The 72,089-nt window shown below is 39.4% G+C and overlaps 7 protein-coding genes and 1 long non-coding RNA gene across 8 annotated transcripts; 6 read left to right on the plus strand and 2 right to left on the minus strand.

Annotated features, from left to right (window-relative positions):
• Positions 1-8,561: 8,561 nt before the first annotated feature.
• LOC113106528 (histone H2B) lies at positions 8,562-9,265 on the minus strand. Its single transcript, XM_026268553.1, has one exon. It carries the CDS (start codon positions 9,201-9,203, stop codon positions 8,829-8,831), a length of 375 nt encoding a protein of 124 aa, XP_026124338.1. The 5' UTR covers positions 9,204-9,265; the 3' UTR covers positions 8,562-8,828.
• Positions 9,266-10,061: 796 nt separating this feature from the next.
• On the minus strand, positions 10,062-10,443 carry LOC113106531 (histone H4). The gene has a single exon (XM_026268556.1). The coding sequence runs from the start codon at positions 10,418-10,420 to the stop codon at positions 10,109-10,111; it is 312 nt and encodes a 103-aa protein (XP_026124341.1). The 5' UTR covers positions 10,421-10,443; the 3' UTR covers positions 10,062-10,108.
• Positions 10,444-14,130: 3,687 nt separating this feature from the next.
• LOC113106525 (histone H1-like) lies at positions 14,131-14,968 on the plus strand. Its single transcript, XM_026268550.1, has one exon. The coding sequence runs from the start codon at positions 14,280-14,282 to the stop codon at positions 14,898-14,900; it is 621 nt and encodes a 206-aa protein (XP_026124335.1). The 5' UTR covers positions 14,131-14,279; the 3' UTR covers positions 14,901-14,968.
• A 1,817-nt stretch (positions 14,969-16,785) lies between these two features.
• Positions 16,786-17,950, plus strand: LOC113106527 (histone H2A-like). Its single transcript, XM_026268552.1, has one exon. The coding sequence runs from the start codon at positions 16,833-16,835 to the stop codon at positions 17,217-17,219; it is 387 nt and encodes a 128-aa protein (XP_026124337.1). The 5' UTR covers positions 16,786-16,832; the 3' UTR covers positions 17,220-17,950.
• A 79-nt stretch (positions 17,951-18,029) lies between these two features.
• LOC113106526 (histone H3-like) lies at positions 18,030-18,529 on the plus strand. Its single transcript, XM_026268551.1, has one exon. It carries the CDS (start codon positions 18,076-18,078, stop codon positions 18,484-18,486), a length of 411 nt encoding a protein of 136 aa, XP_026124336.1. The 5' UTR covers positions 18,030-18,075; the 3' UTR covers positions 18,487-18,529.
• A 642-nt stretch (positions 18,530-19,171) lies between these two features.
• On the plus strand, positions 19,172-19,584 carry LOC113106532 (histone H4). Its single transcript, XM_026268558.1, has one exon. The coding sequence runs from the start codon at positions 19,206-19,208 to the stop codon at positions 19,515-19,517; it is 312 nt and encodes a 103-aa protein (XP_026124343.1). The 5' UTR covers positions 19,172-19,205; the 3' UTR covers positions 19,518-19,584.
• A 761-nt stretch (positions 19,585-20,345) lies between these two features.
• Positions 20,346-20,808, plus strand: LOC113106530 (histone H2B). The gene has a single exon (XM_026268555.1). The coding sequence runs from the start codon at positions 20,387-20,389 to the stop codon at positions 20,759-20,761; it is 375 nt and encodes a 124-aa protein (XP_026124340.1). The 5' UTR covers positions 20,346-20,386; the 3' UTR covers positions 20,762-20,808.
• A 7,480-nt stretch (positions 20,809-28,288) lies between these two features.
• LOC113106533 (uncharacterized) lies at positions 28,289-33,676 on the plus strand. Its single transcript, XR_003292501.1, has 3 exons — positions 28,289-28,367; positions 33,339-33,446; positions 33,543-33,676. It is a non-coding gene; the product is annotated as an uncharacterized LOC113106533 (long non-coding RNA).
• The last annotated feature ends 38,413 nt before the right edge of the window (positions 33,677-72,089 follow it).

Genomic DNA, 72,089 nt, shown 5'->3' on the forward strand with positions numbered 1-72,089 from the left:
GCTTACACTAAAATGTACTCAGCAAAGGACCTGATAAAATGATAATGCAGCACAAATACAAAAAGAACACTTATTTACAGAACAGTGCCCCTGCTAATAACTGGTTTGTAAGATGTTACAGTAACACAAATAAATATTTCTAAATCAGTGAGGTGGTCTAATGTTTGATTTTTCTCTGTTTAATCAAATCAGACCAGCAGACATGCCCCGTGTTAGGACTGCCAGTGGCAGCAGGAAGAATAGCTTTCCTCAAGCAGTGCTAGCAGCAGACTTTAAGACTTTAAGACTTTCAGCTCTCTTAATGTCGTAATGAATGTTCAAACCAAACACATGTAGATTGTATTATTTTTTTATTGTAGTGTGAATACAATCTTAAAACATCTGGGGGGTTGGAACAACCAAAAAAAAAAAAAAATACAAAATCTTTCTCTTTTTTTTCTTTTTTTTTACTATGGGGACCTGGTTTTCTCTTTCTTATGGGGCGGTCACACTGCACTTTTCTCTCCATTGACTTCCATTCATACGCATGCGAATGTGTCAGACCGGAAACGCAAGCTCATGCGAAAAATTTTGCATTTCGCTGCGTTCCAAAGTTCAAGTTTGGTGAACTCTGACCTGCGAATTCGCATCACGTGAAGATGTGGGACCAGTAGAAGATCGATACGTCACTGTGTGACCTCTCTGTACAGAAATTCAAAAATGAAGGAAGCGCTATATAACTTTAGCTGTAGCGCAGCGTCCTATTTTATATAATACGTATTTAAAAGATTATAAAAAATAAAATAAAGTATCTGCATGGTTTGTAGTGTCAACCGGAACAGATGATATATTTGAATGTGGATGTTTTATAATTTTTATTGCTTGGGGTGTATATATTTATATAGAGAGAGATACAGAGAGTACAATATAATAAGACGCTTTCGATGCCGTCGCAAAAGACACAGTACAAGCACATATTAATCCATGTTTTGATAATTGAGGAAAGACCGTTTTATTGCTCCCGCCCATATTCGCAGCGGTGTCCGAAATAATTTTGCACGTTTAAAGTCTAGTGTGACCGCGCCTTTAACCAACTTGTGCAGCTCTGTGAGTGCATCTAAAATGCCTTTTGGGATGAGAACCTGGTTAGAGGCAGTACTAAAAAGAACAGCCTCCTGAAAACACACAAATTCAAGGTAATCCAGGTCAAGGGGTTGCTGACAGACAATATGCTGGAGCCGTGTGTGGATTCTCTCTAACATTGTTTGTGCAAGCAGTTCCTAGAGAGAGGGGAAAAGAGGAAAAATGTATGAGGTCAAAAATACTGGTTTAACTGAACATGACCAGTAAAATGACCAAAAACTACACTTTGGTTCATTCTTAATATCTTCATGACCATTAAATTAAAATTAAATGTATGCATTTAGCAGACGCTTTTATCCAAAGCGACTTGCAGTGCAATCAGGCTATCAATTATTACATATCATTAGTGATAGAGACCTCAAATAATGACACATGATTATGATTACGAAAATGTAATGATTGATATCATACGGATGCAGAAAATGAGTTTATAATACCCTCAGTACCAGGGGTTTAGCTATTTACCCAAATCTAGGGCCTTGTAGAATCTCAATAGACATGCAGTACAAACTTTGGTTCAGTTATACTAAGAACATGTTTGTCTTCCATCCTGCAAAATGTGGTGAGGCTATGAATAACACTTTAAGATATTAATGCCCAAACATGCTTCTCTGATAGTGTTTTTGATGCTATAAAAATGACAATCTCAAGGACTGACAAGAAATATGAATATTTTTACAGGCCTTGGTTTTGGGACCCAAATATAATATATAAGAACTCTTCATCTGAGATGTTGCTGCAACCACTTTCCTGGATTCTGACTGATTTGACATGGAATAAAGCCTCTATATTCTATTAGACACTAGCAGGAGAAGACCAGGGTTGATTTGGAGGTCTAAACACACCCTTGCCATGAAAAACAGACCGTTTATATTGACGCGGAACGGACTATTTTCTTTAGCGGAAGCAATACAATCGATTTTAAAATCAATACATTTTGTCAAATTATTTATTTATTTTGTAGGTAGCAATGTAATAAGTGGGATCGTGTATAGCGAGGCGGTTGTTATAGCGAATAACAACCCCTTCAGGCTGATTTTTCACCAGCAATGACTGGAAACTCACCTGCTGGCCGCTCATCGTGTTCAAAACGTCCCTGACGCTAGCGTTTCTTGTTCTCTCCTGTTTCCATGTCGGTGGCGGCGCCAAGCAAGTCGCTTATAGCGCCACCTGCTGTTGTGGAATTACATGACAGTTTACTAGCGTGTGTGGATCTGAAGGCATTTGCGTGTGGATCAGCAAGGCGAAAACTTTGTGCCAAAAGTCACGTGACAGTTTTTCGTACTTGTAAAATTTCGTTTTGTACTTGAAGGATTTTGTTTTGTACTTGAAGGATTTTTGTTTTGTACTTGAAGGATTTTGTTTTGTATTTGAAAGATTTTGTTTTGTACTTGAAAGATTTTAGTTTGTACTTGGAGGATATACGAAGACATACGTTTCTTTGTATATGTAAAACGTACTGTATTTGTTTGATAGCTACGTTTTTTATTTGCAGAACAAAATGCATTAGTTTGTGAGTGATGTTTTGTATTTGCAAACCACACTGAGTTTGTTTGTGAATCGTTGGGCGTGAGTAAAACACATTTTGTGTGTGTGTGTGAGGTTTTGGCATGAATCTCACTCCATACTGCTACCACCGATCTGGACGAACTCACAGAGACTGTAACATCCTATATTAGTTTCTGTGAGGATATATGCATTCCTACCAGGACTTATTTAATATTCAACAATGATAAGCCATGGTTTACAGTAAAACTCAGACATCTTCGTCAGGCCAAAGAGGATGCCTATAGAAATGGGGACAGGGTCTTGTACAATCAGGCCAGGAACACACTGAACAAAGAGATCAGAGCGGCTAAAAAGACCTACGCTAAAAAGTTGGAAGACCAGTTTACTTCCAACGACTCAACTTCAGTGTGGAGAGGTATAAGAGCCATCACGAACTACAAGACACCATCCCCTTGCACTGAAGCTAATCAACGACTTGCTAACGACCTGAATGAGTTTTATTGCAGATTTGAAACCCCCATCACCCATTCTGACCATCTCCCTACACATCCATCAACACCTCCTGCAATCCCACTCTCCACACCTCCTGCTCTTCAAATCTGTGAAGATGATGTGCGCCAGGTCTTCAGGAAGAACAAAAGAAGAAAAGCACCAGGCCCAGATGTCGTTACACCAGCCTGTCAGAAAACCTGTGCTGACCAGCTGGCCCCCATCTTTTCACAGATCTTCAACAGATCCCTGGAGTTGTGTGAAGTGCCTTCCTGCTTCAAACGCTCCACCATCATCCCCATCCCAAAGAAACCCAAGATAGCAGAACTTAACGACTACAGACCTGTGGCTCTAACATCTGTCGTCATGAAGTCGTTTGAAAAACTGGTTCTGGGTTATCTGAAGGACATCACTGGACCCTTACTGGACCCCCTCCAGTTTGCTTACCGAGCAAACAGGTCCGTGGATGATGCAATCAACATGGGATTGCACTTCATCCTGCAACATCTGGACAAAACAGGGACTTATGTGAGGATCCTATTTGTGGACTTTAGTTTGGCTTTCAACACCATCATCCCAACAGCCCTTCAGACCAAACTGACCCAGCTCTCTGTTCCTAGCTCTATCTGTCAGTGGATCACCAGCTTTCTGACAGATAGGCAACAGTTAGTGAGACTGGGGAAATTCACATCAAACAGCTGCTCCACCAACACTGGTGTCCCCCAGGGCTGCGTTCTCTCCCCTCTGCTCTTCTCCCTGTACACCAAAGACTGCACCTCTAAAGACCCCTTTGTCAAGCTCCTAAAGTTTGCAGACGACACTACAGTCATCGGCCTCATCCAGGACGGTGATGAGTCTGCTTACAGACAAGAGGTTGAGCAGCTGGCTGTCTGGTGCAGTCTTAACAACCTGGAGCTGAACACGCTCAAAACAGTGGAGATGATCGTGGACTTTAGGAGAAACCCCCCTGCACTCCCCCCACTCACCATCATGAACAGCACTGTGACTGCAGTGGAGTCATTCAGGTTCCTGGGAACCACCATCTCTCAGGACCTGAAGTGGGACAATCACATTGAATCCATTAAAAAGGCCCAGCAAAGGTTGTATTTCCTTCGCCAGCTGAGGAAGTTTAACCTGCCACAGGAGCTGCTGAAACAGTTCTACTCGGCCGTCATTGAGTCTGTCCTCTGTACTTCAATAACTGTCTGGTTTGGTTCAGCAACAAAATCAGACATCAGAAGACTACAGAGAACTGTTCGGACAGCTGAAAGGATTACTGGTGCTCCCCTGCCCACCCTTCAAGAACTGTAGACATCCAGAGTGAGGAAAAGGGCTCAGAAAATCACTCTGGATCCCTCACGTCCAAGTCACCCCATCTTTGAACTTTTGCCATCTGGCCGGCGCCTCAGAGCCGCAAACACCAGAACAGCAAGGCACAAGAACAGTTTCTTCCCCCAGGCAATCTACCTCATGAACAGTTAAATGTTCCCTACTTATGCTTATAAACGTGCAATATCCTTATATTTATTTGTTAACCCTCCATCCTAGAACATTCCTGCATCTCACTCAATCCTATTCCATTATCATTTAGAGCACAATTGTTTATACACTTATTTATTTGTCAAATTGTAAATCTCTCTTTGTTTTTTTTTTGTTTTTGTTTTTTTCTGTGTGTTGTTGTCTCTGTGTACTGGAAGCTTATGTCACTAAAACAAATTCCTTGTATGCGTAAGCATACTTGGCAATAAAGCTCTTTCTGATTCTGATTTCTGATTCTGAATCAGAAGAGCCGACTCGCATCGAGTGAGAGCCAGCTGCCAGGTTTTTTTTTTTCCTTTGGCTGCTTACCTCAAGGCAGAACTTTGTTTTTATTGGTCAGCAATCGCATCGCGGCCAATCAGATGCGAGTTTATGGGATCATAACATTATGTAAAAACAGAGAGGGGGATGAAGCGGCACTCCACTAGTGATGGGAAGTTCGGATCATTTTACCGACTCAGACTTTTGAGTCTGTTCAGCAAAATGAACGAATCTTTTTTCGAGTCATTCATTCATTTTGTTCATTTTAGCAAAATGTAATACAAATTATGTTACTTCCCCAACACATCTAGTACTTAAGCAAACGTTGATCACACTACATATAATACAAAACTAAAAGGTTATGAGATACAGAAAAAAATAATAATTCTTTACCTGGGTCTTCAGTCTGTGATTAGCTCATCTCACCTCTTATTTGACAAGAAGTCTTCGGGTTTAATTCATTCCTTAACCACGTGACAGACCTATACGCGAAACCAACGCGGTCTTGAGCCATTAAGAGAATTGATTAGTTCATCTCACGAGTCTTTCGGGTCGAGTTTGACTCGTTCCTTAATCACGTGACAGACCCATGCGCTATTTCTGACATTTCTGTCACTGTGTTTTTGTTACTGTTTGTTGAGGATCTGTGGTTTGTTATTATTTTATAAATAAATAAAACCCTGTCATAAATAAAATATTGATTAATTTGTCTTTTTGACTGTCTATTGGTAAATAAACACTAGGCTATATAATAATATAATAATCAAAGCTTACAATAAAAAGTATTTATAGACTAGTTTGTTCATTTTTACTCCAGTTTTGAGTTTGCTGGTATAATAATTGCTTTTCCTAGGCAGACTTGACATATTGTTGTAATATATGTATAAGAAGATTTCTCAAAAAAGGACATAATGTCATACATTAAAAGCAAATAATATTTTGAATTTGAATTATTAATGTCAGTTTAAAACATTAAGGTTATGATAACTTCAGCTTTAACAGTTTTAACCCAGCTTCAGATCCTGGTGCGACTGCCAGTGCAGGGGCCATGTTTTGGGAAGACTTTGACGAGAGGGTAGCAAGTTTGAGCCTTCTGCTGCCTCTTCAGACCTCAGATGCTATGATGGAGATGCGGGCCAACCTTGCAGAGCCACTCTTACCCCGCACATCAGACCCTCTGGCCTGGTGGAGGAGATGTTCACCAGTATACACAAGCCTTTCTGAAGTCACAAAGACAAGACTTTGCATTGTGGCCACATCCGTGCCATCTGAAATAATTATTTCTAAAACTGGGCTGATTATCTCAGATAGAAGAACTCACAGACTCAGCCCATCCAAGGTCAGGGAGCTTGTTTTTTTTTTTAATGCAAACATGCCTTAAAGCAAGTCCTAAAAATATAGCCACAGTGTGTTATTTAATTTAAAGCTTATTTATAAAAAGACTAGCTTGTTGTGCAATATTTTTGTGAATTTAAAGGTAATTTTTATTATTATTTAAATTTATTTTGGAATAGTTGTCCTCTTTGTAACAAAGCTTGTCTGGTGCTAAATTAAACAATAAACAACAATTGAAAAGTATGTACACAGTGTTTTTTTAATGTTTATAAAGTGTCATATGTTACAAAAGTATGGTTTACACAGACAATCTGATTTAATAACTACACAATTAAACAAAAACAAACAGACAGAAAAAAAGATCAACATTTTAAGCATAACCAACTCTTTATTTCCACATTCAGTGTTATGGAAAAGTACCATCATGACAGAAATTAAAAGCAACAATTTGAAACCAGAAATGCATCACGTTACTGTAAGAGTAAATAATACTAATAATAAATAAGTACCACACACCCATTTTGTAAGGAAAGTTGTAAATGAACTAATTACTCTAGCCAATGTTGTCACATCACGGGACAAAAGAACGAACAATCCGAAGAACTGAAAGATCAATCAATTCTCTTTCCGGCTCAGAGTGCATTGGGTTTAGCGCATGGGGCTGTCACGTGATTAAAGGCCATGTTGCAGGTTAACCACCACTTTCGATTAATGGGTACATAAATCACTCAAGATATGCATATCATTTTTGAAATGGTCTTGAAAACCTATTTTTTAAGTTTTTGGTAGTAACGTTTTTTACGCAACTCGGTGATGACGTAACGTTGGGGAGAAGTCAAGGAAAGGTAGCCTCAGTCTAGTATGATGCAGCTATCATTTAGCATCGCAGCAATGAGCACTGGAGCTAGTCTACGAGCAGCAGTGCACTTTGACACTTTTTTGTGTTCTTTATATCTAGTGGCAGTGATCATGACGTTAGTTCAGATAAGTACCGGTAACCGGTAACCTTTGTCATAGTGTCAGTACCGGTAACCTTTGTCATCTAGAAATAGAAGGCATCATGCTTGCTATATGGACTTTTCTAAGCGTTTATCTCTTTCTCCGGTGAAAATGTTGTTGCAAACGTGCGTGTCGCGGTGTTTGACAGGAGCTAGAGTTGTGACGTTCGCGAACGAACCGATTCTTTTGAACGGCTCATAAACATGAACGATGGGAGCCGAGTCGCGACTGGAGAGGAGCCGTTCTTTCTATCGTTCTTTTTTCCTATGCGTGTTCATACAAAATAGCTCCTCCAGGAGACAGAACAGTTATAGGGGGAGGGGCGCACCCAGCGCAGGCCAACCCTTTATAGCGTGATGATATTAGTTATTAGTTGTGCATGCATTTACATTGCATTTTGTGTTCATTTAAAACTTATTTTAAAATCATTAAAAATGTTCTTTTGTGATACTGTACTTGTATAGAAATGTTTCACTAAAAGCTGTTTTCCACAGACATTCATTGCAGCCCACTTTGTTATTGTTCATTGACTTGAAGGGGCTGATGTCCTATTTGCAAAGTTTACAGTAGTAATAGTATGTAGTATGTAGACATTTCCATTTTATTTATTCTAATTTTATCTACTTTTAAAAAAAAAAAGTTTTCTATCAAAATGTTCTTGTGTGATAACAATGTTCTTGTGTGGAAGTGTTTGTAGTAAAAGCTGTTTTGCACAGAAATTCATTGCAGCCGGCTTTGTTTTTTATGTTTATTTGTGAGTAGGTATTGTATGAATAACATAAGTCAACGTAGTTTTACACACACACACACACACACACACACTTTGTACTAAAGGTAAATCAAAATAATGATGTCACTGTCTAAGCAGAGGGATTTGTGCAACCCTATGGAATATAGTCCACACATGAGAAATGAGGTAACAATCAAGATTTCAGAATAATTCAAACTCGGATATTGGTGTGTGATATCTGAGCTTTAATTATTTGACTACAAATCTCACCTCATAATACCTCCCAGTGATTATTTCCAGGATAAACTGAGATGCCCCCAAGCTGGCTTCTTAAAACTGACTAAATATTTAAAAAGAGCCAAAAGAGCCATTCTTTTGAACGGCTCTTTGAAAGGAACGGATCGCGAAGATCCGGATCCCCTCAAAGAGCCATAAATCCCATCACTAACAGGAGCTTGGGTGGGTGCAGTCCCATGGAAACAATTATAAGGATAGTCATAAAAACGCTGCACATGAAAGGGGTTTCAACACACAAACCATTCATTTTTGCAAAATTATGGTAAAACAAAGGTTTACGAAAAAAAAAAAAAAAATCCTAAATTAAAAGCCATTCAGGAGTCGATAGAGCTGGCTCTTCTTTGGGAGCGGAGCAGATAGTGACTTCCCATCACTATCTGCCATAGCGAAAGTGGAGGTTTCTGTAGAATGATTACAAAAGTAACAGACGGTTTAGGTCATCTTCACTTCATCTATGACTGGAAGATAAAAGTAAAATAGCTCTTCGAGTGAGTGGATGGGTGGCTCTTAAAAGAGCCTTTGGGGTGTGTCTCGGGGTCGGACTGCTCTACTTGGAGCTGGTGTACTTGGTGACGGCCTTGGTGCCCTCGGACACGGCGTGTTTGGCCAGCTCCCCGGGCAGCAGCAGACGCACGGCGGTCTGGATCTCTCGGGAAGTGATGGTGGAGCGCTTGTTGTAGTGAGCGAGACGAGACGACTCACCGGCGATGCGCTCGAAGATGTCGTTGACGAAAGAGTTCATGATGCCCATCGCCTTCGAAGAGATCCCGGTGTCAGGATGAACCTGCTTCAGCACTTTGTACACGTAGATGGCGTAGCTCTCCTTCCTGGACTTTCTGCGCTTCTTTCCTCCTTTCGCAGCGGTCTTAGTGACGGCCTTCTTGGAGCCTTTCTTCGGCGCGGACTTTGCTGGTTCAGGCATGATGTTGTTTCCGATTCAATCTCTCAGAAATCAGTAGCGGACTGAATTCATACAGGGCTAGTTATTCACTAGTCTATGTTAATTTTGTGGGACCTTGTGGTTCCGTGTTTTTATTGGTCAGACCCATAAACTTGCATTTAATTGGACCATTCAAGTCGTTACTTAACTGGAAATAGAGCCAATCACAGGCGCTTAAATTATAGCCCCACCCACCACACCACACCACGTTTGAACGACACCTACCCGACTGGGTTGTTTGTTTCATTTCTCGCTATTTTTTTTTTTTTTTTTATGTATATATTTTGAGAAAATAAGTAGTTTTAGATAAATATCATGCACAAATTGTTTAACTATTATAAATCCATTAAGGAAATTACAAAGGAAAAATAGCCAAAAAGTATCGATTGTTTAACATTGAGTGCTTACTATTGTTCTTTTGCATTATTAACACAATTTTCATATGTAATACTGCAAAGCTGCTTTGACACAATCTTTATCGTTAAAAGCGCTATATAATCAAATATATCTTGACCTGGAGCTCGGTTGTTATAGTTTAAAGAAATTTAAAATAAAAAGCCCTTTGATTAAAATAGATTCGCCTTTATTTGCCGAAATAATTCTACGTATGTAACCTTAAACTTTAAGCCTTAAATCAGATATTCTTTCTCTTAAACGGAATAAAGAAAAGTTAATAAAACTTTTTATTTTAACGTAAACGTCTAAAATGCACTGATGCTTAAAGCATCTTTAAAAACAACAACGACCTATCAGATCCATAACACTAAACTATTTGTAACGGCTGTATAAACACTTTTCGTATAATATGCAGCACCATGAGCTCTTTAAGTGAGAGTGTGGGTGGCTCTTAAAAGAGCCGTTGGGTTTGTTCTCTGATCCGAAGCGGTTTATCCTCCGAAGCCGTACAAGGTGCGTCCCTGTCGTTTGAGCGCGTACACAACGTCCATGGCGGTGACGGTCTTTCTCTTGGCGTGCTCGGTGTAGGTGACGGCGTCGCGGATCACGTTCTCCAGGAACACCTTCAGCACACCGCGGGTCTCCTCGTAGATCAGACCGGAGATGCGCTTGACTCCGCCGCGGCGAGCTAGACGACGAATGGCGGGTTTGGTGATTCCCTGGATGTTATCGCGCAGCACCTTACGATGACGCTTAGCGCCTCCTTTCCCGAGACCTTTACCGCCTTTGCCTCTTCCAGACATGATGAGATGATCTCTATTGTACTCATACAACGGAAAGTATTACAACACAAATGCTTAAGGGAGACGTTTTACAGTTGCCTACAGGACCTAACTGAAACCAGCTGCGCGTCACATGACACCCCCCCCCCTAGATCGAGCAAGAAACAATCGATAGTTGTCCTTTGTTTCTTTTTTTCATAAAAAAAAATTGACAGATATGATTTATTAGAGCAAATTAAATTAATATTTACATATGTGCGCATTTGACGTATGTATTATGTTGTTTCCTGTGTGTGTGTGTGTGTGTGCCAAAAACCCCGAATCATTTTTTTATAAACAACTTCAACTTTGTTTCATTTTCTCTCAGTCTGTCAGACTGGAGCGGTACAAAAAAAACAAAAAGCTCTATTACTGTGCGTGGTGGCGGATGGTAATGCATCGCGCATCACTCAACTTGTTTGCCAACTGCCAATAAAAACTAACGAAGAAGAATATAAATCTTCTGGGGGTGTCCCCACCAAAGCTGAGTCCAAACCTACGCCAATGGGCTAATGGGTTGGAGTTTAAAAGTGTTATTAATGAGATGGAAGTTAAACCGGATCTCATATACAAGAGTCATGGCTTAAACCTAGATTTGATTTTGTTATTAAACGATATGTGAGTGAGAGAAGAGATCGAGAGGAGGGTAATGGTGTAGGGTGTATTTACTCTGATTAAGGAAGGCATGCATTATAGATCATTAGGCAAAGGTGTAGCACAAGAGTATGTTGTAGTGGAGGTATTAGTGAATGGGGAAAAGTATGTTATAATAAACTTTTATAGTCCTTGTAAGAAATTAGTGTTGCGTGAATTAGAACAAATAGAGGGTCTTAATGAAGATAGGGTGATTTGGGGAGGTTTAGAGACAGATTCTAATGGAATGGTGATGGAAGATTTGATAGATCGGAGGAGTTTGGTATGTCTGAATAATGGGGGTAGTACAAGAATAGATGTGGCTACAGGTAAAGAGTCTGTGCTGGATCTAACAATGGTGTCTGATTCAATTGCATGGAGTGCTGAGTGGGAAATATTGCGACAAGATACTATTGGGAGTGATCACTATCCAATAATGATATATGTTAATGTAAATGTGAGAGGAAGTAAGGGGAATCAAGGAAATATTGGTAGATGGGGGTTTGATAAAGCGAATTGGGAAGAATTCATGAGTCTGAGTGAAGATGGATTGAAGAATATTATAGATAGATCTGTAGAAATGATAAGTGATGATATTGTTTATGCCATTAGAGCAGCAGCAAATAAATGTACCGAAGAGGAAAGGAGGTAGGAAGAATAAGATTGTGCAAGTGCAGTAAGAAGGAAAAGGAAAGCATTTAGCATAGTTAAGAAAACACATAATTTCCAAGATTTAATAGAGTATAAAAAAGCACAAGCTGAGGTAAGGAAGATTGTAAGGAAAGCTAAGAACGAGTATTGGATGGCTTATTGTGATGAAATAGGGAAGAATACACCAGTAGAGGAGGTATGGGGCATGATTAAGAAAATGAAAGGGATTCAAAAGAGTAATGGATATCCAGTTTTAAGTATGGAGGGAGAAATAGCTGTGGAGGATGGAGATAAAGTGGAAATGTTTTTAAAGGCATTTATTAATGTAAATAGCTCAGAAAATTTGACTGAACAGAAAATGAGAGAGGTTGTGATGAAGGAATATCCTGAAATAAAGAAGAAAAAAGAGGCTGAGGATAATTTGTTAGATCTATTATTTTCTATGAGTGAGTTAAAGAATGCAGTAAGAAGAATAAAACAATCTACTACAGGAATGGATGGAATTAAGTTTTTGTATGATGAAGCATTTTAGTGAAATTTCTATGGAAGTGATTTTAACATTTTATAATAGAATATGGATGGAAGGTATAATTAAGTTGGAAGGAAGCACTAATTATACCTATTAAAAAGCCTAGGAAAGATCCAAGTAATCCTATAAATTATCTTCCAATAGCTTTAACTTCTCATTTATGTAAGGTAATAGAGAGAATGTTAACTGACAGATTGACTCATCATCTGAAAAAAAAAAAATGAACTGGTTTTCTTCTTATCAAAGTGGGTTCAGGTGTGGTAGAGGGACTATGGGTCCAATAGTATTATTAGAAGATTAAATAAGAAAGGCATTTATAAATAAGGAAAGTGTCATTGCTGTTTTATTTGATATAGAAAAGGCCTATGATATGTTGTGGAAAGAGGGGTTACTAATAAAGTTGCAGAAGATGAGTATAAAAGGAAGATTGTATAATTGGATTAAAGAGTTTTAATTGGAAGAAGTATTAGAGTAAAGATGGGTGGAGCTACAGTATATCTTCAAGTGGAATAACTGATAATGGTACACCTCAGGGCAGTGTAATTAGTCCACTTTTATTTATTATCATGATTAATGATGTTTTCTTTTTTTTTCAAGGATTGATAGAAGTCTGGGGAAATCATTGTTTGCTGATGATGGGGCTATCTGGTTTAGAGGAAAGAATATAGAGTATAACCTAAAGAAAATTCAACATGCGCTAAATGAAGTAGAAAAGTGGTCAGGGAAAAATGGTTTTAAGTTTTCAGTGGAAAAGACAAAAGTAATAGTTTTTACTAAAATGAGGAGGAATATGGATGTTAAGTTAAAATTATATACAAAAAATAATTAGAGCGTGTAAGTACAGTAAGATTTCTAGGAGTTTGGTTTGATAATAGAATAAATTGGAGAGAGCATATTGAATAAATGGTGGGAAGATGTAAGCGAGTTGTGAATTTAATGTATTTCAGGTCAGGAATGGGGAGCAGATAGATTGGCTTTGAAAACTGTATATATAGTTTATAGTTTTTATAACTATATATATATATATATATATATATATATATATATATATATATATATATATTAGTAAACCCGGATAAGTTTAATTTACTTAAAAAACTTCCTGGTAACTGAGTTGTGTATTTGTGGTGCACGGTACGACGGCCAATCAACATCGATTTACATTGCAAAATTAACACATCATTCAACGTTAATCCAAGGTCTCCATGACGGCCATAATTCACCCGTTGATGAAGGTAAAACGGTGAAACAACGTCACAATATCACCGTTGATCCAATTTGCTAAATCGAAAGGTAATTCTACGTTGATTCAACCCTGGTATCTGACGTTGTTTCAAGGTTGAAACGCCGACCGGGATCTAGCTCACTTTGTACATCAGCCACTGAAGATGTTTTTACCGAAATAATACTGAAGTGATCAGATATACATTACTATAACTATTGTTGGTGTTAATTCAATTAAAACATCGGTCATATTAGCATTTCATGTAGTCTATCGGCTGAATAAAGGATGAGGAGCCCCGGACCTGTTTGTGCTTCAAGCTGCCCAAAACTACAGCTGTATCAAACACTGCACAAGACACTCACTGATGCTCATGCAACTAAACCACTCTCAAACTGTTTCTGAAACACACAGAGGACTATTTCGGTGTTTCTTCAACCTTTAACACTTAAATATAGCATTAGATTTACACTCGGCTCTGTTCCGTGGCTGATGCTCGCCTCGAGTTTGATCTGACCGGGGAGAAACAAACATTTCCTCGCCGCGGGTTTTAGTCTCCACAGAAAGCCAAGAACCTCTGCTTGGTGTTGACTTTGTTTCTACTGCGCTTAACTATGTTAACACTCGAGTTTTGCCCCTAAATGTAGGAGAAGAAAACACAAGCGCGAGCGGCTCTCGGAGGCGCGCAGACAGCGAGCGGGCGGGTTGAGTCTATAAGGTTCTCATGTGTTGTTTAAGAGCGCAGCGCTGCTCGAGCGACACTCATTGAACTCAGTGTTTGAAAGACTGTGATTCCGCTCCGAGAAATGGCAGAAACCGCTCCAGCAGCCGCCGCTCCGCCGGCCAAAGCGCCCAAGAAGAAGTCCGCCGCCAAAGCCAAGAAAGCAGGTCCCGGCGTCAGTGAGCTGATCCTCAAAGCCGTGTCCGCGTCCAAGGAGAGGAGCGGAGTGTCCCTCGCCGCCCTGAAGAAAGCTCTCGCCGCCGGCGGCTACGACGTGGAGAAGAACAACTCCCGCGTCAAGCTCGCCCTCAAGAGCCTGGTGACTAAAGGCGCCCTGCTGCAGGTCAAAGGGACCGGCGCCTCCGGCTCCTTCAAGATCAGCAAGAAGCAGACCGAGACCAAGAAGAAAGCGGCTCCTAAAGCCAAGAAGCCCGCGGCCAAGAAACCCGCTGCTGCCAAGAAGCCCAAGAGCGCAGCTGCAAAGAAGCCCGCCGCTAAGAAATCCCCCAAGAAAGCCAAGAAACCCGCCGCCGCTAAGAAGGCCACAAAGAGCCCCAAGAAGGCGACGAAGAGCCCCAAGAAAGCGAAGAAGCCCGCGGCGCCCAAGAAAGCAGCCAAGAGCCCCAAAAAGGCGAAGACCGCCAAACCCAAGACGGCAAAGCCTAAAGCTGCCAAGCCTAAAAAGGCAGCTCCCAAGAAGAAATAAAACTCTTCTGTTTTCTTCCCCAACGGCTCTTTTCAGAGCCACCCACAAACTCTGAAGAAAGAGCAAAAGAAAGTCACGCATTTATAATAATACCATCTTCATTTAAATTGACTCATGTTTTACACGTTAAAAGCATAACAAAAGAAGTATTAATGTGAACAGCTGTAATGGATCAGCAATATATATTTAATCAGGTTAAAAACAATGTTTAGTGTGTGTGTGTATATGAAAGTTAAACTGACGTGACTTTCAGCCAAGTATGGTGACCCATACTCCTAATTTGTGCTCTGCATTTAACCCATCCGAAGTGCACACACACACACACACTGTGAACACACACCCGGAGCAGTGGGCAGCCATTTATGCTGCGGCGCCCGGGGAGCAGTTGGGGGTTCGATGTCTTGCTCAAGGACACCTAAGTCGTGGTATTGAAGGTGGAGAGAGAACTGTACATGCACTCCCCCCACCCACAATTCCTGCCGGCCCGAGACTAGAACCCACAACCCTTCGATTTGGAGTCCAACCCTCTAACCATCTCTAACCACACACACACACACACACACACTACTACTACTAAACATTGATTTTAACCTGATTAAATATAGATTATCAATATCAATATTATATAAATATTATAGATATCAAACATTAACTGATGCTCCAGAAGGAAACAAGATGCATTAAGAGCTGGGGGGTGAAAACTTTTGGAATTTGAAGATCAATGTAAATTGTACTTAATTTGTGTACCGGGAAACATACAAGTATCTTCTGTTGCTTACGAAGGGCAGAACTAAATGGAAAAAAATTATATTTCAACAAAATAAGAAAAATTTGGCCATCTTCATCGTGTTCAAAAGTTTTCACCCCCCAGCTCTTAATGCATCTTGTTTCCTTCTGGAGCATCAGTGAATGTTTGAATCTTTTTTAATAGTTGTGTTTGAGTCCCTCAAATGTCCTCAGTGTGATAAGATGTATCTCAAAATCATACAGTCACTGCTGGAAAGGGTTCAAATATGTAAAGATGCTGGAAAATTGAAGAATCTGCAGGAGCTTAAAGATTTTTTCTGAAGAACGCTGCTCAGTTTAACTGTTCAGAACAAACAAGGGACTCATGCACAACCATCACAAAACAGAAAGACAGTCGAGGATCATCAGGTAACAGAACACAGTGCTAAGAACCAAGGGTTCCCAAACTTTTGAGTGGGGTTATTTTAATAATTTCAGCATTTATTTTGTCTAGTGGAGTAAATGTTAATATATTTTATGTACAATATCTTACTCATGACAGTACTAAATAAAATATAACATGCATTTAGTATGATCTCTCTTATTTTTTGAAAATTACTTGCATTTTCACAGAACCTGCAAAGGGTCCCCAAACTTTCGATCCCCACTGTATATATATCGTTTTATATACTCTCGATTGTCTCTAGAAGCTCACTGTTACTTTTAAATTAAATGTTTTCTCCTGGAGTTCCTGCTCAACTCAATCCCAGCAGCTGAGTCATTAGCCATCTTCAAGAAACACATCTCATATTTTCCATCTTAATATGACCCTCTAACTTTAACAAGCTTGTCTCTTTTAGGCTTGCACTCTATTCATTTGCTGCTTGTTTTCCTTATTTAAAAAAAAAAGCAAAACTTATCCAACACCCATCATACTTTCTTGTTTCTAATGTTTTCTGTCCTCATGTGTTTAATCAGAAATGGTATGTTTATTTACTTATTTTTATCTGAAATGCTGCTCAGTCCGCGCGCAGATGTGGAGGCGTGGCTTTGTCGGTGGATGTTGGAGGGAAGTTAATTGATTGGTTTAAAATCTTACAAGGTCTAAACCAATGGACGACTGGCACGCTCTTTTAAAACCAGCACAGCGTGTTTCAGAACGCTATTATTTCTCTTTCTTGAAGTTGAAATATTTGAAAATTGAAAATGAGCGGAAGAGGAAAAACCGGTGGCAAAGCGAGAGCGAAGGCTAAGACTCGCTCCTCCAGGGCAGGGCTGCAGTTCCCCGTCGGCCGTGTTCACAGACTTCTCCGCAAAGGGAACTACGCAGAGCGCGTCGGTGCCGGAGCTCCCGTCTATCTGGCGGCTGTGCTCGAGTATCTGACCGCTGAGATCCTGGAGTTGGCTGGAAACGCCGCGAGAGACAACAAGAAGACCCGCATCATTCCCCGTCACCTGCAGCTGGCGGTGCGCAATGATGAGGAGCTCAACAAACTCCTGGGTCGAGTGACCATCGCTCAGGGCGGCGTGCTGCCCAACATCCAGGCCGTGCTGCTGCCCAAGAAGACCGAGAAACCCGCCAAAGCCAAGTAAACAGAGTCCGCTCTGCTTCTAAACACAAAGGCTCTTTTAAGAGCCACCCACTTCATCTGACAGAGAGCGATTTACTTTATTTCACTACTTCCTTTATTTCACTACTTCCTTTATTTCACTACTTCCTTTATTTCACTACTTCCTTTATTTCACTACTTCCTTTATTTCACTACTTCCTTTATTTCACTAACACACACCATGTGTGTGCTTACATAAGATAAAAAATGCGCTAACTAAACGTACCTTAACTATTACTGTTAACTCTTGACTCTTATTCACTTGGGTAACGAATCTGTTCAGTAATTTAAGACCGACAAAAGGATGTACTCGGAGTAACGGAGTGCAGAAGAAAGTCTACTTTCACCAGCACTTTTTAATGCCTGCTGAAAACCCAAGATGGAGCAGAGCATGTGTTCTGTAAGACTGAAGTACCATGCTTTCATGATAAATTTGATGTATACATTTATTCTCTGTTGGAAGGTTCATAGAATGCTATTATAATGCTTTTGTCAAAACATAGGCCTACAGCGGTGCTCTATCAGTCACCAACGAGAAAGTGTTTATTTTATTGTACTGTTTTGTGTTTTGCTGAGAGATCTTTGTTCTGAAAATAAAGTTGAATCAATAAATAAATAAATGAATGACGCGTAAAGTAGTAAACCGAAACAAAGCATTTTGAGCGGGAAACACAAACAGTCCCGTTTGAAAACACAAGCTGCGCGGTCATTGGCTAGCAGTCATGGGCAGACTGATGACGGCATAAGCTCGTGACGGTAAGACGCTTTAAAAGCAGACGCATGAGACAGAGGAGCATTTTTCTACGTGCTCAGAACGGAGAGAGAAGTTGATCGTAGCGATGGCAAGAACCAAGCAGACCGCTCGTAAATCCACCGGTGGCAAAGCCCCGAGGAAGCAGCTCGCTACTAAAGCCGCCCGGAAGAGCGCCCCAGCCACCGGCGGCGTCAAGAAGCCCCACCGTTACAGGCCCGGGACCGTGGCTCTCCGAGAGATCCGCCGCTATCAGAAGTCCACCGAGCTGCTGATCCGCAAACTGCCTTTCCAGCGTCTGGTGCGAGAGATCGCTCAGGATTTCAAGACGGACCTGCGCTTCCAGAGCTCCGCTGTCATGGCCCTGCAGGAATCCAGCGAGGCTTATCTGGTCGGTCTGTTCGAGGACACCAACCTGTGCGCCATCCACGCCAAGAGAGTCACCATCATGCCCAAAGACATCCAGCTGGCCCGCCGCATCCGCGGAGAGCGCGCTTAAACCCGCCGCTGACAAACACCCCAAAGGCTCTTTTAAGAGCCACCGACCCCGCGCTGAACGAGACCGTTTCCACTTTACTGAAAATATAACTAATAGGAAGACATGCGCTCTCCATCTGTTTCAGCAATTCTGTTCGAGTCATCAAATTGTGCTCCTATCAATGCTAGTTGCCCATCACTACAAAACACAGAACAATCGACAGAAGTGTCGGTGTTAATCACTCAATTTCACAGCGATACACCAAGAAAATATGTTTCTAAAAAATTACATAAATTTATTCCACATAGATTTAACTGTGTTTAATGTGTCAGTAGAGGTAATTTCGTTATAATAACTGTTTATTTGCGGCTGAAGTGAGAATCAATGGTTTGCTGTAGCTCTTCCTTTTCTTCAGTGCGCGTTCCTTCAGCTCAAACACTGGAGCGCGCCTCTAAATGATACTGATCTACAATCAAAAGGTCTGTCAAATGCAAACATGTAAATGTGATTCAATAAGTCTTTGTCAAATAAACACGGATTTAAACACGACACAAAGCACAGACAAATGTTAGTGTTTGGCTTTAAATCGCATGGTTTCCTGCTCGAATTGGGGGGTGGGGGGGTTGTGTGACGTGCCGCTGGTTTCAGTCAGGTCCTGTATGCAGCTGTAAATTGCCTCCCTGCAGCACTTGCTCTATATTCGTTTTTCGTCGTACGAAACGAATAGAGGTAATCCTATCATGTCTGGAAGAGGCAAAGGCGGTAAAGGACTCGGGAAAGGAGGCGCTAAGCGTCATCGTAAAGTGCTTCGCGATAACATCCAGGGAATCACCAAACCCGCCATTCGTCGTCTAGCCCGCCGCGGCGGAGTCAAGCGCATCTCCGGTCTGATCTACGAGGAGACCCGCGGTGTGCTGAAGGTGTTCCTGGAGAACGTGATCCGCGACGCCGTCACCTACACCGAGCACGCCAAGAGAAAGACCGTCACCGCCATGGACGTTGTGTACGCGCTCAAACGACAGGGACGCACCTTGTACGGCTTCGGAGGATAAACCGCTTCAGATCCGAGAACAAACCCAACGGCTCTTTTAAGAGCCACCCACACTCTCACTTAAAGAGCTCTCGTATGATGCTGTAACGTTAGTTAAACAATAGTGTTGTGTTAATCGGAGTTACAGTTAGTATTATAGTTTAATAGTGCTTTATTTTTTTAAATATATTACAGCACTAAGAATTAATCATGTTAAATAATTTAGAGTTTACAAAAGGTAACTTTACACAGGTTGAAGTAATAGATCAGAATTGTATAGAAGATAAAGGTGAATGTTATACTTCAACAAAAGGGGCTCTTTATTTATGATTTATGTAAGTTGTATAACATCCGAGCTCCAGATTATGTCACCTTTATTTATGTAGCGCTTTTAACCATGAAGATTGTGTCAAAGCAGCTTTACAGTATTAAATATGAAAATAGTCTGTCAATAATGAAAAAGAACAAAATTAAACACTCAATGTTCAGTTAAACAATCGATGCTTTATGTGTATTTTTCCTTCGTAATTTCTTTAATGGATTCATAATGGTTTAAAATTAATCATTTGCATTAAATTTATATAGAACTATTTATTTTCTCAAAATATGACATTAAAAAAGCGGGAAATTAAATAAACCGGAAACCAAGTCGGGTGGGTGTCGTTTAAACGTGGAGTGGTGGGTGGAGCTTTAATTTAAGCGCCTGTGATTGGCTCTATTTCCAGTTTAGTAACGCCTTGAATGATCCAATTAAATACAAGTTTATGGGTCTGACCAATGAAAACACGGAAACACAAGGACCCACATAATTAACATAGACTAGTGAATAACTAGCCCTGTATGAATTCAGTCCGCTACTGATTTCTGAGAGATTGAATCGGAAACAACATCATGCCTGAACCAGCAAAGTCCGCGCCGAAGAAAGGCTCCAAGAAGGCCGTCACCAAGACCGCTGCGAAAGGAGGAAAGAAGCGCAGAAAGTCCAGGAAGGAGAGCTACGCCATCTACGTGTACAAAGTGCTGAAGCAGGTTCATCCTGACACCGGGATCTCTTCGAAGGCGATGGGCATCATGAACTCTTTCGTCAACGACATCTTCGAGCGCATCGCCGGTGAGTCGTCTCGTCTCGCTCACTACAACAAGCGCTCCACCATCACTTCCCGAGAGATCCAGACCGCCGTGCGTCTGCTGCTGCCCGGGGAGCTGGCCAAACACGCCGTGTCCGAGGGCACCAAGGCCGTCACCAAGTACACCAGCTCCAAGTAGAGCAGTCCGACCCCGAGACACACCCCAAAGGCTCTTTTAAGAGCCACCCATCCACTCACTCGAAGAGCTTGAAGTATTAATCAGAAGTTGCTATGTAAAGTTATTACTTGTATGAAATACCACGACTTAAGTGCCCTTAAGCAAGGCACTGAACACCCAACTGCTCCCCGGGCGCCGCACTGCTCCGGGTGTGTTCACAGAGTGTGTGTGTGTGTGTGTGCACTTCGGATGGGTTAAAAGCGGAGCACAAATTCTGAGTAAATCCGCGCCATTACACTTGTATGTTAGTTAGTTCTTATAGCTTTTTATTTATTTTACTTTAATGGAAAGCAATCTTTCCTTTTTTTTTTTTTTTTTTTTTTTTTTTTTTGTTGCTAGAAATGGTTTAGTTGAGCTTATGAAAGTAGTGATTTGATTGAGGATAATTAAACCTAAATCGACTTTATATATATATATATATATATATATATATATTTTTTTTTTTGTGATTCTTGTTTAGCATTTTGTACTTTTTTTTTTTTCTGTACTCTTATCTTTTTTTCACTTAAGTGAGTATCTAATCTAGTTTAACTTAAATGTAGTTATTACACTAAGTTAATTTCATGTGACACATTTGAAGTGTTATTGCACACAGTGAACGGGTGGAAGTTCACCGCTGAGTCCCTCACGAGCCCAGATCAACACTTCAGGTTACTAGTGATGGGAAGTTCGGATCATTTTACCGACTCAGACTTTTGACTCACGTTCAGCAATATTAACTAATCTTTTTTTGAGTCATTTCGTTCATTTTAGCAAAATGTAATTAAAATGTTACGCGTTACTTTCCCAACACATCTAGTACTTAAGCAAACTGGTCAAAAAAGGTCGACTCTTTCCTTAATCACGTGACAGACCCATGCGCTATTTCTGATATTTCTGTCACTGTTTTTTTGTTACCGTTTCTTCAGGATCTGTTTTATTTTATAGATAGATAAAACCCTGTTATAAATAAAATATTGATTTGTCTTTTTGACCGTCTAGCAGTAAATAAACACTCCAAGCCTACAATTCAAAGTATTTATAGCCTAGTTTGTTAATTTTTAATTCAATTTTGAATTTGCTGTTATAATAATTACTTTTCCTTGGTCTAATTTTGGTCTAATGTATGTATAAGAAGATTGCTCAAAAAGGACATAATGACATAAATTAAAAGCAAATATCATTTTGAATCCTAAACAAGTAACACTACAGTTCTATAGTCTAATCTGAAGGATGAACTCGAGACATAAATCATACAAGTCATTTTTGAAGATTAGAAACCACTGTTTTAAAAAAAAAGGAAAAAAAAATATCTCTTCATCAAAACGATTTTGCCATCATATGGAAAACATTTAAAGCATAATTATTATAAAAAATAATAATAAGTATCATGCATCCATTTGTAAATAAGGTTGTAAATTTACTAATTACTTTAGCCAATGTTGTCACGTCACGACAAAAGAACGAAAAACCCGAAGAGCCGAAAGATGAACTAATCAATTCTCTTTCCGGCTCAATACTGCATTGGTTTAGTCTGTCATAACATAACATCATTTCATATATATATATATATATAATTAAATAACAAATATTAAACTGTTACGATGCTTCCACTATTCGAGCTCGCTGATTGGTTTAAGAATAAACCACCAATTTATCGTAGATATTTTTGCTGCATGTGCTACAGAACAACAGATTCAAACATGTTTCCTCCTGACTGCTTGCTCCGCTGTCTCTCTACCCAGCAAACATTGGTCCGACGGCGACGTCGTGTGGCCGGCCAAAAATAGTCGCGGTAGGACGGCATAAATCGGTAGAAATATGTAACACAGAACATTTCCTTAAAATGCATTCAGATATGTTTGTACACGTTTATAGTTCTATGGGGTTTCATGTATAATTGTTTTCTTTGACTTTTAGATACGTGTAGTTCAATATTTACCCGCGTTGTGAATCTGTTGTGAGAGGACGTCACCTAGTGACGTCATTTACACGTGCGTTACACGTCCATCATGACCCTCTGTGAAATCCTTGTGGAATATGCAAAAGCTGTGCTTACACCTTGATTAATACTGCAATATTTAATTAAAGTGCACCAAGTAGTTTTTAAGAGGTTTTAAAGAGGTTGTGAATAGACGTCCACTGACGTCTTTTACACGTCTCGTCATGGTTTGTGAGAAGATGTCCAAGCAAGACTAGCAGGAATAAAAAATTATATACAAAGTAAATATATTCACTTCATCTTGTTTAAAAAAAATATAATCACAAAGAGCCCAGCGTAGTTAAGTGATTGCAAAGCAATGCTGCAATTTAGTCATTATTTTAACCTGTTTTATGTATTTGTTGTTATTATTTTTATTGAATCTATGCATATACATGTAAAACAGATATATACCCGGTCACAATTTCGGTCTGAGTTGGATGTAATTGCCAAAACGGTGCTGCCAAGATGTAGACACAAAACATACTGATATATTTCGTGATATTACAAAATCCCGCGATAGGATAGATTATCTCGCGAGATCTCGCTTTCTTTCCGGAAGTTCCGGTACATTAAGCAGGCAACCACCACGAGGAGGAGAGGACTCGAAGAGGACTCTTGGAGGGATATTTGTCGATATAAATTACATAAAATCTACCGTGGGGTAAGTACATTTTGTATTATTTGATTAACGTGCTTGATTTTTATTTGTTTGACACGAAGGAACCGAGATAAATAATGCCCACGTTGTCAACTGAAATTCACAGAGTATGGCTAAAATTAGCTAACGTTAGAAGGCTAAAAGTTACTTATATTGATGTGATTTTTATTTGTACGCATTAATTAATTATTCAGGGGACATCACAGCTCTCCTGTCTTATCAGAAATGTCCTGTTCACTTTCTCACAGTTACACTGAGTGTTTCTCAAGGGCATCACATTAAAGCATTACACCTTTTGTACAATACAAATAAAATCTAATGCTTGTTGATTACCTTTTTTTACCTAATGTTTCATTCATGATTCATTCATCTTGGTCCAAGGTTTTTTTTTTTTTTAGCTGTAGACCATAAAGATATTTTGAAAATAAGTGCATGTCATTTATCTCAAATGTTTTATTGTATTTATTTTAAAAAGAAATGTATTCTCTTCCCTCAGATGCTGTGAAGAGGTGGAGACTCTGAATGGGATGCAGCGATGACAGAACACCTGAAGCTTGCTCCGGGAAGAGATGGGGGTGGAGGTTACAAGAAATGAGCCAAACAACTGTAGTTTGTTTTTAAGGGATAGTTCATCCAAAAATGAAAATAGTCATAATTTTCTCACCCTCATGTTACGATCATAATAATTTTTCCTACAGTGGCAGTTATTGGATTGTGAGATCTGCTTGGTTACAAACATTCTTCCAAATATCTTTGTGTTTATGAGACAACTGTGTAAGTCAATGACAAGATTAATAAAGCATTGATAAAAAGAAACCATCTTTTAACATTCTAGTAGAAAACATTCTCAGAAATGTAATATTTGAATTCATGTCGGTTCTATACCGTTTAAAATCATTTACACCACTTTGATTTCATAAATAGCAATGATTTCAAATGTATTTTATGATGAGGGTCTTATGTTTTATGATTTTCTTGTCACAAGACAACAATGGCTCCTGCAAGGTGTTTATGCCACATGTTCAAATATTAATAATATTCTTAATATTATATGATTAAAGTATTTTAAAATAAATGTAATTAATATTGATTTATATTATATATTAAAAACATTAATAAACACTGCAAATATAAATTTTGAACAATAATAATGGACTTTAAGATTGAGTATTTCAGCCCTTTTTATTCAGTGATGGCCCTCATTAAATCATATTTCTGATGAAAAAAATGGTAGGCCTGTAAAATTATTTCAGAAATCCAAAATGGATACAAAGATAACATTGAAAAACTAATTTTTAAATATGTTATCATCTTTAAGATTCTTATTTGTCATTGTCCCAGTAAAGCAAACATGAAAACAATATGGTAAGAACACAGAAAGGTAAACAGGTTTGAAACATGAGGGTGAGTAAATGAAAGAATTTCCCCTCTATATAATAATTCAGTATTTTGTAATTAGTATTTTAGTTTGGTTAACAGATGCTAAACTGTTCAAAAACAATAAAATGTGCTAAATCAGAACATGCTTCTTTTTTTGCATATGTCCACAAATAATGTGTTATTTTTAGTGATGTACACGTGATTAAGATGTTTTATGAACGTTGGACCGATCTTGAACTTTTGTCAAGATGTTTTAAACCTCAAGACATAATTGATTGCCTTGCACGATGTTACACAGTGGGTGTGTGATTATTTTATATGCAGGCTTTTATATACATACACTTAAACTATGCAGCAACGCATTTAAAAATCCAGAAGACAACCACGTCCAGAAATCGACGCATTTAGACGTCCAGGGACGTGCAGAAAAGACGTGCAGTTCACGTCTAGAAGACGTCAAAGACGTCGGTTCATCTTTCATTTTGGAACTATTTTTCAACCATGACGGGACGTCTCGGATGGACGTCTTTTCAACGGTCAAAAGACGTCCAAATGTTTGCTGGGTACCCGCTGCCGAGCTCTGCCTGGATCGTGTCCCGTTTTGCTGAGCGGTGCCAGCCCAAGTTATTTTCTGTTCATCTCCAGTCCATTCTAGGGCTGTGTGATTAATAGAAATCACTATAAAATCACGATTTGAGCGTGTACGATTTCTAAATCTAATTTCTAAATCGCTTCATAGCACGGCCCTGACCTCCCTCGCTATCTGATCCAGTCAGGACGTATGATTTATGTCTGTTCTAGAGACGTTACAACTTTTTGATAAAGCTCTAATTGGTTTTCTTGTGGAAATATGTTTAATCCTGAATGCATTTATGACTGTAAAAGCATATCGGTGTGTGTCATAATCGCAAAATTGATCAAAGAAATCGTGATAGGTTATTATTATCTTTATTTATTTTATTTTTATTTTTTTGTACATATAGCATAGCCATATTTCTTTCAATAAATACAGTTAACAATCTAGCTTCTGAGTACTTAGTTATTAACCCAACAATAGCGGGGTCAGTTATTTTTTTGAAGTGGGCCGCGCAAACATATGTGTGTGGTTGTGTGGGCCGCGAGCTGGAAAAGGTTGGGAACCACTGGTTTAGCGCATGGGTCACGTGATTAAGGACTCGACCCCAAGACTCATGAGATGAACTAATCAATTCTCTTTCCGGCTCAGACTGCATTGACTGACACAGGTGACTTACTACCAGCGGAAAATAACCCATAGAATAATGAGACTTAACAAATCATTCCCCGAGACGACTCGTTCTTCCCAAGTCACTTTAAAGATTTGTTCAAAATGAAAGAATCGTTCAAGAATGACACATCACTACAAGTGACACGATGAGCTCAAGATCGCAATACAGTGATGGCCTTTGCGAATAAACACTCAACCATTAGAACAAGCCTGTTAGCTTTACAGAAAACGCACTTGGTTTAAGTTAGTATACTTCAGATCTATGTTTGGCGTATTTATTTAATTATGTTTATACTACAGGGCATTGAATGCTTGAGTCTGATTGGCTGATCAATGTTCTGAGGAGAGCAATTATTTTCAGGCGAATCTCTCCTGACCGCAGAACATTAGTCAATATAACTTAGTGTGTAGGACTTAAAGGCCACTCATGACATTTCTCACTAGTGAGGTAATATAAGAAAAATAACCATGGTGTTATTATAGTAAAACTGTAGTAACACATGTTTTTTTGTCGTGTTGACTACCATTTGTATAACCACAGATTTACTAGAAATATCATGGTTAAACTATGCTTTATATAGCAAAACCATGGTTAATTTGTGGTTTCCATGGTTTAACCATAGTAACCATGTTTTTTTGGTTATATTTGTAGTAAAACTATGGTTAATTTTGGTAAGCACTGTTTAGAGCCGCTGCAGCAGAGAGAAGCACAGCCTGATCCACACAAGCTCTCTCTCGTTCTAATAACGTCATTAATAACTGCAGCAGAATGCTATCAACGGTCCAATCCTTCATTACCAGCTTCAAAATGATGTTTTGGAACCAGCAAAAGAGGCGCAGAATGAAGAAATAATCCAAGTCACAATAACAATTGAGGTACAAGAGCCAGACGAATCCCTTTAAATATCTTCTGATCGATGTCTTGAGGTGTGGTAACCGTAGTATAAGCAAATAATTGACTCCGGGCCTTGAATTATTAGAGAATAGCTCACTACCTTGGTTTCTTTTAGGTCCTTTAAGCCAGTTCAAAAGGTCTCCCTCTGTTCTTGCGAATTAATCTTGTTGTGATCTTTCACTGTTGTGTCCTAAATCGTGTTTTATACATTATTCCATGATGTTTTGTCATGTGTAAATAGTGTGAGTAGTGCGTTTAAGATGAAAATTAAAAGAAAAATAAATAAACAAAAGTGTACATTACATACCGGATAATGAACTTAACCGAGAGAAAAGTGTGGAGTGTTGGACACTTCGAACATCCAATTTCTGTTCACTTCTGTTCACTAAAACTCTTTCTGGTTTCATGTATCCACACACTACAGGAGCTACCTGTGAACATGGGACTCTGTTCTTCTCGTTAAAGTCAGAGGTTCATCCGCTTCACAGTGAGCTGTGATCAATGGCAGCACACAATGATCAGTTTACAGTAATTCGTCTGATTGCTGTAGGTCTGTGTCTGGTGTTTACTGCGGCTGAGGTTGTTCTGACATCTGTCTCTAGATGGCAGCACTTGTGTGTTTCATGGACATTCACACATATGAACCAACATGTGCAGTGTATCTCATGGCATTAGATTCAATATCAAAATGTAATGCACTGCACAGTGATTTACAGCTAGGAATTAGTATATAACCCAGAAAACTGCATTATAACAGCAAAATTATCATTATTTATTTCCAAGATTATAACTGCATGCCACTCGCTGAAATAAACAAGCCACGTCTTGTTACAACTGTTCGATATATTTGTTGTTGCATAAAGGAATTTCATATAAAGTATTCCATTCATGAGTACAGCATTTTTCTAAATCCAAAATTGATCACAGAAAGTGGTACGAAGTCAACCCATGGGTTTCTCTGAATGTTGTGTTATATGAGCACAACACATTAACTCATGTCTTATAACTGCTGTTTTGATGAGTACAGTTCATCTGATCATTAACGTCAGTCACTCCGGTGTGTATTGCAGTGAGAGGAGGACATAAAATGTGCACGTGCCGAACTTTTCATCTTTTCAATGGTTGCTTGCTGGTCGGTTTCAAGTTTTCTTTCAGGTACTTATAGCTGAAAGTACACTAAATATCCATAAGAAGAGACCAGAATTAATGTGGACAATCCAAACCTTGACTATGCAAGGAAGATGCGTTTTAAACAGTCCATCATTACTGTGGTCTTTCTGGACGAGTTGTGCTGTGTGTCTGTAGGGGGCAGTGATGGACCCTGGCATCTCTCATCATCTGTTTCTAGAGCACAGAAGAAGAAGGGATGAGGAGAACGAGTGGAGTGGAGGAGAGCTGCAGTGGAGAGACAAAAGAGTCATTTATGTGAGACAGTATTTCATCCATGTTCATGGCAGAGCTGTTCATTCACTAATGTGATGTTATTGTTTCTACTGTTAATTGTTCTTGGACAATGCTATCAATGGCAAGTATTGCTCTATATCTCATCACTGTATGCAAAGGTAAATATGTAGGCCTAAGTTATTTCAGTCTCCATTATAAAATATTTGCATACAAATGTGTTCAGTAAAACAGACCAACAGTGAAAACAACCCTATCTGAGTCATTTTAGTCCAGCTGCTGTATAACTGTCTAAGAAAGAACACATGCTGGGCTGAAGTTATCCAGTTGAGCTGGACAAACCAGACGTCTGACCACTAAACTCAGGGCAGATCGATCAAACCCAACATCTGTGAGGCTCCTATCTACAACTTTGTCTAAAATGCAGTATAAGCCAGTGGCTGTTTAACACATAACTGTCAGGGAGACAGAATGTCAGTCAGATAAAAACAGCAAACCCAATATGAAGCATTTAGACCCTCAAGAAGCCCTCGAGAAACCCTGTCCCTCCTCAAACTGACAAATCAATGTTCTGATGATGACAGTTTTGCTCGAAACGCAAAAAGGCTCATAATCTATGAAGGAAACAAATGGACACAGATCAAAAGAAATATTTAAAAAATAATCTCAGGTGACATTGCACGACTGAATGACTGGAACAGTCTTAATTTCCAATATCATTATTCAACATCTCAAATAAATGCAGTGCATTTAAGAGACTCGTCCAGGTGCATGTGCAAAATATAACTATATATTTAAAAAAAAAAATAAACCTGCTTCTTAACTTTGAAATATGTGCTCAGAACTCACACACACACACAGACACACACACACAGCAGTGAATGCAGATTCCGGGGCTGACTCTCAGAGCAGACAATCAGCGAGAGACGGACAGATACAGGCCGTGTTCACAGAGCCTCGTGTCTCTCTGCTCGCTGACTGCAGATTCTCTGGGATTGGTGCTAATTGCTCAGATTTGTCACATTTATAATTAGAGCGAGTGTTTGTACTGGAAACGGGCCGAAGGAGCTTCGTTAACCAGAAACACTCAAACAACATTCACAGAAAACCTCTTTCCAAACAAGCTTGTGTTTACTTTATAAAACGGCTGGAAGCAGTGCTCCAATTGTAAGAAAACATCCATTGTCTGGTTAATGGCTGTTATGGACAAATAATAATGACCGTAAAACCATAAGTTGGTGGCAGCAAGTCTTTGTTTCAATAAATTATTTATTGAATCATTCAAATATGATTGAATCACTAGCTCACTCGATTTATTCAAAATCTGATTTATTGAAGGAACCAAACACTGTTGCTGTGCACTGTTGTATACAATTAATAGAATATTTGTGCTCGCACACATGTGCCTTTATTCAGAAAAGTTCATTGCTTCTGCAATGAATATAAAAATGTAAAAGCTCATACATGGCTATTTTGTTTCCTTCATTGATTGAATAATAAGGTCATTCTTCAGTATTCTGACAGTCTTCATCGTGCAGTGAATGCTTTTGGATTTATTTTAAATCAGATAAATTATTTTTTATTATTATTATTTTGTTGTTTTCTTCTTTTTAAAGGACTTCAAAAGTTGTGCTTGAACCATTTTGCATGAAAAAATACAAAATCTTGTTTCAGCTTGTGCAAAGCTTGTTACAGTACCAAATTCACTATTTAGTTTGTGAATTATCTAATGTGGAGATTTTAATATTTAATTTGCATTATAAGTTTTACATAATAACCGATTATTTATATAAAGGTGAAGGAGGTTTTACCAAGGAGGTTTTTTTTTTTTTTTTTCACTGGGGGATGAACAGCTGTTTAATTTTATTCTCATGTCAAGTGCAATTTTATGTGTTCATCAGTGTCTAGGTCAAGTCAAGTCACCTTTATTTATATAGCGCTTTAAACAAAATACATTGCGTCAAAGCACTGAACAACATAAATTTGGAAAACAGTGTGTCAATAATGCAAAATGACAGTTAAAGGCAGTTCATCATTGAATTCAGTGATGTCATCTCTGTTCAGTTTAAATAGTGTCTGTGCATTTATTTGCAATCAAGTCAACGATATCACTGTAGATGAAGTGACCCCAACTAAGCAAGCCAGAGGCGACAGCGGCAAGGAACCGAAACTCCATCGGTGACAGAAAGGAGAAAAAAACCTTGGGAGAAACCAGGCTCAGTTGGGGGTCAGTTCTCCTCTGACCAGACGAAACCAGTAGTTCAATTCCAGACTGCAGCAAAGATTGTGAATTGAAACACCTGGTAAAACTGATTGTGTCTCCTCAGAAGAAGAGTGATCAGTAAATCACTTGATTCATATGGATTACTTTGACATTTCAAAAAGTTAATAAAGCCACTATAAATGAAATAAATATAAATTGGATAAATGGATGGATTTCTGAATGGATATATGGGTGGAGGGATGGATGGATGGATGGATGGATGGATGGATGGATGGATGGATAGATAGATGTTTGGATAGATAGATGTTTGGAGGTTGGATGTTTGGATAGATAGATAGATGTTTGGATATATGGATGTTTCGAGGGATGGATGGATGTTTGAATGGCTAGATGGATGGATGTTTGACTGGATAGATGGATGGAGGGATGGATGAATGGTTGGATAGATAGTCAATGGATGGAAAATGGAAAAGTGGATGATGTTTGAATGAATGGATGTTTGGATAAATGGTTGATGGATGGATGGGTGGTTGGATGTATAGATGGCAGATGGGTGGGTGGGTGGGTGGGTGGATGGATGAATATTTGGATAGAGGGATGTTTGGATAGATGGATGGATGTTTAGATGAAGGAGTTGAATGATGGATGCATAGGTTATGAATGTTTGGAGAGATTATGGGTGTTTTGATGGATAGATGGCTGGAGGGATGGATGGATGGATAGACTAATGGATTGATGTTTGGATAAATGGTTGATGGATGGATGGGTGGATGGATGTATTTATGATGGATGGATGGATGGGTGGGTTGGTGAATGAATGGATGTTTGGATAGATGGTTGATGGACTGATGGGTAAATGGATGAATAGATGATGGACGGATGGATGGACAAACAAATGAACTGTGGAAGAATGGATGGATGGACAGATCAACAGTGAGGATAGATGTTCTGCTCATTCAAACTCTCATTCATTCTCTCAGTTCTGGTTTTCCTGTGTTTAAGAGCAGGTGTGTTTACCACATGCAACACAACTTTCTTTCCTTTCTCTGGGAAGTGAAAGAAAACAGGGTCATATAATCATGCATCGCACACCGGCGCGTCCCGCTGAGATCGACTCCGGGTCGTTACAGCACACTTGGAGAGCAGCAAGATGGAAAATGCTAAACATTTCATTAAGATGAGAATGCTTTTCCCCGCTCTGCCTAGCGGCCCGGAGAGTCAATACATCAAAACCAGCGCACGCCGGAAAATATGCGTGATTTTAAGAGGAAAACTAATTACGAGAGACTTTAATCTCCTCGCCGAGAGCTTCACCTATAACTCTGATAATCTGCTCTGTTTAATATTCTGGAAAAAATACTTAGGAGACATCGATCATTTGGAGTGCCTCCAGGCAAGGGCTGGTGCCAAATGTTTGAAAACACCATAAAATTAGCGCCTTTCACAGTCGCACTGTCGTCGCTGGCTGTAGAATGGATTGTCTCTAAATGGTTCTGCGTTGCTGCTGTTTGGCAAAGTTAAACTGGGAAAGTCATGTGGCATGATCGTCAATTCACATTCACATCAGTCTGCTCATTTATTCACAAAACCATAGCTGTTCCAATCAGAGTAGATGACAGTTTCTTGCAATGCACAAAAATCTACAAAAACAAAGTAAACACAAGAACAAATCAAATAAAAGATCACGCACATTGAGACAAAGGCAAACAATAGCTATGTAGCATGCTGTCTGCCTTGACTATCATAGGCTTTCACTTCTTAGGCAAAGTCTTGGCCAACTGGTTATATAGCATTCTAAAATAACTTATTTTTGCCTAAAATTAAAATGCATTGTTATAAAAGGTTCCACCTGGAATGGAATTTTCTATTTAATATTGGGCATTTTTTCAACTGCTTACACACAACTTTTCCCCCGAACTTTATGCCAAATCCTTGCAAAATGAAGCACTACATTCAAAATATCACAAACACATCTCAAAAGCAAACATTTGCAAACAACTTTGCCTTAATATTAATTCCTGTTAGACTTTTGTATGTTAATTGTGTAAAAAGGTTCCATCTGAAATGTTCTATTCAAGATCATGGATGAAAATCAAATATTACATTTAATCCCACATTTCAAAAAATGCTGTGCAAAAATAACCAGAGCTGGTAGTAACCGATTACACGTAATGGAATTCCAAAAATTAACTACTTGTAATTAGTTTATTTTATATTCTAAAATGAATGAATAAGCCAACATTTTAGAGAGCAATAAGTAGCAATTAACAAACGACATGGAAATGATTTAGAAACAAATCCATCCCTTACGAGCTTCTATTGAAATTAGCATGCAGTGTAAGTGTATACTATCGACAATAGCTCACTATTTTTGGGCTCACCTCATTGTTTTTTTTTATTTTTTCAACAATAGCAGCAGATGGAAACACATACACACTGAGCTTGCCCTGGTTAATTGATAGAGTGTGAGTTGCATCTGTCCGAAGATGTGATTTTTTTCCTCCATGTGCTGCTCGTCACCCCTCCATCTGTCAGGTTAATATGGTAATTACTTTCCTCTCCAAGACAAACTAACACTTCCCAAAATGAAACGACACAATAATGACACTGGTTTTACGAGCGAGATCTCAGCTCTGTGTAAAGCTCTTCCTAAACGCAGCGATCAAAGAAGGAACACACACGGAAAAGTGCTGAGAATTTATTCCAGAGAGAATGGCTTTATTCACTCTTGCTTGTTAATAAATAAATAATTTCTGACTGTGTTTGCTTAGGCAGGATGCTGCTTCAGTGCCAGTAAATTGTACCAAAATCAATGGGGACTACTGTATCTGCCAAACAAATACACACAAAGTATTCATGAAAGCAACTTTACTCTGCAGGTGCGTGAAACACATATCAGACTTAAACCATCACCTGTTTTAAAATAGATGTCATTTTTACGTACCGAAGATTGTTCTTTGCATGTCCATTTCCAGATGATGCCAGAACGAAGTGAAGAGAGGTGAATGCGGACATCAGGCGCAGCAGCGATCACCTGATAGATACGCATACAGTTTGTTCAAAGTCAAATACAGAATAAATGCATTTGATTGGTAAACCAAATTCAAACGTGACATTTCAATCTGTAATGATAATACATGGAACTTAAGGCAAAACTCCACTAAATGATAATGCTAATAAGTGAGGGGCATGTTAGGGCTTTGGCGATTGGCATTGCAGTCAATATACTCCGCAGCCAATCACAGCCCCCCTCCTTGCTCGGGCCATGCCACCTAGCCCTATTGTTACTCCGGCCCTGCCCACACCATCCCTTACAAAAAACGTTTCTTTTTTGTTTGTTTGAGCCTTTTGTTTCACAGGGACACAGGAAGTGTCCTAATAAACCATGTTTATGTTGTAGTACCCATGTCATTATACTCATTTGTGTCCTCAAACCATATATACCAGTACACACACACTCTCTCTCTCACACACACACTTACTGTGTCACTAATGCATTTCAGCAGCTATTTATCAACTTCAGCCAAGAGTTTCCTTATTAATTTCCTAACACCCTCCATTTCCGCTGGTTCTCACTCTGGTTATTGAGTGAGCGAGTTGGAGCAGATAAGCACCGCTATCTGAGCGCAGAGACGGCAGAGGGATTGTGGGTAATTGTGATGTGGTGGTTGAGTTGGGCATCTCCTGTTTCCTTGATTTTTTGATTAACAAATGCCTGGAAAATAAAAGTATCATAAACATTCCATAAAACAAGCACTATACACAAGTCCTAAACACTTTAGTTTAGGAACCAATTCTCACTATTACAATAAGTTGCTTATTCATGCATATCATTAACATATTGTCTGTTTGTTAGCACTTAATATTATTAATTAATTATTATTATTAATATTAATATTAATAATAATAAAATAACAACAACAACAACAACAACAATAATAATAATAATAATAATAATAATAATAATAATATTAATAATAACAACAACAACAACAACAACAACAACAATAATAATAATGGCTTTTTACATTTGGTTGCCAATTTAGCTTATTGCTGAATCATATCTGTGTGAATCATGTCTGTCTATATCAAGTCTGCGGTTGTTTTCCATGTCCGCGGTTCGAAGCAACCCCAATACCAATAACGTGATATTTAGCCCCTAAAATGCGAATTTTACCAAGACAACCATGCCAAAAAACAAAACGTATATTTTGACCCCGGGAAGCATTTTTTTTTTTTATCTGGGAACCTCCTGGAATCACGATTAGTTTTAGTTTTTAGTTTTACTAGTTTTGAGAAGCAACTGGGCAGGATTTGTTGTGAAAACCTGGCAACCCTGTTCTGAACACACGTGCTGGAGATAATACTTCTAATTAAAGGAGCGTCTTTACTGATGAGATGTGCATGAAAATCGCATTTGATTTTTTGAACAGCCCTAGCGTGATGTTATGAGGACGCTGCTAATAAAGTTGCAGAAGAATACACAGTGGATTCATGTTTATTACTATATTTAAAATATACCACAGTTTTTATGCCAGTCGTATAATTTTATTTTGTTGTATTTATCTGTCACACCTTAAAGCCCGGTCCGTGAAAATATTGTCTGACATTAAACCGGTCCTTGGCGCTAAAAAGGTTGGGCACCGCTGGTATAGAGTACCTCAAGGCTTAGTACTAGGGCCACTACTCTTCACACTTTATATGTTACCCCTGGGAGATATCAGGAAACACGGTGTTAGCTTTCACTGTTCTGCTGATGATACTTAGCTCTATATTTCCTCATGGAATGGTAAAACACACAGTGCATAGTTGATATAAAAAAACTGGATCACAAGTATTTTCTTACTGCTAAATTCTTGAAAAAACAGAGGTGTTAATAATAAGACCTAAAAACTCTGCATGTATTAACATAGAACACTGTCTAAGACTTGCTGGCTGCCCTGTCAATTCTTCGTCATCAGTTAAGAACCTAGGTGTGTTCTTTGATAGCAATCTTTCCTTAGAAAGCCACTTTTTTCACTGCATTTTTTCCATTTCAAAAATATATCTAAATTATGGCCTATGCTCTCAATGTCAAATGCAGAAATGTTATTCCATGCATTTATGACCTCAGGGTTAGATTATTTTAATGCTTTATTGACTGGTTGTTGTGCACGCTTAGTAAACAAGCTACAGCTAGTCCAAAATACAGCTAGAAGAGTTCTTACTAGAACCAGGAAGTATGACCATATTAGCCCGGTCCTGTCAACACTGCACTGGCTCCCTATCAAACATCGTATAGATTTTTTAATATTGCTTATCACTTATAAAGCCCTGAATGGTTTAGTATCTCAATATTTGAATGAGCTCCTTTTACATTTTAATCCTCCACGTCCGCTATGTTCTCAAAACTCAGGCAATTTGATAATACCTAGAATATCAAAATCAACTGTGGGTGGCAGATCCTTTTCCTATTTGGCGCCTAAACTCTGGAATAACCTACCTAACATTGTTCGGGAGGCAGACACACTCTTGCAGTTTAAATCTAGATTAAAGACCCATCTCTTTAACCTGGCTTACACATAACATAGTAATATACTTCCAATATCAAAATCAGTTAAAGGATTTTTAGGCTGCATTAATTAGGTAAACCGGAACCAGGAACACTTCCCATAACACCCGATGTACTTGCTACATCATTAGAAGAAGGGCATCTACGCTAATATTAGTCTGTTTCTCTTTTATTCCGAGGTCACCGTAGCCACCAGATCCAGTCTGTGTCCAGATCAGAGGGTCACTGCAGTCGCCCGGATCCAGTACGAATCCAGACCAGATGGTGGATCAGCACCTAGAAAGGACCTCTACATCCCTGAAAGACAGCGGAGACCAGGACAACTAGAGCCCAGATACAGATCCCTTGTAAAGACCTTGTCTCAGAGGAGCACCAGGACAAGACCACAGGAAACAGCCTGGAATTGAACTACTGGTTTCGTCTGGTCAGAGGAGAACTGGTCCCCCAACTGAGCCTGGTTTCTCCCAAGGTTTTTTTTCTCCATTCTGTCACCGATGGAGATTCGGTTCCTTGCCGCTGTCGCCTCTGGTTTGCTTAGTTGAGGTCACTTCATCTACAGCGATATCGTTGACTTGATTGCAAATAAACACACAGACACTATTTAAACTGAACAGAGATGACATCACCGAATTCAATGATGAACTGTCTTTAACTGTCATTTTGCATTATTGACACAGTTTACCTAGTTAAATGGGGGGTGAAATGCTATTTCATGCATACTGAGTTTTTCACACTGTTAAAGAGTTGGATTCCAATGCTAAACATGGACAAAGTTTAAAAAATTAAGTTGTACGTTTGAAGGAGTATTTTTGTTCCCAAAATACTCCTTCCGGTTTGTCACAAGTTTCGGAAAGTTTTTTTTTCGAGTATGGCTCTGTGTGACGTTAGATGGAGCGGAATTTCCTTATATGGGTCCTAAGGCACTTCTGCCGGAAGAGCGCGCGCTCCCTTATAGCAGAGCACTGAGAGCACAACAGACTTCACTGATCAGAGCGAGAGTGTCGCGAAATGTCACAAAAGGAGTGTGTTTTTGGTTGCCAGGGCAAGACAACCCTGCACAGATTAACAAAGAAAAAACAGCATTAAGGGACCAGTGGATGGAGTTTATTTTTACAGAGCATCAACGGAGTTGTGCAAGTGTTTTTGTTTGTTCCCTGCATTTCGAAGATGCTTGTTCACAAGGCCCAGTTTGACGACGGATTTGCGTATCGTTTATTTCTTAAGGATGATGCAATCCCAAGGAAAAAGGGTCACGATCGTGTGTTGGAACCGCAGGGGGTGAGTAAAACTGCTTCAAATATCTCTGCCTCCTTGTTAGTGCGTCCGCCTCCCATCGGAGACCCGGGTTTGAGCCCCGCTTGGAGCGAGTCGTTGCTGCTTCTGTTTTCGTTCAGTTTCAGCCTCGGGATCTGATTCTGGATCATAAATAAATGGCTGAGTCTGAAGCCATTAAGCCATGGTTTGTTTTGGATGATGGGTTTTCCCTCACGGTAATGTCACAGCTTCCACATCCTCTCAACGCAAAAGCCTATTCGCGCTCGTGATTCTTTAGCTCCGCCCACACGTCACGCCTCCAGCCGGTCGTGTTTTTCCGGGAAAAATCGGTACAGACTATCTTTCTGTTATGAATATAATAAAACTAAAGACTTTTTGGATTTATGAAGGATGCAGTACTACTCTATATGTACTCGAGATTAACAGGATATTAAGTGAAAACGAGCATTTCACCCCCCCTTTAATGTTGTTCAGATGCTTTGATGCAATGCATTTTGTTTAAAGCGGTATTTAAATAAAGGTGACTTGACTTGACCTTCACGTAATGTAATGTTTAATGCACTTCATGTTGTTAATAACAGCAAATGTAAAATAATTTCTTTCTTTTTGAATTTTTATAACACTATGGTGGAGGTTATCTTATTTAAATTGACGAGATAAACAAGTTAGGTCAAAAGTAATCTAAAAGTAATGGATTTGGTTACTAACTACAGATTTTGTCATATCATTTGGAATCAGTAACGGACTACAATTGTCAAGTAATCTACCCAGCTGTCTTTCACATGTTCCTGGTGCTGGTTTTGTGTTCCTTTGCAATTTTGTTGATTATTGGTTCTGTTCATTTTTTCTCCAGGGCTGTCTTGTTTTCTTGTTATCACCTGCATATTTAAGTCCGTTTCCTGCATGCTTCTGGCCCAGTTTTTACTCTTGGATTCTCATGATTGGATTTTGCAAAACTCTGTTTTGTGTGTGTGCACGTACCTGGTATTTAATCACTTTATGGGGACCAAATGTCCCCACAAGTTAAGTATATGTACCTAAACTGAGTCACCACTGATAAGCTCCTACCAAATATTATATAAACATTATTTTCTGTGAGGGGTGGGTTTAGGTGTAGGGCAATAGAAAACGTCTCAGGTTACAAATATAACCATGGTTCCCTGAGTAGGGAACGAGACACTGCGTCCTCTAGGGGTCGTTATGGGGATATGCCTCATCGTTACTCGTGTCAGAAGCAAACATTGAAAAAACACCAACAAGTTGGCCGGCGACAGCCCATGATGTCACTACCTGTGCGACTATAGATAAATAGGCAACAGGAGAACACTTCATTAACTTCTTCGTCTGAAACTTGTGTTCGAAGCAGGGCAGGAAACTCAGGGAACCACGGTTACATTCATAACCTGAAATGTTCCCTTTCAGGAGAACTTTAAACTTCATACTCTAAGGGTCGCTATGGGGAACAGTATACCCACCTGCCATGCTGAGGGGAGTGCAGGCCAGAATCACTGCGGACAATAAGTACCAACTCTACCATTGCCATAGGAGTTATCCCTGGGACATTTAGACAGTTGTCTGTGTCAGTACCCCTTAAGGCCAAAGGGCTAGGCTAAATTCCCAGCTTACCTGTTAGGGCCTCAACCCAATCATTCTTTATATCTTGAGATGAACAGGTCTTTTACCAACTCTAGAAAGAGCACGAAGCCCTCACCATATAGAATTTTTAGAAAGAACACAGAGTACTAGCGTGCAAACTTACCACAGTGTGGATTTCAGAAAGTTTGCAAAGACTTCACTTCCATACTAACCAGAAGGGTTGTTTTCATGGCACTCTGATAGAACAGCTCCTAGATGGAATGGTGCATCCCAAAACAAAATGTTTGAGAGTCATCAACTGGAACTGTGGAAATAATGCTGGAGCGGCTAGCAGTACAAATCTAGCTGAGGGGAGGGGCAAACATCCAGCTCTCAAATGAGGGGGAGCTCGACCTACCACATGTTCCAAGCTGGAACAGCTAGTAATAATTTACTTAGCTGAGGGAGCACAACCCAACTCTCACAAGAGAGGGGACTCAACCTGCAGCATGTTCCATGCTGGAACGTCCAGCACTAGGGTACCTAGCTGAGGGAGCACAACCCCAACTCTCAACAAGGGCTCGATCTACAGACTGATCATGAGAATTAGAAGGGTAAGCATACTGCAAGCTGGCCAAAAATCAGCACATCAGAGAGGCGAAGGATGGGCCTAGTTTATCTGATGGTGCTGGATGCCAGGTGCGCTGGGAAAAGCAGAGATCTCAACTTTTACGTTAGAGGAGAACTCCGAATTCAGAAAGAGAGTAGTGCGCTTATAGGAAACCCTTTTTGGTAGAGGGGAACACTGCTAAACTACCACGAGAACAGCCCATGGAGTGAGGAATTCAACCCCTTACAAGAGGAGAGAACTTGGGCAATTAAGGAGGAAGTGCGCTTCATGTTGAGGGAAGCGATGCTTGAAGTGTATTAATAAAAACACACTGGTTGAGTGGAGGCTTTCACCTACCTGAACCGCTCGACCACCATCTCAACTGGGAGGTACCAAAAAATTCGGAAGACGAGACAGAAGCATCAAGAAGAAAGCCTTACTTTCTATGTTCACCCTAAGGGCGGAGAAACTATTTTTGTGCATCACCTCGATATTGCATACTCGTATGCTTAAATCGTTGGATGTGTAACAAAAACCGCCTCTTCCATTTTATACTTGATTTCCGTATGAAGATCAGGAAGAAATGGAAGGCTCACCTGAGCTGGAGGGCTATGGCCAACAAGATAACACTCAACAACATCAAGGACATTGCATGCATGCTCTTAGATAAAAAAAAAAAAAAAAAAAAAAAAAAACAACGCTGATATTGTGTGTGTCATCGGCTATCAAATAATGATGACATGGATGCACACAACCTGTAAACATTTTGCTAGTGTTTGCTTTGCAAGGAGGAAGTCTTAATAGACTTATATCTTAAGAGAAGATTCTTCCCCCATGGAGAGATAGCATGACAGCTTCTCCTTAACAGGTGGCATCTTCTCATAACCATTCGCACGCATCCCCTTGATGTTGGCATAACTAGTATGCTGGAATGTGAGCATGCGGATGATAATGACTTTTTAAGCTGGAGTGCAGCATAAAAAAATGGAAGTTACTGATAGGGAGAAATGTCCCATCAGATCCTTTACATGTTCTCATCGCGTCACTAGGAGCTAAACACACTGCGCCCACTCGCTAGATTACCACAGAAATCAAGCACCAGCAAAAACTGCTGCCGTGTATGCATTGCTATCCCCACAAGACGCGAACCCACTCATGCAAATGTTGCTACAAACTTGATGATAAATAGTGAAATACTCACTTCCCCTCAGTCTCACGAATGCACCACAATGAGCGCAGTAGAGCACATCCAATTCCCTCGAAAGCTGAATGCTTGCCCTTGCTCTTCGATGCACACACACCACAGTATGCAAGCCTTGTATCAGAGCAAAGCCTTTGGAAAGAAACATGCACTCCAAGATGCTGTATGCTTCTAACAAAACAGCCAATGAAGACAAAGAAGAGAATGATTATTTCTGTCAGCGCCTATTTATCTATAGACACATCTGTAGTGACGTCAGGGGCTGTTGCCGGCCCACTTGTTGGTGTTTTTTCAATGTGAGTGAGTGATGTGACATTCAGCCAAGTATGGTGACCCATACTCAGAATTTGTGCTCTGCATTTAACCCATCCGAAGTGCACACACACAGAGCAGTGAACACACACTTGGAGCAGTGTTCATCATTTATGCCGCGGCGCCCGGGGAGCAGTTTGGGGTTCGATGCCTTGCTCAAGGGCACCTAAGTCGTGGTATTGAAGGTGGAGAGAGAACTGTACATGCACTCGCCCCACCCACAATTCCTGCCGGCCCGGGACTCAAACTCAAAACCTTTCGATTGGGAGTCCGACTCTCTAACCATTAGGCCACGACTTCCCCAATGTATGCTTCAGACACAGGTCATGATGAGTTGTTCCCCATAGCGACCCCTAGAGTATGCAGTTCGAAGTTCCCTTGAAAGGGAACCATTAGACCTATGGAGAGTCCCAGTAATCAGCAATTGTAAATGTTTGTGTGTGTGTTTTAAATAATTTTTAAGTAATTTATCTCCCCCAGCTTCCTTGGCTTTGTATTAAAACTTTCATGCAAAGCTTGTAAAAAATGCCTGTTTAAATCTGGGAATTCAAAAGTTCCTCGAGTGTATGAACTGTGAACCCTGTAGATAAACAGATTATTTCAGTAATTTTAGATAGGTAACAATTGATAGCCTGAATGCACTGCAAGTCGCTTTGGATAAAAGCGTCTGCTAAATGCATAAATTTAATTTAACTTAACAAACTACTGTCTTACTGTCCTAAACCAAGGTTTCTTTCTTTTAAGTTTTTGATAGGTTATCTAAAAAAGATTACAGACTGGACATAGGGACAGAAAAAGCAGGTTTTAAGTTGCCATAACGAATGTCAAAGTGTTGGTTTCCCTTGTGCAGCGCATCACATACAGCTAGTTTCTCAAAGAAAGACTGGACCTGACTGGTGTTAGACCTCAGTGCAGTGTTTATTTTATGAGCAGGTTATAGTAGCACCATTGCTGGCCATCAGTGAATCAAAGGCTGGTTCTGGGTCAGCTGTTGGAAAAGGAGCATCTGTCTCTCGCTCTTTTTCTTCATTGCTTGTATTCTGACTTTTCTTGCTTTCTATGCTCTTTTACACCTATTTCTCTCATTCTCTTTGTGAATATATATGTGTGTGTGTGTGTGTGTGTGTGTGTGTGCGTGCGTGTGTGTGTGTGTGTGTCAGAGTAATTTAATGGCCATCTGCTCTCATGAGAAATGATGAATGTGTCTCTCTCGTTACAGTTATGATGGCGATAAACAGACAACCAGACCTGCCACAAACCCACAGAACATCACAAGCAGAGAAAGTATTGATGAGATTGTCTTTATAATATTTATATTATGTTGTTAGAAGTTATTTATATGAAAACAACTGAGGCACATAGATTACTGTGGACTGTAGACTGATTATCAATAATATGATATTGACTTCACCATCATCATTTAATCTGTGATGTACTCTTCTGTGTTTATTCTTAAACGATCTTCATATTGCTGCCTAGGCTCATTTCGAAAAACCCGTCTCTGTCTTCAGAAATGTACCTATAACTCTACCATAGTGCATTATTACAGAGCAAATATGTTGTTGGCATCACTTAACTACCTCCATATATTTGGCTTTTCTGAGACAGTAAACTTGCTCAGTGGCGCACCTGGTACTACACAGACGTGAAGCACTCAGGAGCAAGTCCTGCGTAACACAAGTAACATTTCATATCCAAATGGCTTTGTTAAATTCAATACATTTTACATTTATTTTTAATCATTTAGAATACACTTTTATCCAAAGCGATTTACAAATGAAAACAACAGAAGCAATCAGACCAACAAGAGAACAACAACAGTATACAAGTGCCATGACAAGTCTCAGTTAGTCTCGCACAGAACACGTAGCAAGGATTTTTTTGTTTCTTAGAATATGATAGACAAGAAGAGAAAAGGTAAGTGCTACTATTAGTTAAGAGCTTGCAAAAAAGATAAGTCTTTAGATGTTTCCTGAAAAAGACTCAGCTGTATGAATTGAGATTGGGAGGTCATTCCATCAGCTGGGCACAGTCCAGGAAAAGGTCCGTGAGAGTGATTTTGATCTTCTTTGGGATGGCACCACAAGGCGTTGTTCACTTGCGGAGCACAAACTTCTGGAGGGCACATAAGATTTAACCAGTGAGTTTAGGTAAGTTGGTGATGTGCCAGTGGTCGTCTTGTAGGCAAGCATCAGTACCTTGAATTTGATGCGAGCGGCTACTGGTGACCAGTGTAACCTGATGAGGAGAAGAGTAACGTGAGCTTTTTTGGCTCATTGAAGACAACCCTCGCTGCTGCATTCTGGATCATTTGCAGAGGCTTGACAGTACATGCAGGAAGAGCCAGGAGAGCATTACAATAGTCCAGTCTGGAGAGAACAAGAGCTTGGACAAGAAGATGTGTGGCTTGCTCTGACAGGAAGGGTCTAATATCAAGAACCAATAAAACATTGCCTGACATGCTGTTTCTGATAAAACTAATCCAGCTTTTAGCAGCACTCACTGGACATTTATCTTTAAAAGTGTTGCAAAATGTGCAAGAATCAATGCAATACTTTCCTGAAATATCATCACAGCAAGTTTCCTCCTGTGAGCCTGGGATGTTGTGTTGAAATTTGACTACTAGCAATACCTTTGATTCAGTTTTACAACACTACTACTCTAGGCAAGACACCACAGACAAACAGGATTTCTTTTTTTTATTATTATTATTCTTCTCTGCATTGATCAGTTTAGATATTTAGGGCTGTTTGGCATAAAGTGCTGTTGAAGATTAGTGGAAAGACAACATCCAAAATACACATTCCAGCTATTATTTTAGTCCAGTTGACTATTTGCATCTGAAGATTTCAGTTCTTTGTACTGTTGGACTGTAAAATAAAGAGCTACAGCTTTGACAGTAGTCCCACCAACAAAGCCTCCAGATTTGAGGGGATTTTGAGAAATCTCTTGGATTTGGATGACGGTCGCTTTCGTAACACACAATGTGGACTCAGGATTTCTACAAACAGCAGAGATGTTATGGATTCTCCATCGTGCATGATGAACGCTGCATTAGCATGTCGTCCAGATGCTTTGAGACCCTGCTCTGATTAAATTGGCAAACATTCGGCAGAACGTACAACACCTCGATAATTGTGTTTTCTCATTAAACACAATCTCACTCCAGGCCTGATTACTATCATCTAGTAAACATATGCTAATTATTGAATGTCTGTTCATGCCCCACTGGAGCACACGCTTTCTTAAGGAAATGAATTCCAGAAGTGAACAGAAACAAGATGAACTACCACTGGCTGGGTCAAAGGTCACCGCTGCAATGCTGTCATTCATTCTTTATATAGAACTGAGACTGCAAAAACCTTTTGAAATATATTTATATAATCAAACGTATCTATTTATCAATCACTTCTCTGGCCTAATGGGGATCAATAGTAATTTAAGAGTGTTTAACCAGTGCTGTTTACTTTTATTTTACAATATCTGTGATAAACAGAATTGTCTGACAGTTATAACAAAACTTGGTCAGAAAAAAAAAAATCTCTTTTAGTCTCATGTTCGTTCTAATACAGATCCCAGTACTGACCAATTGTTTCTTTGCCATATCTAAATAATTAGATATATGGGTTTTACCCACCAAAAATGATGTCACTTCCTGTATGATGATGTCCATAGGACACTTATATTTGTTTGTTAAAAATATTTTACTAACAGGACAAAAGTGATATTGAGCAATATCTGGAAAAATGACCTAACCCTAACCCTATTCAGTTACAAGAAGAAAACCCAAGTCAAAACATTTTGATTCAACACAAGAAACAAAGAATATTTCAGAATAGAGATTTTTTTTAATTATTATTATTATTATTATTATTATTATTATTATTATTATTTAATAAACATAAATAAATATTCAGGCCCTCAACAAACCGTTTGAATTCGCTGTCAGCAGAAACTCTGAGGATCAAACGTGACTCTAATTTTCACGTCAGACTGAAGCTTTGAGGGGAAACTTTCTCATTCCAGCAAGAAAGGATCAATTAGACATTCGGAGATGTGAGGAGACATTTAAATGGAGTCTAATATGTTTCGCTGTATCTTGTCATGATAATGTTGTGTCATTTCAATCTCACATTCATGCAGTGATGTAGGAGATTACAGGCTGTCACACTGACACAGTGTCTCTCTCAGACTGAATTCATTTCTCCTTCTCCTGTGTGACTCACAGATGAATGTGTTAGTGGGATTTCTCTCTGCGTGAGCGTGAGCTTGTTTTTCGGCACATAATGAGCGTCTCTGGAGCTGAAGAGACGGCTGGAATTCTGTAATCCCCAAACACAGTTTTTCCTCCAAACTAGAAATGTGTTCTCTCTCGTTTCTGAAGATAATTAATAGGAAATTGTGGCTTGGTCGTCTGGTGTTAATCCGTGTGTCTTTGAAGCTCTCAGACTCGTTCTGCCGAGCTTCTGTTAAACCGGTTTTGTTCAAATTAATGGTTTTCTGTATGCTGCTAATTTTCTCACCTATTCATGTAAAATGCTCTTTGTTTAAAAGCTTTGAAAGTAAATGTGTGTCTTCAAATGTTTCAAATGTGAGTGAATGGTAAAGTTCCGGTTCTCCTTCCAGTCAAAACTTTTATTTCAGTCGCACGGGGAAACAAAATGTGACCTTTACCACAAATTCTGTGCAAGTCTGAAAGATTAATGTTGTCATATCAAAGAGTTTTTACAGCAAATACACATAGTCTGAGACTTCAGTCAGTTTCAGTCAAGTACAGCTCCTCTCTAATGTATTTAGGAAACACTAAAACTAAAACCAAAAAGCAAACAAAAACATCTTAATCTCATTATTAATCAGCAAATGTCAAATAGTGATATAATCTGATAATGAACTGCATCATAAATGCCATTGTGCTAAAACAAGTTTTAAACTGGTTAAATCAAGTGCTGAAATAAGAATGATAAAAATGTGACATTTCACACTTAAAATAAATAAATAATAAAAATAAATACAAAATAAATAATAATGATAATAAATAAAAAAAGACTTTAATATACCGTTTTTTGTAAATATGTCGTACTATGTTAATCATATACTTTTTAAAATAATGTACTTAAGTTTGACTTAATGTTTTTAGACATTTGATTGTATTCTATGTCAAATTGAGTTTCAGTTTTTCAGTTCCCACTTAAGTGGGATTTTTCATGTAATTTTATAATTACTTCTGACGATGAAAAAATGGTTAAAGTATTGCTGAATGTACTGACCTCAACTAAAATATAATTGAATGTCATTTTCATCAACAGATATATTTGTAATATATATATATGTGTGTGTGTGTGTGTGTGTGTGTGTGTGTGTGTGTATTGCACAGTGTGAGTTAACCAGAGTCCTAAACACTGCAGTCAACAATAAAACTAAATCAACACATTTCTAAGTGTATTTGCATGAGTAGCATCACTACAAATACAAGACTGGAGTGAGTTTGTCACTCTGTGATTCTTCAGAGCTGTCAGGTTTATCGTGAATTTGTGACATGATGAAACCTCAATATATGTGCTCTGAACAGAGCCGTCACCTCACGCACGCTGCAATCAAAGCCATCCAATCAGACGCACTCATTCCGCTTGTCACTCACGCTCAGTTCCGCCTGATTGGACGCCGTCGGTCGACACAAAGGATGCAGCGGAGCGCAGAGACAGACGCAGGGCAGGTATCAGAGCCACTTTAATTGTGCTCCAAATGGCGTGAAATCAACATTTTCTGTGATCGGCTGTCAGATCACAGCTCACCGAGGGCATGGTGGGGCGGGGCTTATCAGCAGGGGTTTATGGGTAAAAAGGCCATGACTGCAGGGAGCTGAGCAATGATCTCTTTGAGAGAACGAGCACGATCACTCCAGCTGTTTCAGCTCATTGTTATTTCTGTGCAATGCACGAGACAGATTTTGGAAGAATCTTTATGCTACTACAAAAAGGACAAAAAAGTATTTTAGTTGTGTGACAGAAATTATTTTCACTGATAATCTTCCCTGAACACTGAGGCTAACATCTTGTTCGGGACACACATCAAAAATGGCAGACTGATGTATTATTGCATGTGTATTTAAAACGTAAATACAGAATTAAAGGAGAGTTTTACCCCAAAATGAAAATGTGCTCACCCTCAGGTGATGTGGATGAGGTTGTTTCTTCATCAGGTTTGTAGAAATGTAGCACTGCATCCGTGTCTCATCAATGTTTTCTCTGCAGTGAATGGGTGCCGTCAGAATGAGAGTCTGATAAAAACATCACAATAATCCACAGCACTCCAGTCCATCAGTGAACATCTGGAGAAGACAAAACCTGAAACACATCCAGCATTAAGATTAAGTTTATTACTCAGATACATCGAATCCACTGGATCCTTTGAGGAGACACTGATGCACTGCTACATTTCTCCAAATCTGATGAAGGAACAAACTCATCCTGATCTCAGATGAACTGGGGGTGAGTGCATTTTAAGCAAATTATCCACATTAGTCAAGGCAAGTTTATTTCTATAGCACAGTTCATACACAATGGTCATTCAAAAAAATAAATAAAAAATAATAATAATAATAAAAAAAAAAAACATTAAACAAGTAAAAATTAACAATTTTTTTTTTTAATGTATTTAAAAGGTTTCAAATGATTTTAAAATAAGAATAGAAAATGATAATGTGCAAAATATAGAGCAATAGGTTCAGACATTTTACATTGTTCATTCAATATTTAGCACATCCCCATTTTTTCTCCACAGAGAGTTTGATTTGGTTTTCACATAAAAGTGTGTGTGTGTGTGTGTGTTTGAGAGAGAGAGATCATGGATGAGTATTTACACTCTCTCTCTCTCTCTCTCTCTCTCTCTCTAGTTAGCTTTATTGGCATGACAAAAGTACATTTTGCATTGCCAAAGCATACATATGAAAAGAGAACATATACAGCAGTGTAATTTTGAACAATATAGCAATTAAAATAACATTTGAACAAGTAAAATTAGAAGAACAATATTAAAACACATGGATGCATATAAACAGAGTTATCTAACAAATTAATTATTATTTACAGATTATTTATCAATTTAACTAACAACTGTTTTCAGCATTATTTACAGTCTCTCTCTCTCTCTCTCTCTCTGTCACCCACCCCCCCCCCCCCCCCCTCTCTGATTGGGATTGTACTGTGTTTTGATGCTGTATTTGATAGATTTGTTTGTGGCCACATTCATTTGCTGTGGATCAGAAATCTGATGGGCCCTAAAATGAAAATTTGAATTCAGAATTTGGGTGTATTTGTGTGTGTGTGTGTGTGTGTCTGAGTGAGTGAGTGAGTGTGTTACTGTGTGTGTGTGAGTGTGTGCGTGTTAGTTTGTGTGTGTGTGAGTGAGTGTGTGAGTGTGTGTGTGAGGGAGAGTGAGTGAGTGAGTGAGTGAATGAGTGAGTGTGTGTGTGTGTGAGTGAGTGAGTGAGTGTGTGTGTGTGTTAGTTTGTGTGTGAGTGAGTGTGTGAGTGTGTGTGTGAGTGTGTGTGTGTGTGTGTGTGTGTGTGTGTGTGAATGAGTGGGTGAGTGTGTGTGAGTGAGTGAGTGGGTGAGTGTGTGTGAGTGAGTGAGTGAGTGAGTGAGTGTGTGTGTGAGTGAGTGAGTGAGTGAGTGAGTGAGTGAATGAATGAGTGAGTGTGTGTGTGTGTGTGTGTGTGTGTGTGTGAGTGTACTGCTTCAATCAAACGTGGTACTCTGTGTTCGTCTCCGGCCACATAAAATGTTCTATTACAGTTCTGTTGCTTGTTTTTCCTCCTAATATTTATACTTGAGAAACTCACAACACCAGAAGCATTCAAACACATACAGAGCTACTTGTCTATAGAAATAGAGAACTATATGCACAATAACCCGACAGCATGTGTTAGTGCATTATGTGGCAGCTGTGGTCTACAGGTGACTCCTGAACATCAGCAAACTCCCGCCATGACGAGAGACACAGTAATGAAGGAGCTGCTGCAAGAGATAATTAGCTTAAATGAAAATGCATGTTGTCTGGGAGTGACGTCCTAAACATCTAATTAAAATGAATTTGCTGCAGAACAGGCAGGACAGATGCTGTCTCTTTACAAATAACAGCAACCAAACCACAGAACTCCAGAGGAAGCACAACATCAGTGAGCTGAGATCAAGTCGCTACAGAATGAAGTTCTTAAGCTGAATAAATTCGCACGATTTAAGCATTGTATCATTTCCCATATAATGTGTCAATTCATTAGCATTACACCTGCAATAAGATTGAAGTCAGCATGAAACCGATTGAATTTGTCTTCCCTATTGTGATGTATATCTAGCGCTGGGCAAATTACTTACAAACTGTAGCCCAGATTACTGATAACAAATTAAACTTAAAGAGCAGATCATATGGGCTTTTGAAAAATATCTCTTTTGCAGTTTATAACCTAGCTATCCTTAAATGAAACTCGACTCCGAGTTGCTTTAACGAGTCATTATATGTTTTAATCTTTTGCCTGTTATGGGTACACGTCAATGGGTAACACATTATCATAATCCCCGGCTGCCCACAAAATATGAACGGAGTCTGACCTGCCCACAAACACTTCCACTATTAGTGTGTTTACATCCTGTTGAGAAGACACTGTGTTCAAAGATACCACAGAAATACAATTCAAACCTTTTGTTGTGTGCATGTCATTTTATCAAGGACTGCTTCTATAATCTTGGCTTTTATCTTTGTTGCTTTCTAATCTTCTTAATTTGGACTAACAAGCTCTCTGAACCACAACCTTTAAATACGATTGATACATTATGTGTATGTTTTCAACTGAGTGTTCAAAAGTTTTTGTGCTAATATGTGATGTAAACCTAGTTCAGCTTTAGGTTTCCAGGTAAAGCATATTACGGTTCAACTGAAGTAGTTCTGATAATTTGCTGTGAACACACTATTTCCTAAGACTGTGATTATTGTAGACTGACGTTGTTAATAATAGATTTCATTTCATAATAAAGGATGAAGTGTAGCACACAGACTTTATAATCATTGTGATATCTAAAATTTTAGAAAAAGTTGTGTCTGCTCAATTGAGCTTCTTCCTGCATAAAAATGATCTGTATGAAGAATTTCAGTCAGGTTTTAGGCCCCACCATAGCACAGAAACTGCACTTGTTAAAATTACAAATGACCTGCTCCTTGCGTCAGACCTAGGCTGCATCTCATTTCTAGTTTTACTTGATCTTAGTGCTGCGTTCGACACCATAGATCATGACATACTCATAGATCGATTACAAAACTATACAGGTATTCAAGGGCAGGCTCTAAGATGGTTCAGATCCTACCTGTCCGATCGCTACCATTTTGTTTACTTAAATGGGCTGTCATCTCATTTATCATCAGTAAAATATGGAGTGCCACAAGGATCCGTCCTAGGTCCCCTTCTATTTTCAATATACATGTTGCCCCTTGGTAATATTATTAGAAAATACGGAATTAGCTTCCACTGTTATGCTGATGATACTCAGCTATATATCTCAACGAGACCAGATGAAACTTCTCAATTATCTAAGCTAACAGAGTGTGTTAAAAATGTAAAAGATTGGATGACACACAATTTTCTCCAATTAAATTCGGATAAGACAGAGATACTAATTATTGGACCAAAAAACACTACACAAAATCTTGTAGATAACAATCTGCTACTAGACGGATGTACTGTTACTTCCTCTACAGTCAGAAATCTGGGTGTTATATTAGACAGCAACTTGTCTTTTGAAAATCATATTTCCAATGTTACAAAAACTGCATTCTTCCATCTTAGAAACATTGCCAAGCTACGAAACATGTTATCTGTTTCTGATGCAGAAAAGCTAGTTCATGCATTCATGACCTCTAGACTGGACTATTGTAATGCACTTCTAGGTGGTTGTCCTGCTTCGTCAATAAACAAGCTACAGGTAGAACAAAATGCAGCAGCTAGAGTCCTTACGAGGTCAAGAAAATATGATCATATTACCCCAATTTTACAGTCTCTGCACTGGCTACCTATTAAGTTCCGTATCAGTTACAAATTATCATTACTTACCTATAAGGCCCTAAATGGTTTAGCTCCTGCGTACCTAACTAGCCTTCTACCACGCTACAACCCATCACGCACCCTAAGGTCTCAAAATGCTGGACTTTTGGTCGTTCCTAGGATAGCAAAGTCCACTAAAGGAGGTAGAGCTTTCTCACATTTGGCTCCCGAACTCTGGAATAGCCTTCCTGATAATGTTCAGGGTTCAGACACACTCTCTCTGTTTAAATCTAGATTAAAAACACTTCTCTTTCGCCAAGCATTCAAATAATGTATCTTTTAAATTGTGAGTGTAGTTGCATCTGATCAGATGTGCATTTTTATTCATTAGCTTGGGTTAAACTAATTTTACTTTGTTGGATCAGCAGCTATGCTAATGATGTCTGTATTTTGTTTCTATGTTTCGCCAGGATTTACACAAGCTCCAGTCTGGATCCAGAACACCTGAGAAGAGATGATGCTGACCCTCAGAGGACCTCAGATGATGCTAACCCTGAATCAACAAACAGAACTAACAATTATTGCTAAATGTGTGACTGAATCATATAATAATTAATAATATTGATAGTTCATCGTCTAGCGGACTATGTCTTGTATTATTATTATTTTATTTTTTTCTAAAATCGTGTCAAATGTGCACAAACTACTAGCTACTACTAAATATTGTAGAAACATAATTTTCTGTAAAGTTGCTTTGTAACAATTTGTTTTGTAAAAAGCGCTATACAAATAAATAAACTTGAATTGAATTGATATGGCTGTTTATTGTGCTGCAGCGGCAGTTATAGGGTTAATGCTGGAGAGAGGAGCGAGTGTATGTTGGTGCTCCTGTGATACAGCGGTTCTGATTAAAAGTTAAGACTGTGTCTTTAGCCTTTTGTTCTTCAAACATTACAGGCATATTTTGGTTTACAAACTGTATCGTTTTATCAGTTAGTCGTTGTTACGTCTCCTGATGGCATAGAGGTATGAGGAAGACGTAAATAAAATATAAACAACCCTATAATTTTGGTCTCTGGGGAGTACTGGGAGAGAATGACACTAGGACCACTGACATGACAATAAGTGGTTCACTTTAATTACAAAAGGAAATATAACTTCTACAAATGAAAACACTAACCAAAACTATATACAAAGAAAAATAACACTAATTTGAAAAGCCTCGGAGATACGAAAGTGAGCGGTGCAAAACAAACAAAAACAACAAAACATTCACTTGACTATTTCAGACTCTAACTGAAAACAAAACCCGAAAATAAAGTCTTCGGCGTTCAACACGCCGCCCCTAAAGCGTCGCTAACTAACAAAACTTACACAAGGTTACTAACGCTCCTTCCCTAATGTGTCTAACAAAGGGTTATTCTACGTGTTTGCTCAATGTAAGTAACGTGACATACTTCCCTTTCCTTTATCTCCGGGCTGGTGAAGTTTGTCAGACAAGATGTTTTGTCAAATACAACAAGAGAACCACCAGTACTTCAGCGGCTTCAAATAAACTGTCCCAGCTAACAAACACTCCAAGCTCCTCCTCCTCTGTTCTTCACGGGTGTCTTTTATCTTGTGCCAATTAATGATTGGATGTTTCTCAAGCTGAGGATAATCATGATGGGCACATTACCCAACCAATCCCAGCACCTAAATACAGAAACAGCAGAGAGCAGGAAACAGGAAGAAACCAATAACAAGGAGAGAAATGCAACAAATAACAAAAATTGAGGGAACAACCAAAACACGTTACAGTCATGTTAGCACTCAGCTAATGTGCCCACCATTATAAGTGTTCACAGTTTAGCAGCTAAACTTTAGTTGTGTAAAGTGTTTTTGTATTATTGATTTATTGTTTTATGTAAAGGTGCTTTGTCAATGGTAGTGCTGGCTAACTGGCTCAATAGCCGTGTTCCCACTGTCGGGCCAAATGTGGGCGTGCTAGTGCGTGCCAGGGCCAGTTGTAGTTCCACTTTTTTTGGCCCAGCTGGGGCTAGAGGAGGTGTTATGAACAAAAGAAGAGTTTCTCCGTGTCTGGAGAGCGTCAGCAATTCAGAAAGATATCAGCTTTAACACCAGCATTAAACACTTTTTAAAATAAGTTGAGCTCAAAACTCAATTTCAGCAGCGAGCAACTTGATCCGATTTGATGTGGATTATAATCTACATAAAAGGTAGAAATATTTATAAGCGATGCAAAAGAAAATGCATGCTAGACATTAACATTACCATAGTAAATGTGACCGCTTGAAGAAATCAGATGTCAGCTTCTTATTCTCTATCACAATTGTCAATTGTGTATTTATTTAGGAACATATTTTATCTGTCATAAGTCTTTTTGGCAAGTTTTTCTCCGCGTTGCCTGTGTCATAAAATAAGTAATAAAGATTTTTTTTTTTGTGATCTTATATAAAAATATATAAACGATATATATATATATATATATATATATATATATATATATATATATATATATATATATATATATATATATATATTCTCCGTGAACATCGCTCTAAACTCAGGGCTGCAGAGAGGAAATCGCAGAAATCAAGAAACTCTACCGACCACAGTGTATATCAATCTCTCCCAGTGTTGTAGTCGAGACCAGCTCATTCGAGTCCGAGTCAAGACCGAGTTCAGAAAGGGTCGAGTCCGAGTCAAGACCGAGACCAGAGAGATTGGGTCTGAGACAAGACCTAAAGAAATCTTCAAGAGTATGTAAAATTTAATTTTTGGTGGAAACAATAAAGGGTAAAAGGGCCACATAGTATGTGGTGTAAAGAAAATTTTATTAGAATTATGAATTGTTACTTGTCAGTATTAAGTGCTCTTTTTGTGAACATTTTGTCTTACTTTGTAAAAATAACACAGTTGAGAGAAATAATGTAGCAATGTGGCTTTCTGGAAAGCGGGATCACTACAGGCGGATGGCAGGAGGGTAACTTGGCGTAAAATAGAAGCGAGCGGACGGGTCAAGGTGTGGGAGAGAAACTGTCGGTAGTAGACTTCTGTGCTGCGGCCAAACTAAGCATTAGCTGATGTGTAAAATGTATGCATATACAAGAAATTATGAGTTCTTAATCGTACCTTTCTTTTTGCTTTCGCTCCACATGTCAATGAAAATTGGAAGTTGTTCCCTTTGCTTCGGTGATTGATGTACCACAGAATTTGCATATTCCAGAATGTTTCTTTTTTAAAGTCTTACTGCATACGAACTCTTTGTGGTTCTTATATGCAAACTGAATAATGCTTGATGTAACAGTCATATTAAAAAAAAAAAATCCAGCTGCCTCTGCACTAACATTACGCTAACGTCACACGCTGTTTTTATACAGTCTCACGTCACAAGAAAATCATTGGATGTGTCAATCATACATCAATTTAAAGAAACATTGACATACAGTAATAATCATGAAATATTTTGATTGGGACTCGAGTGGATCCGAGTCAATACCGAGTCAAAATGCACACGAGTCCATGACAAGACCGAGACCATTCAAATACGGTCTCGAGACCGAGTCCAAGACCGAGTCTAGAGTCCTCAACACTGATCTCTCCTCTCTTCCTTCTCTGCAAATGTGTTCACGGCTAAAACATCCTACTACCACAACAAAATTAACAGCTGCTGTGATGCTCGGACACTCTTCAAGACTTTCTCTTTTCTTCTTAATTAATCCGCCGCCACCACCTCCTCCATCGACTCTCACAGCGGACGACATTGCAGTTTTCTTCACAAATAAGACAAGATCCATCAGTGACCAATTCTCCACACCGCAGACTGAGGACAACTTTACAATGACTGACACACACTCTTTATCCTCCTTCTCCCCACTCTCAGAGATGGACGTATCCAAACTTCTCCTTTCCAATCATCCTACTACTTGTCCACTTGATCCAATCCCCACTCACCTCCTTCAAGCGATCTCTTCTTCAATCATACCTTCCCTTACTCACTCCTCTTTTCACTCTGGAACATTTCCCTCAGCATTCAAGCAGGCTCGGGTAAGCCCACTGCTCAAGAAACCATCTCTAAATCCAGTGCTTCTTGAAAACTACAGACCGGTATCCCTTCTTCCATTCATTGCAAAGACACTTGAGCGAGCTGTGTTCAACCAGCTTTCTATGTTCCTTGCAACCAACCAATAGCAACCAATCTGGCTTCAAAAGTGGCCACTCAACTGAGACTGGTCTGCTCTCGGTTACTGAAGCCCTGCTACTAGCAAGAGCAGCTTCAAAATCCTCGGTACTCATCTTACTGGACCTGTCTGCTGCTTTTGACACTGTTAATCACCAGATTCTCCTGTCCACCCTCAGAAAGATGGGCATCTCTGGAGCCGCATTCCTGTGGGTTAAGTCCTACCTCTCTGACAGATCCTTCAGTGTGTCTTGGAGGGGTGATGTTTCTAAGTCACAACACCTTGCTACTGAGGTTCCTCAAGACTCAGTACTTGGACCACTTCTCTGCTCCATCTACATGACGTCATTAGGATCTGTCATTCAGAAGCATGGCTTTTCTTATCACTGCTACGCTGATGACACCCAACTCTACTTCTCATTCCAACCAGATGACCCGACGGTAGCTGCTCGCATTTCAGCCTGTGTGAGTGACATTTCTAGCTGGATGAATGACCATCACCTTCAGCTCAACCTTACAAAGACAGAACTCCTGGTGATTCCAGCTAACCCATTGCTTCATCACAACTTCTCTATACAGCTGGGCTCGTCAACCATGACTCCTTCGAGGTCAGCCAGAAACCTAGGAGTTGTGATGGATCATCAGTTAAGCTTCACAGACCACATTGCTACAACGACCCGGTCCTGCAGGTTTGCCTTATACAACATTAGGAAGATTAGACCCTTCCTGTCAGAGCAAGCAACCCATCTTCTTGTCCAAGCTCTTGATCTCTCCAGACTGGACTATTGTAATGCTCTCCTGGCTCTTCCTGCATGTACTGTCAAGCCTCTGCAAATGATCCAGAATGCAGCAGCGAGGGTTGTCTTCAATGAGCCAAAAACAGCTCACGTTACTCCTCTCCTCATCAGGTTACACTGGCTACCAGTAGCCGCTCGCATCAATTTCAAGGTACTGATGCTTGCCTACAAGACGACCACTGGCACAGCACCAACTTACCTAAACTCACTGGTTAAATCTTATGTGCCCTCCAGAAGTTAGCACTTTGCAAGTGAACGACGCCTTGTGGTGCCATCCCAGAGAAGTTCAAAATCACTCTCACAGACCTTTTCCTGGACTGTGCCCAGCTGCTGGAATGACCTCCCAATCTCAATTCGTACAGCTGAGTCTTTACTCATTTTCAAGAAACATCTAAAGACTCATCTTTTTCGCCTGCACTTAACCAACTAACATTTTTTCCTTTTCTTGTCTTTTCATTTATAAAAAAAAAAAAAAAAAACTCTGGCTATGTGTCCTGTAATAGACTTACTGAGACTTGTCATGGCACTTGTATACTGTTGTTGTTCTCTTATTGACCTGACTGCCTCTATTGTTCTCATTTGTAAGTCGCTTTGGATAAAAGCGTCTGCTAAATGATTAAGGGGGGGGGGGTGGGGGTGAAATGCTCATTTTCACTCAATCTCCTGTTAATCTTGAGTACCTATAGAGTAGTACTGCATCCTTCATATCTCCAAAAGGTCTTTAGTTTTATTATATTTATAAGAGAAAAATAGTCTGTGCCGATTTTTTTTTTCGGAAAAACACGAGCGTCTGGAGCCGTGACGTGTGGGCGGAGCTAAAGAATCACGAGCGCCAGTAGGCTTTTGCGTTGAGAGCGTTTGGAAATTGTGACATTACTGTGAGGAAAATAACATGACATTACCGTGAGGAAAAAACCATCATCCAAAACAAACCATGGCTAACAGTCAGATTCAGCCGTTTATTTATGATCCAGAATCAGATCCAGATGCTGAAACTGAATGAGAGCAGCAGCAGCAATGACTACAGCAGGACGTCTCTATGTGGTATGTATTGAAACTGTATATATTTGCTTAGCGGTTTTGGAAAATGACTAAGTTCCACTTTATGTCGACTTTTTTTTTTTTTTCTTTAAAGGTGTACAAGGTTTACTTGATGTGCTTACGCGCCGATAGCTAAGTTAACAACACAGAGATATTTGAAGCAGTTTTACTCACCGCCTGCGGTTCCAACACACGATCGTGACCCTTTTTTGTTGGGACTGCATCATCCTCAGAGGTGGAAAGAGTACAAAAATATTCTACTCAAGTAAAAGTACCATTACATGAATGAAATTTCCAGTCTACAGTTACATTTTAACAGTGGTGGGGAGGCAAAAATGGGACCAAGGGTGTCAGACTCAGTTCCTGGAGGGCCACAGTCCTGCACAGTTCAGATATAACCCTAATTAAACAAACCTAATCCAGCTAATCTAATCATTTAGGTTTATTTGAAAACTACATGATATGTGTGCTGGAGCAGGGTTAGAACTAAACTCTGCAGGGCTATGGCCTTCCAGGAACTGAGTTTGACACCCCTGAGATAGGCATATTCATCTCAAACTAGTTGTTTTTAATTAAAGGAATCAGTTATTTAGAATAATAAGACATTTGGGCTGTTACCAGGCAAATCGGTATCAACAAACTCATCTTTTCAATGCAGACGAAATGCAGAAGCTGCTTCGGAAGTGGCATTTAGATGTATTTACACACTGTTTAGTGCAGGACAAGAATGCATTTACAAATCTGCAGTTACAAATGCATGAATAATGTTTTGATATACAAGGCATAAAATGTTGAATACTCATTTGAAATGATTAGAAATTAATTATTAAAAAAAAAAAAAATTCTAAATATACTTTAAATGTGAAATTAAAATGGCCAGTATGTGTCAGCAAGTCACTGTTAATAAGTGAGTCACTGGGATTGAACTGAATCATTTAAACGGTTAATTCATTCAGGAACGAAAAACTGTTATGTTGCTCAGAGACGCAAAAGTGTGCTTTGGTGGCTGTGTTTGGAATTATTTTTTGTTGTAAAAATAGAGCAAAAACAGGCAATATGGTATCTAAAATGCAAGTCTCTTAATTAACTTGTTTACTGACCTGTTGTAAAAAAAATTATTATATTATATAAAATTTTTATATATATATATAATCATGATTTTTGGAGGAAAAGACATCATTCTTTGTGTGATTTTGATTTAATATATGAAATTATATATATATGTAAATTTCTGCCCCTATATCTTCAATTTTGTGATCATTCTAAATGCGCTTTACAAGACTGAATCATGCAGTGAAAGAACGCACTGTAAATGCGCGCGCATATTGTTATCGCAGTTATATATATTATCGCAGACCATATATATCGCACAGTCCGCACCTTCTTTTTGGCTAATTTGTGCAAAACCTCTTGCTAAAATGTCAAATCTTCATTTTAACCACCAATGCAACGATGCAATTATTTAGCTTACCTCTACATGCTTGCGAAGGGTTGATGTCGAGATTTTATAAGCTGCTAGTTGGTGTCTCTAGGTAAGCACAGCTTACACTGAATAATAGAGCATAAATATGGCCAAGGGTTCACTTAATTTCCTTCGAGTTCAACTTCAGAATATGACGGGGTTTCTTTTCAGCGGTGTCTGCACCACTAACGCCTGTTTTGTCCGTCTGCATCTTTCTTGCTATTTTAGCGCCAGTTTGCCCTCCTGCCCATTATTTACTGCCGTAGTTTCCAGGGAGCGATATTCTTTCTTTTTTTTTTTTTTACTCAGTAATTAATGTGTTTTCAAATGTAGCGAAGTACAATACTTCAAACAAAATATACTTAAGTAAAAGTACAATTACAGATTTTAAAAATTACTTTAAAAAGTAGAAGTACACAAAAAAGCTACTCAATTACAGTAACGCGAGTAAATGTAATTCGTTACTTTCCACCTCTGACATCCTTAATAAGAAATAAACGATGTGCAAATCCGGCGTCAAACTGGGCCTTGTTTGTAAAACAAGCATCTTCGAAATGCAGGGAACAAACAAAAACACTTGCACAACTGATGCTCTGTAAAAATAAACTCCATCCACTGGTCCCTTAATGTTTTTTTTTTTTTTTTGTTGGTAATCTGTGCAGGGTTGTCTTGCCCTGGCAACCAAAAACACACTTCTTTTGTGACATTTCGCGACGCTCTCGCTCTGATCAGTGAAGTCTGTTGTGCTCTCAGTGCTCTGCTATACGGGAGCGCGCGCTCTTCCGGCAGAAGTGCCTTAGGACCCATATAAGGAAATTCTGCTCCATCTAACGTCACACAGAGCCATACTCGAAAAAAAACTTTCCGAAATTTGTGACAAACCGGAACTTCAAACGTACAACTTAATTTTTGAAACTTTGTCCATGTTTAGCATGGGAATCCAACTCTTTAACAGTGTAAAAAAACTCAGTATGCATGAAATAGCATATCACCCCCCCCCCCCCTTTAAATGTAAATGTAAATATAGGATACTGTGACTACAAATAAACAGAAACAGACTCGACTGAATAAGTCGATATATGTTCATAACGCTTTATTTCTGTGTGACTAATTGTCAGTCCTGATAAATTAATTAATTATGATCAATGTATCGCTTATTGTAGTATAAAATTTATGCTTTTGGACTTAAATATTTAAAGCATGCAAACAAATGGCTGCTTTTATCGTGTTCGTTTTGTGATCGTGCTAGTTCCAGTGACTTATTTTGCTACCATAGACAGTAAAAGAAATGGACACAGCGACCCCATTGGATTCAACAGAGACAGGTGAAGTAAATTAGAAGCACGCACTTCCTGGGGGTCGGCGTACTGCGAGATACAAACTGAGCTTGATGACATAGTGGTCACGTGAGCAACCTGTCTGACAATTGTAAGCCTTCTAACCGCTGTGTCAAGAGAAATCTGAAATCACCCACTGAATCTTGCAGACGTTGTTGAATAATTTTCTCCCGTTGCTTTTATGGACTCTCAATGGGCTTCTCCCTTGACTTTATGTCTCCACATCCCCCCGATAGCCTCATAAGATTATCTGCAAGCTTCTCCTCCTGTCCATACGGTAATTTATCTACTGTGTGACAGAGAGTCGCAGGTTATGACGCAATCGTTAGCCTATTTTTTACAAAAACTGCTTCTACGGGACCACAACGTAAGATACAAGGTAATGGGGCTTCTTGTATGTATGATTCTATGTATGATTTATAAGCATTTTGAAAAATGGGGACATGGGTTATGTCCTCATAAGTCACCCTCTCCTTGTAATACCTGTGTCATACCCATGTCATTATACAGAGCTGTGTCCTGATACGTCACAAAAACAAGAGCACACACACACACACACACATACACACACACTCACACACAGGTTTGCTGTTTGTCTTGTTTGTCTGATTATGAGTGCTGTGTGTTGACGGGTCTTCAGGTGCACTCATAGTTTAAGCATCTAATAACCAATTATTCCTTCACACACATCTATCTTCATCTATCTGTCTATCTATCATTATTACTATTATTATTACATTTATAGTAACATGGTTGTATGAAAACATGGAAACTCTCTCTCTCTCTCTCTCTCTCTCTCTCTCTCTCGCTCTCTCTCTCTGTCATTCAGTCTTCACTTCAAATCAATATGTGCTTTATTGGCATGATGATTGTTCACAGGGAAGTCGTGGCCTAGTGGTTAGATAGTTTGACTTCTAACCCTAAGGTTGTAGGTTTGAGTCTCCACCGGCAATACTACGACTGAGGTGTCCTTGAGCAAGGCACTGAACCCCCAACTGCTCCCTGGGCACCACAGATAAATGATGAACACTGCTGTGTGTGTGTGTGTGTGTGTGTGTGTGTGTGTGTACTTTAGATGGGTTAAATGCAGATCACGAATTCTGAGTGTGGGTTATTCTACTTAGCCGTATGAATGTCACGTCAATGTATTGCCAAAACATAGTGTTTACACTGAATTTAGAACGGATACATATGCAAAAAAATAAAAAAATAAAAAAATAAAAATAAAAATGCATGAACATACATTTAAAAAGTAGAACAAATAACATTTTAAAATTCTACAAACTATTTGTAATTCAGTGTGGTGCGTGTGTGTAGGCGCATCACTGATTTGTTGACTCCTCCCTCTTTTTGTGACAGGCATCAATCTATCTTGCTGCTAGTAAGATACAATCTTGTTTTATTTACCTAATAAATACCGAATGTTGTGTTCTTGTTAAATGTTTTGAAGTCAGGGTGAAGTACTTCAATTTTGGGATAGGATGTCTTTCTGATTTCTTCATAGTTCTTCTCAGCTGGTAATGAAGTGTGTCTCTGTCTCCACTCCTCCATCATCACAGTAAGGGCAGATGCGTCTCTCTCTGGGCAGTGCTGTGGAGATCTGTCTGAAACCTTCATGAAGGGTTGGAGTGGTTGAATTGGCCGGCAATATGTGTATGCTGTAATTGAAAACTGTAAATGAAAACGTCTCAGGATACGAATGTAACCATGGTTCCCTGAGAGGGAACGAGACACTGCGTCCTCTGAAGGGACACTATGGGGAACACCTCGTCGTGACCCATGTCTGAAGCATACTTTGAAAAAACGCCAACTCGTTGGCCGGCGACAGCGTCTGACGTCACTACCAGCGCGACTATAAATAAGCGACCGGAGAGCACGTCATTTATCTTCTTCGTGAAGCTTGCGTCCGAAGCATGGCAAGGGATCTAGAGGACGCAGTGTCTCGTTCCCTCTCAGGGAACCATGGTTACATTCGTAACCTGAGACGTTCCCCCTCAAGGGAACTTCGAACTGCGTCCTCTGAAGGGACACTATGGGGAACAGTATACCCACGCCGCCATGCTGAGGGGAGCGCAGGCCAGACCATGGCGAACACTAAGTACCAACTCTACCATTTCTATTGGAGTTGCCCCTAGAACGTTTAGACAGCTGTCTGTGACACTATCCCTTACGGCCAAAGGCCTAAGCTACATACCCAATTTAATTGATCAGGGCCTCGACCCGGGGTAGAGCTTAAAGGCTTTGAATAGGAAGGATTCCTTTAAAGGGATACGGCTAAGAAACCAGTATTATACAAGGTCTTGCCTGTCACACAGGGGCTACCGCTTGCTCTTGCAAAAATTTTCCGAAGGAGCTGTGTCAACAGAACCCTGGTAGCAAAACCCTGCTAGATAGGTATTCAAGGATACCTGAATGGAGTGGCGCCCAAGATGAACTGGGCTTTACACCAACTCAAGAAAGGGCACGAAGCAACCGCGCGAAGCCCTTACCATAAAGGATTTTTAGAAAGAACGCAGAGCCTTAGCGTGCGAACTTACCACAGAGTGGATTTCAGAAAGTGCGCAAAGAATACACGTGCACACTTACCATAGTATGGATTTTAAAATACTGTTCTAGGGAGGGGTTCTCGTGGCACTCTGAAGGGGAAAAAACAGAGAACACCGTCAAATGAGAGGAACTCTGAATTCAGAGTAGCGTACTAACACGTGACCCTTTTCTGGAAAAAGGGGCCCGTTGTTAAAACTACTGTGAGAACCGCCCAAATATCCCTTGATGAGGGAAGCAATGCTTGAGTGTAAACAAATGCACTCCGGCTGAAAGGAGCCAAAGGAACCAAAGTCTAAACATCTCGAAAAAGGGAACGAAGCTGAGCGCGTAACCCTTACCATACAGGATTTCAGAAAAGTGTGCAGAGACTTGCGTGCACACTTACCACTTTAAGAAGTACACAGAATGCAGCGTGCATACCTACAGGTTCCTAAGCATCGCAGAGATTCTGAGCCACACGGGAGAGGCAAGCTCCAAACTTACAAACCTCTTTGGACGAGGGGAGCATCACCTGAGGCAGTAAAAAACAGGAAGAATTCTGTAACTACCACCTCCTCCCTTCCCACTGGATGTGACAGTGCATATAAGCGGTCAGGAGGCCCCTCAGGGTGACCTGGCCAACATTCATGAAATCTCCTGCAGTGCCGTGCCAGTTCTGATGATCAGCGAGGCTCCCACAGAAGCCCGTGATCTCGGCTGCCTAATACCAGAGCACGAGGCCGGAAGGACGGTGCTGACGAGTGACAGTAGATGCCATAACTGAGCACTGTAAAAGAGACTCACTTAGAAAGTTAGTAGACATATGACCACCAACAATTCAACTCATAAGTATATACAGAAAAAGGGTTACATACTCACCCATCCTCCTGTAGTGGAACCCTGCTCACAGGGCGCCTCCTTATAGTCCGGACCATCAGTAATGTGGTTACTATGAATATAAAACCAACCAAAAACATCATAGGTCCAGCATATGAGACTGTTATGAGAGAAATTCTCCCCCACCTAATCTCGATCAGGTGGAGAGCTGGTGGTCGCAGCACCTGTGATCCCCACGAGCTCATTCTCCTCCGTGCCTCAACAGCGGCGGGTCCTGAGCCGCGGGAGACAGATGGCTGTCCCTCTTTCCTCGAAAAGAGAGACAAACGAGAGCGGAGCTTTTTCATGGAAAAACGCTCACAGTGCACGCAGATCGCCCCCTCAAGGACATCGCGCGCGTGCTCTTCGCCCAAACAAAAAACGCAAAGACTGTGTGTGTCATCCGGTGTCAAATAACGCTGACACGGATGCACGCACTGTCTAAACGCCTTGCTAGTGGAAGCCATGATAACAAAAGTAAAGATCGCTCTTACCGTGGTCGTTTCTCAGACGCACACTTCAAACAAAACAGTCCAATGAAGACGAAGAAGAAGATAAATGACGTGCTCTCCGGTCGCTTATTTATAGTCGCGCAGGTAGTGACGTCAGACGCTGTCGCCGGCCAACGAGTTGGCGTTTTTTCAAAGTATGCTTCAGACACGGGTCACGACGAGGTGTTCCCCATAGTGTCCCTTCAGAGGACGCAGTTCGAAGTTCCCTTGAGGGGGAAGTACAGTTTCAGCATTGGCTGTGTGTTAAACGACGACGCTGACCGTCTCAGAGACAGAAGCAGATGCTGACCAGAGCTGCAGGTCACAGTACAACACACACACATCTGATGAATACCGCACCAGTCCAGCTCGTAAACACAGAAAACCACTTTCTAGGAGAACGTTAATATTTACTACTTTATGAATACACATGTTCAGTTTAAAAGCGAGGAGAAAATCACTATTAATAGTGTTTGTGATTTCAAACTTCAGTTGTTTTATAAACATGGCTAAATTCTGACTGTATTGCATTATTAAAAATTCTATTTAATTTTATTTGTATTTTTTTTTTTTTTGTGAATTTAAGCTGTTAATATTTTTAAAGGAGTTTGATCAACTTAAGGGGAAAATAATGTTGGAATTGACAAGAGGGACATTTTTGTGAGCCGATTGCTATTTCAGACGTGAGGAGAACAATGAAACAAGACACTAAAACCGAACTCAAACAAACTCTTCAAGGTTTCTGCTTCAGTGAAAAATAGGAGAGGAGATCTGTGTGGATTCATTAGCAAATGGAATTGAACCATTCATTTGTCTTATCGTGATCCTGAAAGATCCTGAATTCACCATTAGCTGCAGTGTTTTCACTGGAGAGACCACACATGTCCACACTCGATCAGGCTTTAATAATCACACGTTTATTAAAGGTCCCGTTCTTCGTGATCCCATGTTTTAAACTTTAGTTAGTGTGTAATGTTGTTGTTAGAGTATAAATAATATCTGTAAAATTCTAAAGCTCAGTTCAATGCCAAGCGAGATATTTTATGTAACAGAATTTGCCTACATCCAACGACCCATTTGGACTACATCCCTCTAGTTCCTGCAGGAATGACCTCCGCCCACATGAACACACAACAAAGGGGGGCGTGGCCTTGTTGCGCTCCTTTGTTTGGGCTTCCCAGGGACGCTGTACTTGGAGATCAATGGTTACAATTTATGTTTAACTCGGTTCCCAAAATTATAATCCACATGTAAAACTATGTGCAGCACATTTTGCTGAGGACAGCTTCCTCAATCTCAGTTTAATGCCGGATTCGCACAACGATTATTCCTGAAAGATGGAGCAGTTCCCTCTTTGTCTGGAGAAGGTGTTGTTTATGGACCACAACCGGTAAGTGTATTTTATTATTTAAGTTGGTGCGTTTAACAGTTTCTGTAACTTATTACACAAAGGGCAACGCTGTTTAGCTTTGTTAACTAGATGTTAGGGCTGTGCAAAAAATCGAATGTGATTTTCATGTGCATCTCATCAGTAAAAACACTCCTGTGATTATAAATACATCTCCAGCACGTGCTCCTGCTCACCTGCTTCTCAAAACTAGCCCAATCGTGTAACACAGGAACCGCTGGCCCAATCAGAACTCGTTACGCATTTCTGAAGGAGGGACTTTATAGAACAAGGAAGTCATCAGCCGTTTTTATGACAGTGAAAACAGCGGTGTACAGATAGGTGAATTGTGTGAAAAATACTGTGTTTTTTTTACAAGCGAAACATGAACACATTATATTGCACACTGTAAACATAAACAAAGCTTCAAAAAAGAGTGAAAAACGGGACCTTTAAGATGGAAGAAAGCAGACTGGTTCGTCACTAAGGTTTGGTTTGAAGTACACTTGTGTTTAGAGTGAAATCATGAACTGAATATATTTATATTTATTTTTTATTTTTTATGGATCTCATTATGTAGTTATCTGCGCTCTCTAATCGCTGATTGGATGCCTGCTAATGAAATGTGGACTAAAAGGTGAATCTCTGTATCTGATTGGCTGTTGCACTGCAGCGTGTCACTGCATTTCAGATGCAGGACAGATTCTAGACTATTACTTGACGTTCTCAGGAAGAGATTAAGTGGTTTATAGTTGGTCACATTTAGTTTACTTTGTGGGATCATCTCTCTCTCTCTCTCTCTCTCTCTCTATGACCATGAAATAAAATAAACAATTGCTGATATTTCTTTACACACTGTGTTTTGTTATGGTCTGGATTTGATCACTTAGCCTCCACTCACTGGCCATTATTTCTATGGTCTGTTAAAAGGTTTATTCTCGCTTGACAACTACCCTCATTTCTAAATGTTAATTATTCAGTATCATTAATATTTAACAAATCCTGCGGGACAGCGCTAATAGAGCTCAGAGAGATTTCCCCCTGTGGTTCATAACTAAGTGTCTGTTCACTATTACAGATGCCCTAATCTTTGTCTGTCATGATGTGAAATTAAATCTGTCGGTGGATAAATTGATCATTTTCAGTGGTGCTTATCTAGCATCACTGTTATACAGCTTAATATTTCGGTGATATACTGTGCCTCTAACAGTAGGTATTAAACACGTAAAAATGCTGTCGCAATGATCACTCTTTGTCTTTCAATATAAATGTCATTTCTTTTCAGAAACGTACTGTTACATAATGTGTCCTACTGGTGACATTTAAAGGAAAAATTGTGTCATTATAGATAGACTGCTTGATAATGTCACGGAGAAAACACTTGTAGTATTCATTAATTTTCAGGTGACTATTCGTTAGCGTTTCTGGCCCTAACCCTCCAGCGGTCCTTACATGACCTCTGACCTCCGGGATGAACTCAAGTCAAGTGCAGCAGAGCAGAATGGTTTGTGTCTCTTCACATCGTAATAACACGGTGTCAATGATGGTGTTTATTCAGGGCGACCTCATGCTGATCTCTGCAGGGCGTTATAACACAGACCACACCATCAGGAGATCAGTGACCCTACAGACCGCAAACACATTCCACTGACAATCAGCTGCAGAACATTCTACGCTTCTTCATCTCAACATTTATGTGACATAATAACTCATATTTCTGAGTTAAAAAAAAGGGTTTAATCAGCAATGTACTGGATGCTGAAAAGCATCTTTGTATGAGAGGATTGGTGTCATGAGTGACAGTAGGACTTGTGTTTACTGTAATGTTGTGACACCTGCCTTTAACAACACTTTTAATGCTATATATAGAAATTAAGAGACCAGAGACCTTCACTTGTCAATGAGCCATGTGTATTACACCACAAATCACCATACAGTCAGTAAAACTACAATGTGCATAGTTATTCAGTTGCAAGGGAGACATTGAATAGTCCAGACAATCATAGCGGCGTCTTTAGCTACCACAAACTCAGTCTTAGGGATAGTAGGAGCAAGATGAAACAGTACTTAAGTGCATTGTTGATGAGGACACATCTGCTTGGAACCATACGAACTGTAGCTTGTAAAATGAACAATGGATGACAAAGATGTTGTTGGCAAACCAAAGACAATTAATCCTCTTTTTGATCAAGGTCCTAGTTAGAATTGAGCTGCCTCCATATAACCAAAGTACAAACAGGAGTACTTACATTTGAGTTTAAGAACCTCAGGTAACTCAAATCAGGGCCAAAAATACAAGAAAGCAAGTTTCGCCATGTGGTTAACACATCCTTCTGACCTCATACTTCTTCTCTTATCCTTTTTATGTTACCGGGCATCTCACTGGCTAGAGTGCCCCTAGTGACAGGATTAGATACTGCATGAATAGAACGCTAATGGGACCAATGTAACTGTGAAACTGTTACAATGTGCACTAATGAATCATTCACAATTAGACCACAGAGTTGTATCCATAAAGGAAAACAGCCTATTTTAATGCATATTGACTCTCATATCTGAATCGACTTTTTTTTTTACCCAATAAAGTAGGACTTATGTACATCTTTAAATGTCATTTCATGATTACAAGTACTTATGATGAACTAAACTTGTCACATATTTAAATATACTTTCAATTACACATTTTATATTTTCCAATATAGAGCATTTAAAGTCCACCAACTTTAAATGTAATATCGAAAAACCCACTAAAGTTAAAATGATAATCAAGTTGTTTATGTGTGGTTTAGTATGATATAAAGCATATCAAAATAAGTGTCATTCTTTAACACACAACAAAAGATTCACATGATTTAATATGACACCATTTACACTGTTTAAAAGTCTAGCTAAGTGTTTTTAGAAACACGGTCATGAATGTGTGTCTCTTTGTCATGTATTTAAATATATTACATACTGCAATTTAGTACATTTAAAATATTCTAACTTTTAATGTAATATTTAATGACACTACAGGTAAAATGATGAAGTACAACTTTAAAGTACAAATTTTTTTTTTTTTTTTTTTTTTTTTTTAAGTGCACTTAAATGTGCTCAGACTCGTAAAAGTGTTTTTCTTTAAGTCTCTTAAAGGGATAATACACCCCAAAATGACAATTGTGTCATTAATCACTTACCCCATGTAGTTTCAAACCCGTAAAAGCTTCGTTCATCTTCAGAACACAATTTAAAGGGGGGGGGGGGGGGTGAAATGCTATTTCATACTGAGTTTTTGACACTGTTAAAGAGTTGGATTCCCATGCTAAACATGGACAAAGTTTCAAAAATTAAGTTGTACGTTTGAAGGAGTATTTCTGTTCCAAAACGTTAGATGGAGCGGAATTTCCTTATATGGGTCCTGAGGCACTTCTGCCGGAAGAGCGCGCTCCCGTATAGCAGAGCACTGAGAGCACAACAGACTTCACTGATCAGAGCGAGAGCGTCGCCAAATGTCACAAAAGAAGTGTGTTTTTGGTTGCCAGGGCAAGACAACCCTGCACAGATTACCAAAAGAGAAACAGCATTAAGGGACCAGTGGATGGAGTTTATTTTTACAGAGCATCAACGGAGTTGTGCAAGTGTTTGTGTTTGTTCCCTGCATTTCGAAGATGCTTGTTTTACAAACAAGGCCCAGTTTGACGCCGGATTTGCACATCGTTTATTTCTTAAGGACAATGCAGTCCCAACGAAAAAGGGTCATGATCGTGTGTTGGAACCGCAGGCGGTGAGTAAAACTGCTTCAAATATCTCTGTGTTGTTAACTTAGCTATCGGCGCGTAAGCACATCAAGTAAACAACATGCGATGTTGTCATCAAACTGCACTTTCCACATGTACAGCTTAAAAAAAAAAAAAAAAAAAAAAAAGACGACATAAAGTGGAACTTATTCATTTTCCAAAACCGCTAAGCAAATATATACAGTTTCAGTACATACCACATAGAGACGTCGTTGATGATGCTGCTCGGGATCTGATTCTGGATCATAAATATACGCTGAATCTGACTGTTAGCCATGGTTTTTTTTGGATGATGTTTTTTTCCTCACGGTAATGTCACAGCTTCCAAACGCTCTCAACTCAAAAGCTTACTGGCGCTCGTGATTCTTTAGCTCCGCCCACACGTCACGCCTCCAGCCGGTCATGTTTTTCCGGGAAAAATCAGTACAGACTATCTTTCTCTTATGAATATAATAAAAACTAAAGACTTTTTGGAGATATGAAGGATGCAGTACTACTCTATAGGTACTCAAGACTAACAGGATATTGAGTGAAAACGAGCATTTCACCCCCCTTTTAAAATATTTTAGATGGAAACCGGGAGGCTAGTGACTGTCCCATAGACTGCCAAGTAAGTTACACTGTCAAAGTCCAGAAAAGTATGAAAGATGTTGTAAGAATAGTCCATCTGCCATCAGTGGATAACAGTCTCCTCTGTGTCTGTCCACATCAGTCAATGGAGAGTATTCTCATCGCTTCATATCATTACAGTTGATCCACTCATGCCAGATGGACTATTCTGAAGATGCTTTCATACTTTCCTGGACCTTGACAGTGTAACTTATCTGGCAGTCTATGGGACAGACACAAGCCTCCCTATTTTCATCCAAAATATCTTAAATTGTGTTCTGAAGACGGACAAAGCTTTTATGGGTTTAGAATGACATGGGCATGGGGTGGAGTATCCCTTTAAGTGGCATTTTACTTCATATTGTATTATCAACCAGTTTCTAAATATAAAAATACACTATAAAAGCAGATTCCAAGCACATTTAACTGTCACGACATCTACGTAGGTCATACTAACTTGTCAAATCCTCTGGTGATCTTTGTTCACTTACTGTTGAAGTTTGAGTTCATCAAACGATTCAGATCGAGACGTGTCGTCTGAAGCTCTGAGCTGTTATAGCCTGGAGTCGAGGGTGGATGTCAAACATGTCGACTGCGGTGTGAAGAGACGACGCTCGGTGGAGCTGATGAACTGCTGGTGAGGAGGACGAGGGACATGTCACTTATGCGCTGGATCAAACCCACTTCTTTCCTCTCTGAGCTAATGGAACTGTCATCTTTCCTCCAGCCGATAACGATCTGCTTTATATCCCGCACAAACCGGCCGTCTCTCTCTCTGCTCTGGTCATGCAGGACAGCAGATGTTTGGGGAGGTTAGGGACTGATATCTGCCCTGTTCTCGCTCAAGGTTATTATACAGGCTCTTCATTATCACTGCTGTTTGATAAGGACAGCGTCACTGCTCCCATCGATTCCATGGGCAGGATTTAGTGATTTGACAACTTCAACTTCATGATGTTTAGTTCCAGCATAGCCAAATCCACCCACATCACTTTAATGTCATGCACATCCTGGCAACCTTTCCACAACTCACATGCACACACTCACATTTTCTTTAAGAAAATGTATAAATATTGGTGACCATGAATTAAGAATGACTTCTTGAGCATGCGCCAACAACACCATGGCGTCTGCAACACATATCTAAAAACAAGCAGCATAGAGAGTTAGGTCCATGTGTTCTTCATGGAGAAGCAGTCAATGGATGAATCAGTCTGTATAACTTACATGGCTATATTATTATTCTTATTGCTATTTTTAACAATTATTAAACAACTATTTTAGATGTAAATGTTTTATAGTTTCATTCAATAAAATATCATACAACTATTTAATATTTGCCAATATAGGATTGTAATTATATACACGTCTGAATGCATTCAATGAACATGTAAAAAGTACACTACTAATACTGAATTAACTTTAAGTCATAGTAAAATGTATGTGTGGGTGCTTTACTTAAACAAATAAACTAAAAAAAACTTTTAGTGAAATCAAGGTAATGTCGTAACGTTACACAACAATAATGTGTGTGACAGTTGTACATTTTAATAAATTTGGATGCAGGGTGAAAAAAGAAAGTGAGCCCTTGAATTTACCAACCCTTTTAAATTTAGCTTCAATTTTATTTTTAATTTTATTATATGTCTTTTTTAACATTCCCTTATTGTATAGTTGTATCTACATTTTATATTTTGATCTAGATTTAGGCTTTAATATAAATGTCATCTGTGCGCACCGGGTCTGAGTCTGAACAGTAAATTTGGATTCTCTGTATGTACTGTACATGTGGAAGAACTGACAATAAAGCAGACTTGAACTTGAACTTGAATCCCACTTCATGACAGAGACTAAAGTGACACATCTGTTGTGTAAATCCATAAACCAGCAGACAGTATAGATAGTGAAGTAAACTCAGTCTGTTTTCTCAAGGACTCTGTCAGGAAACTTTCTAGAGGAAAACAGCATCTTCATTTCACATCCACTCTGCTCTTCTTGAAGACTTGCTCCGCTGGAAGCTTGGTGTTCACCACCGGTTCTTCCTCATCTTATGTACTGTAAACATCTTTGGGAGTTTTATACTCAGCTGCATATACAGTAAGAAAGCTGGTGATTATTCACACACTTCCCTAGTTTATATAAAACAAATCAACATTATGATTTGCCTAGTAGAATTAATTTGGCTGAAATAAACTGGAAAGATTTATTTTGCTGTTGAACATTCATTCTCTCTCTCTCTCTCTCTCTCTCTCTCTCTCTCATACAGTATATAATCGGATTTATAGTTTGTGAGGAGCCCATTTCTTGGTTATCAGCAGAGTTGAGGAAAGTTTCACAGGTTACAGCAACTCCATGAACAGGTGAAAAGGTGCTCATGTGCGCTGGTCCTGAAAACCCCACATTTTTCTCAATCTTTTTTTCAATATTTATCATCTGGATGCCATTATCTATCTTCCTGCTGTTTTCCTTTCTGAAATAAACAG

The sequence above is a fragment of the Carassius auratus genome, chromosome 7 (genome assembly GCF_003368295.1).
Source record: "Carassius auratus strain Wakin chromosome 7, ASM336829v1, whole genome shotgun sequence".
NCBI lineage: Eukaryota > Metazoa > Chordata > Actinopteri > Cypriniformes > Cyprinidae > Carassius > Carassius auratus.

Coding starts and splice junctions, on each gene's coding strand:
- LOC113106531 (XM_026268556.1), bottom strand. CDS start 10,420: ATGTCTGGAAGAGGCAAAGGCGGTAAAGGTCTCGGGAAAGGAGGCGCT.
- LOC113106526 (XM_026268551.1), top strand. CDS start 18,076: ATGGCAAGAACCAAGCAGACCGCTCGTAAATCCACCGGTGGCAAAGCC.
- LOC113106525 (XM_026268550.1), top strand. CDS start 14,280: ATGGCAGAAACCGCTCCAGCAGCCGCCGCTCCGCCGGCCAAAGCGCCC.
- LOC113106530 (XM_026268555.1), top strand. CDS start 20,387: ATGCCTGAACCAGCAAAGTCCGCGCCGAAGAAAGGCTCCAAGAAGGCC.
- LOC113106532 (XM_026268558.1), top strand. CDS start 19,206: ATGTCTGGAAGAGGCAAAGGCGGTAAAGGACTCGGGAAAGGAGGCGCT.
- LOC113106528 (XM_026268553.1), bottom strand. CDS start 9,203: ATGCCTGAACCAGCAAAGTCCGCGCCGAAGAAAGGCTCCAAGAAGGCC.
- LOC113106527 (XM_026268552.1), top strand. CDS start 16,833: ATGAGCGGAAGAGGAAAAACCGGTGGCAAAGCGAGAGCGAAGGCTAAG.